Below are 72,089 nucleotides of genomic sequence, written 5' to 3'. Positions count from 1 at the left end.
TCGATGCTGCAGCCGCCGAGAAACACCCCAGCAAACTTAGTTTTAAGTCACTGAATGGCACCTACTGTGCTCCCAGATTTTGTTTTTAGCCAGATTCCTCAGCACCAAGTAGATCTTAGGAACCAGGTTTGGAGGGAGTCAGATCGATTGGTTAACTGGCAAACTAATGTGTTGGCCAGGGACAGTCTTCTGCCTGACAACGGTCAGTGATTGCTTCCTGCGTGATGCTTTCTGAGAGAACTGGACAGAAGCATTTAGACCATGGAAGTGAAAAGAGCATTCTCTTTCTCTCTCTCTTGCTGAACACGTTGAGTGCCCGGCACATCCTTTGCTGTGAACTTGGAATGATGCTGAGTATGCAGAGAAGACAGACAACCTTGCCAGAGAAAACAATCTCAAGTCTTGAAGAAAGAAGTATCCAAACAAAAGCTAAACTCCAGGGGATGTGGGTGTCACTGGCTCGACCAGCATTTATTGCACACCCGGATTGCTTTTGAGAAGGTGGTGGTGAACGACCATCTTGAACCACTGCAGTTTGTTTGCTGTAGGTTACTGTTTGCTGTAGGTTACTGTTGGGAAGGGAGTTCCAGGACTTTTATCCAGCAATATTGAAGGATGCAGCGATATAGTTTCAAGTCAGGATGGTGTGTGGCTTCAAGGGGATGATCAAGATGGTGGTGTTCCCATGCATTTGTTGCTGTAGCCCTTCTAGATGGTAACGGTTTGGGTTTGGAAGGTGCTGCAGTGGTAGACAGTGATAGACACATTGGGCTGAATTCTCCGCCGTCGGGATTCTCCATTTTGCCGGCAGCCTGGGGAGTTCCTCGACAGCGTGGGGCTGCCCCACAATGGGAAACCCCATTGACCAGCTGGCAAAATGGAGAATCCCGTCAGCATGCCGCACCAGAAATCTGGTGTGGTGGGATGGAGAAACCAGCCCATTGTTTCCATTGTGCGTTAGTGGTGGCGGGAGTGAATGTTGGCGATGGTGGATTGTGTGTCAATCAAGTGGGATGCTTTGTCCTGGATGGTTTGTAAACTGTTTGAGAGTTTATTGTTGGAGCTGCACTCATCCAGGCCAGTGGAAAGTATTCCGTCACGCCCCTGACCTGGGTCTTGCATATGGCCAGGTTTTGAGGAGTCAGGAGCTAAACTACAAACGGCAGGATTGCCAGCCTTTGACCTGCTCTTGTAGCCACAGTATTTATATGGCTGGTCCTGTTCAGTCTCTAGTCAATGGTAACCCCCTTAGATTGTTGATAGTGGGGTGTTCCGCGGTAGTAATGTCATTGAGTGAGGATGGGTTGCAAAGGTTAGGCTTGTTTCCACTGGAGGTTAGAAGGGTGAGGGGTGACTTAATTGAAGTAAATAACTGAATGATCTTGACAAGGTTGACATGGAAAGGATGTTTCCTCTTATGGGTGAGTCCAGGACCAGGGCGTTTAAAAATTCGGGGTCGATCTTTTAAGACAAAGATAATTTTTTTCTCTTAGACGATGTACAACTTGGAACTCTCTACCTCAGAAGGGGGCGGAAGCAGGGACACTGACTATTTTTAAGACAGAGGTAGATAGATTCTTGTTAGGCAAGAGAATCAAAGGGTGGATGCGAATGTAGAACTTGAAACACAAACAGATTAGCCGTGATCTAATTGAGTGGTGGAACTGACTCGAGGGGCCGAATGGCCTACTTCTGTTTCTAGTTCGTATTAATTTATGAATGTCAAGGGGAGGGGACTAGATTCTCTCTTTTTGGAGATGTTCATTGCCTGGAACTTCTGTGGCATGAATATTACTGGCCACTTATAAGCCCAATTCCTGAATATTGTCCAGGTTTGTGGCATACGGGCAAGGACTGCTTCTGAGGAGACCTGAATGGTGCTGAATGTTGTGGAATCATTGTATTTTTAATTTACAGGATGTGGCCATTGCTGGCTTGGCTAGCATTTATTGCTCATCCCTAGTTCATAGAATCATAGAATTTACAATGCAGAAGGAGGCCATTCGACCCATTGAGTCTGCACCGGCTCTTTGAAAGAGCACCCTACCCAAGCCCACACCTCCACCGTATCCCCATCACCCAGATGAGAAAGTGATTCTGAGCTGAACTTCTTGAACCGCTGCAGTCCACATGATGGAGGTACACCCACTGTGCAATTGGGGGGGGGGGGGGGGGGGGGGGTGCGTTCCAGGGTTTTGACCCAGCGACAGTGAAGAAATGGTGATATATTTCTAAGTGATGATGGTGAGTGGTTTAGACGGGAACTTCCAGGTGGTGGTGCTCCAATGTGATGGCTTCCCTTGTTGTAGATGGTAGCAGTTGTGCGTTTTGAAAGTGCTTTCTCAGGAGCCTCAGTGCATCTTGTAGATTATACACATGGCTGTACAATCTGTTCATCAGTGGTGGGAATGAATGTTTGTGGAAGGAGGGCTAATAAAAGGGCAGCTTGGTCCTGGATGGTGTCGAGCTGCTTGAGTGGTGTTGGAATTGCACCTTTCCAGTCAAGTGGAGAGTATTCCATCTCACTTCTGGTTTGTGCCTAGTTGATGGTGAACAGGCTTTGGTCAATCAGGAGGTGAGTTGCTTGCCACAGGATACCCAGCCTCTGATCTGCTCTTATAGCCACAGTATTTATATGGCTAGTCCGGTTTCGTTTCTGGTCAATGGTAGTCCCATCAGCAAAAACCCCACTTCTGACTTTAAGGCTGCAAGGAAGGTTAATGACAAAGTGGCTGGAGATGGTTGGGCTTAGGACACCACCCTGAGAAACTCGTGCAGTAATGACCCAGGAGAGAGATGATTGACCTTCAACTACCACAACCATCTTCCTTTGTGCTAGGTCTAACTCTAATCAGAGGATATTTTGCCATCTGATTCCTACTGACTTCAGTTTTGCTAGGTTTCTCGGTTAAATGCAGCCTAGATGTCAAGGACAGTGACTCTCACCTCTTGAGTTTGGCTCTTTTGTCCATGTGTAGAACAAGGCTGTAATGAGGTCAGAAGCTGAACAGCCCCGGTGGAGCCCAAAAGTGTGGCAGTGAGTTGATTATTGCTGAGTAAGTACCTCTTGATAGCACTGTCGACGGCACCTTCCATCACTTTTCTGATGATCGAGTATAGACTGATGGGGTGGTAATTGGTCGGGTACCTGTACCTGTACCTGTAGTACAGAGCCTTACCACAAATCACCTAATATATACATCAGTGGTGACTACCACATTCACTCCCTGTTAAAATTGAGTCCGACGGGGGTGGTGGAGAATTATATACAAGTACATGTTTTAAAATACAGAGAGAAAAAAAATTAAGTCCAGCGAGATGGAGGAGAACTACAAATACATGTTTTAAAATACAGAGAGAAAAAAAATTGAGTTCAGTGGGGTGGAGGAGAATTATACAGAAGAATGATGTTTCAAGAGTCCCGATCAAGTTACAGGTTCAGTCGGTCCGGAGCCTTGATTTGCCGCTGGGAGCGCCACAGTGGTAGCAGCGATTCCGGTGTTGGTCTGGTCCTCGGTGACTCCAGGAGCGTGCCGAAATCCTCGTCATCCTCGGGCGTGGGCAGGGGGAGGATGGATTGTCCTGGAGCGGGGGCTGCGGCTGGGTGCGGCGGGGAATGGGAGGGTGGCGCCAGGCCGGAGGGGTGTGTGTATGTGGAACCTGCTGGTGCCAGGTCCCTGAGGGAGACAATATCTTGGCGGCCGTCGGAGTACGCTACATAGGCGTACTGTGGGTTGGCGTGGAGTAGCTGTACCCTTTCAACCAACGGGTCCGCCTTGTGGAGTCGTACGTGCTTACGGAGGAGTACGGGTCCTGGAGCTGCAAGCCAAGTCGGGAGCGACACCCCGGAGGTGGACTTCCTGGGGAAGGCAAAGAGCCGTTCACGGGGTGTGTCATTAGTCGCAGTGCCTAGGAGCGACCGAATGGAGTGCAGTACCTCGGGGAGGACTTCCTGCCAGCGGGAGGCTGGGAGATTTCTGGACCGTAGGGCCAGTTGGATGGCCCTCCAGTCTGTCCCATTCTCCCTCTCCACCTGCCCGTTTCCCCGGGGGTTATAGCTGGTCGTTCTGCTCAAGGCGATACCCTTGTTGAGCAGGAACTGACGTAACTCATCGCTCCTGAATGAGGATTACCTGTCGCTGTGGACGTAGGCGGGGAAGCCGAACAGAGCAAAGATGGTGTTGAGGGCTTTGATGGTGGCAGACATCATATCAGGGCATGGGATGGCGAAGGGGAATCTGGAGTACTCATCGACCACACTGAGGAAGTACGTGTTATGGTCGGTGGAGGGGAGGGGCCCTTTGAAGTCCACGCTGAGGCGTTCAAAGGGGCGTGAGGCCTTCACCAGGCGCGCACGGTCTGGCTGGTAGAAATGCGGTTTGCACTCCGCACAGACCTGGCAGTCTCTGGTGATTGCCCTGACTTCCTCGACGGAGTAGGGCAGATTGCGGGCCTTGATGAAGTGGTACAAACGTGTGACTCCCGGGTAACAAAGATTGTCGTGCAGAGTCCGGAGTCAGTCCACTTGTGTGCTGGCACATGTACCTCGGGGTAGGGCATTCGGGGGCTCGTTGAGCTTACCGGGGCGATACAAAATCTCGTAGTTGTAGGGGAGAGCTCGATCCTCCACCTCAAGATTTTATCGTTTTTGATCTTGCCCCGCTGTGTGTTGTTAAACATGAAAGCTACCGACCGTTGGTCAGTGAGGAGAGTGAATCTCCTGCCGGCCAGGTAATGCCTCCAATGCCGCACAGCTTCAACGATGGCTTGGGCCTCTTTTTCGACAGAGGAGTGCTGAATTTCGGAGGCATGAAGGGTTTGTGAAAAGAATGCCACGGGCCTGCCTGCCTGGTTGAGGTTGGCGGCTAGAGCGACGTCTGATGCATCGCTCTCGACTTGAAATGGTAACATCTCGTCGACTGCGTGCATCGCGGCCGTGGCGATGTCGGCCTTAATATGGCTGAAGGCCTGGTGAGCCTCGGCCGTTAGGGGAAAAAGAGTGGATTGGATGAATGGGCGGGCATTGTCTACATAATTTGGGACCCACTGGGCGTAGTAAGAAAAGAACCCCAGGCAACGTTTGAGGGCTTTGGGGGAAGTGGGGGAGGGGGAGTTACATGAGGGGGCGCATGCGGTCGGGATCGGCCCCCAGAACTCCGTTCTGGGCCACATAGCCGAGGATGGCTAAGTGGTTTGTGCTGAACACACACTTCTCCTTGTTGTAAGTTAGGCTGAGGAGAGTGGCGGTGTGGAGAAATTTGGCACGGTTGGCGTCATGGTCCTGCTCATTGTGGCCGCAGATGGTGACATTGTCAAGGTACGGGAAGGTGGCCTGGCGCCACCCTCCCATTCCCCGCCGGACCATTCGGTCCATTTCCCGTTGGAAAACCGAGACCCCGTTGGTGACACCGAAGGGAATCCTGAGAAAGTGGTAAAGGCGGCCATCTGCCTCGAAGGCAGTGTATGGGCGGTCCGCCTTATGGATGTGGAGCTGGTGGTAGGTGGATTTTAGATCCACAGTTGAGAACACCCGGTACTGTGCAATCTGATTGACCATATCAGATATGCGTGGGAGGGGGTATGCGTCACGCTGCGTGTACCTATTGATGGTCTGGCTGTAGTCCACGACCATTCTGTGTTTCTCCCCAGTTGTCACCACTACCACTTGAGCTCTCCAGAGGCTGTTGCTGGCCTCGATGAGGCCTTCCCGAAGCAGTCGCTGGACTTCGGACCTGATGAAGGTCCTGTCCTGGGTGCTGTACCATCTGCTCTTGGTGGCGACGGGTTTGCAATCAGGGGTTATGTTTGCAACTAGGGAAGGTGGGTCGACCTTTAGCGTCGCGAGGCCGCACACAGTAAGGGGTGGTAGGGGCCCGCCAAATTTCAATGTTAGAGGTTGCACTGGAAGTCCAGGCCGAGTAGTGAGGCAGCGCAGAGGTTGGGGAGGAGGTAGAGGCGGAAGCCGGTAAACTTCACGCCCTGGACAGTGGGAGTGGCTATGCAGTACCCCCGGATCGCCACGGAGTGGGACCCGGAGGCCAGGGAGATTCTCTGGTTGGCGGGGTGTACCGCGAGGGAGCAGCGCCTTACCGTATCGGGATGAATGAAGCTCTCGGTGCTCCCGGAGTACAGCAGACAGGAGATCTCGTGCCCATCGATTTTCACGTTTGTAGTGGCGGTTGCTCGGTTGTGTGGGCGAGACTGGCCAATCATGACCGAGGCGAGACGGGGCTGGTCGTCGATGGTGGCAGACGATGGGATGCCCGGGGGGGGGGCATGGGTCCTGGTACGATGGCAGCGCCCACGGGCCGCACGTGCCATGGGGAAGACAAGATGGCGGCGCCCACGGGCCGCATGTGGTCCAAGGAGGGGAAGATGGTGGCGCCCACTGGCCGTGTGTGGTCCGAGGAGGGGAAGATGGCGGCGCCCACTGGCCGTACGATGTGGGGGTCGGAACAATAGCGGCGACTGAGCGGGCCTGACACACCGCAGCGAAGTGCCCCTTCTTGCCGCAGGCCTTACAAAGGTCGCTTCCGGCCGGGCAGCGTTGTCGGGGGTGTTTTGGCCGCCCACAGAAGTAACACCTGGGGCCTCCGGGTTGGTTGGCGGGTGCGCGGCACAGGTGTGAGATTGGCTGAGTGGGGTACCCGATGGGGCGGCCGTCTGCGGAGTCCACGATGCGTAGGAGGGGGCCGCGCGGCTGGGTACTCCCGCCGGCACGGTACTCCACCATACCCGTGAATGTCGCAGCCCTGAGAGTTTGGGGGCAATGGAGCAGACATGTGGGAGCGGAGGGAGCATTGGTCTGGTATCTATTCTGTAATAATCACCTGGTACCAGGACCCATGCCCCCCCCCCGGGCACCCCATCGTCTGCCACCATCGACGACCAGCCCCGTCTCGCCTCGGTCACGATTGGCCAGTCTCGCCCACACAACCGAGCAACCGCCACTACATCACCAGGAAGGGGCAAGGATTGAGAGGCTGGGGGATATATTTATAGAGGGAGCTTTCCTAGCCTGAGGGGGCTGGAGGAGAAATTTGGATTGGCGAGGGGGACGAATTCAGGTACCTGCAGGTGCGGGACTTCCTATGGAGGCAGGTTTCAACCTTCCCTCTCCTACCACCAAGTGGGATACAGGACAGGGTAGTTTCCAGAGTGTGGGTGGGAGAAGGGAAGGCCTCCGACATCTACAACAAACTCATGGGATCAGAGGTGACGCAGACGGAGGAGCTGAAGTGCAAGTGGGAAGAGGAGTTGGGCGGAGAGATGGAGGATAGTCTCTGGGTGGATGCGTTGAGTGGAGTCAACGCGTCCACAACATGCGCCACGCTCAGCCTGATGCAGTTTAAGGTTGTTCACCTGGCTCACATGACAGTGGCCTGGATGAGCAGGTTCTTTGGGGTAGAAGATAGGTGTGCGGGTGGGCCAGCGAACCATGTCCACATGTTCTGGTCATGTCCAAAGCTTAGGAGATTCTGGCAGGAGTTTGTAGATGTTATATCCACGGTGTTGAAAACAAGGGTGGCACCGAGTCCAGAGGTGCCGATTTTCGGGTGTCGGAAGATCCGGCTATCCAGGAGAAAGAGGCAGACGTTCTGGCCTTGGCTTCCCTGGTAGCCCGGAGACAGATATTATTAGCTTGGAGGGACTCACCCCTCCCCCCGAAGTCGGAGACCTGGCTATCTGACATGGCTAGCTTTCTCTGTTTGGAGAAAATCAAGTTCGCCTTGAGAGGGTCACTGTTAGGGTTCGCCCGGAAGTGGCAACCGTTCGTCGACTTCTTTGCGGAAAATTAATCGTCGGCAGAAAGGGGTAAAGGGGAGGGGGTGGTTAGCTTAGCTTAGAGTAGGGGGTGAATAAAGGTGGGATATGTAAAGTAGGAAGACAGCTTTTGCACAGCTCTCAGTGCAATTGCTTTTCCACTATGTTTATAAATTCATGTACATTGTTTATTTTGTTGTTGTTGTAATACCAAAAATACCTCAATAAAACGTTTATTAAAAAAAAAGAAAAGGTGAAAGTTATGCTAAGGGGGGGAGGCGAGGGGTTCCATTAGAGATGGGGTTTGTGAATATTATATTTCAAGGAGCTGTTTAACATCAACTGCTATGGGGGAGGGGAGGGAGTAGGTGGGGAGGTTGGTTAGGGTGTTGGAGGGGGCTGAGTTTGGGGTTTTCCTTTTTAAAATATTTTTATTCTCCTTTTTCACATTTTCTCCCAAATTTACACCCACCAACAATAAACAATAATCAGGAACTGGAATAATAAACTGGAAGCCCAAGAGAGAACACAAGAGGTGATCGTCTGTGTACAGGATCGACTGACAGATCAAACCCCCAAAACGGGGAAGACTTCAGGCATGGCAAGGGAACTCGGTCACTTTATGGAACAGATGGGAGAGGTGGACCCCAGGAGGTTCACCCACCCAGAGAAGAAGGAGTTCTCCTTTTCCCCAGTAAACAACGTATACACCAGAATTGACTTCTTTGTGGTGGGGAAAACGGTGCTTCCGGGGATAGACAAAGTGGGATACTCCGCAATGGTGATATCAGATCACGCCCCACACTACATGGACGTGAAGCTGGAGACGGGCAGGGCCCAACGCCCCACATGGAGGTTGGACGTTACCCTACTAGCAGACAAGGCCTTCAATGAAAAGATATCGCAGGCCACAGCAGAGTACACGAAGAACAACCAGAATGGGGAGGTCTCACCCTCCACTTTCTGGGAAGCACTAAAGGACGTAATAAGAGGGGAAATCATCGCTTTTAAAGCGCAAAGTGATAGGGAGGAAAGGGCGGCTAGGCAGCAGCTGGTCAACTCGATACTGGAAATAGACCGTAAATACTCCGAGGCCCCGACCGTAGTGCTCCTGGCAGAGAGGAAATAGTTACAAAGGAGCTTCGATCTGCTCTCCACCAGGAAAGCAGTGCATCAACTCCGCCAGGCACGTGGGACCCTATACGAACACGGAGACAAAGCCAGCCGCCTGCTGGCACACCAGCTGAGAAAGCAGGCGTCCACCAGATAAATTGCACAAATCAGGGACACTCGGGGCACATTAGAAATGGAACCAGAAAAGATCAACAAAGCATTCAGGGCCTTTTACCAAGGGCTGTACACCTCAGAGCCCCCAAGGGGGGAGTCCGGGATGAAACAGTTCCTTGATGGACTGGACATACCAGTCGTGGGGGAGGGCAGAAAACGGGAACTGGAAGCACCACTAGCACTGGGAGAGATCATGGACAGCATTAGCTCCATGCAGACGGGGAAGGCGCCGGGACCAGACGGGTTCCCGGCGGACTTCTACCAAAAATTTGCGACAGCACTGGCCCCGAACCTGCGGGAGATGTTCACAGACTCGCTAGCCGGGGGCACACTGCCACCCACGTTAGCACAGGCCTCAATCTCGCTGATACCTAAGAAGGACAAAGACGCAACAGAATGTGGGTCATACAGACCAATCTCACTTCTGAACGCGGATGCCAAAATACTGGCCAAGATCCTAGCCAAAAGGCTGGAAGACTGCGTGCCAGAGGTGGTAGCAGAAGACCAGATGGGCTTTGTCAAAGGTAGACAGCTTACTTCGAACATTAGGCACCTGCTGAACATGATAATGAGAGAACACAAGAGGTGATCGTCTCCCTAGATGCAGAAAAGGCCTTCGACAGAGTCGAATGGAAATACCTCATAGAGGTACTGGAGCGGTTCGGGCTTGGAACAGGATTCACCTCCTGGGTAAAACTCCTATATAGCGCTCCCATGGTGAGCGTACGGACAAACAACACAAACTCCCGATACTTCCAGCTGCACAGGGGCACCAGACAAGGTTGCCCACTGTCCCCGCTGCTGTTCGCTCTAGCAATCGAGCCACTAGCAATTGCGCTCAGAGCGGCAAAAAGCTGGAGGGGGATCCGAAGGGGCGGCAGAGAGCACAGAGTCTCACTCTGTGCAGATGACCTCCTCCTCTATATCTCGGACCCACAGAGCAGCATGGACGGAATCATCGTGCTCCTGAAAGAGTTTGGTGCCTTCTCGGTCTACAAACTCAATATGAGCAAAAGCGAGATCTTCCCGGTACATCCACAAGTAGGTGGGGCAGCACTAATGGGACTGCCGTTTAACAAGCCCGACACAAATTCCGCTACTTGGGGATCCAAATAGCCCATGACTGGAAAGGGATCCACAAATGGAACCTCACCAGTCTGACAGAGGAAGTAAAAAAGGACCTGCAAAGATGGAACACACTCCCACTCACCCTCGCAAAGAGAGTCTAGATGATCAAAATGAACGTACTGCCCAGGTACCTCTTCCTATTCAGATCCATCCCGATCTACATCCCCAAGGCCTTTTTCAAATCACTAGACAAACTAATCATGGCGTTTGTATTGGGGGGAAGAATGCTAGGATCCCAAAGAAGGTCTTGCAAAAAACAAAATCCAGGGGGGGGCTTGCCCTCCCAAACCTACAACTCTACCACTGGGTGGCGACGGCCGAGCGTGTAAGGGGATGGATCAAAGAGCCAGAAGCTGAGTGGGTGCGCACGGAGGAGACCTCCTGCAGGGGGACCTCCCTCCGGGCCCTCGCCACTGTGGCACTCCCATCCCCGCCAGCAGCCCGGTGGTAATAGCCACCCTCCAATCCTGGAACCAACTATGGCAGCAATTTGGCCTGACCAAAATGTCAGGTAAAGCTCCCATCTGCAACAACCGTAGGTTCACGCCAGCGCTGACTGACGCCACCTTCAAATGGTGGGGACAGGACAGAGGTACACTGACAGTCAGGGACCTATAACGGACGGCAGGATCGCAACACTGGGCGAACTGACAGAGAAATTCCAGCTAGCCAGTGGGAACGAGCTAAGGTACCTGCAATTAAAAAACTTCCTACGACAGGAGACAAGGACATATCCACAACCACCACGACAGACACTACTGGAAGAGTTACTAGCCGCAAGCATATTAGATAAAGGAAACTGTAGCGACATGTATGACCGACTGGTAGAAGGGGCCGACACCGTACTGGACGCAACAAGAAGGAAGTGGGAGGAGGACCTGGGGATCGAAATAGGGTGGGGACTCTGGAGCGAAGCACTGCATAGGGTCAACTCCACCTCCACGTGCGCAAGGCTCAGCCTGACGCAACTAAAAGTGGTACATAGAGCCCACTTAACAAGAACCCGTATGAGTAGGTTCTTCCCAAAGATGGAGGACAGAAGTGCACGGTGCCAAAGAGGCCCGGCCAACCACGCCCACATGTTCTGGTCTTGCCCCAGACTTGTGGAGTACTGGCCAGCCTTCTTCAAGGCCATGTCCAAAGTGATGGGGGTGAGGGTGGAGCCATGCCCAAAAGTGGCGGTCTTCGGGGTTTCAGACCAGCCAGATCTATTCCTGGGGAGAAGGGCAAACTCCCTTGCCTTTGCCTCCCTGATTGCCCGCCGTAGAATCCTGTTTGGCTGGCGGTCAGCAGCACCACCCAAAGCTGCAGACTGGCTGTCCGACCTCTCGGATTCTCTCCAAATGGAGAAAATCAAATTCGCGATCCGAGGGTCAGACGACGGCTCCCACAGAACGTGGGAGCCGTTCACCCAATTGTTCCGGGACCTGTTCGTGGTCAACAAACAAGCAGAAGAGCAGCCAGGTAGCCAAGAAACGGGAAAGTAGCCAAAGCATGAGAGGGAGAGATAGACCGGGAGAGGGGGGGGAGGGACAGCTAAATCTAAGAGGAAGGAAAGGCGAACCACAGGGCTGGGGGGAGGGGGGGCAGAAGTGGGGAGGGGGGGCAGAGGAGAGAGACAGGGAACAATAGAGGAGAGCCAGGGAAGGGGAGGGGGGAGGCAGGGAAATGTTAACAAACTTGGCATCCACAGGAACAGAGAAAACGGGGAAGGCGGAAGTGCGCACGAGACGACAACGTCAGCGAACTCCGCCCGGAAGAAGCAAGGGACAACACCACGAACGGATGCCTACATATGTGTGTAAATAACTTTGCCAAGGGTACAGAGCTGCCGCTGATGAGCGGGGGCACAATACCGTCCGCTGACTTTGCGGGGAAAATTAACACTTCAGCAGCAGCAGCGACCCATTGGGGGGGGGGGGGGGGGGTGAGTGCCCCGATGGGAGGGGGTGGGAGGACTGAGGCACGTGGGGTAACGTCTAGTGGATTGCTGATGTATATTCTCTTTATGCACTATGTTAATGTTCACTAATTTGCTGTGTTAAGATTATTACTATTTCATATGGAAAATTTTGCAAAACCTCAATTTAAAAAAAACAGCAGCAGCAACCGGGGGGGGCGATTTATCTTGCTCTTTGTAAGGGGCGCATGCTCTATCCTGTTTTGAATTGGGTGTTAATTTGCTAAACTGTTTATCGTTTAGAGGGTTAAGTTGTTCTGTTCTGTTGGCATGTTGCCCTTCTTTCTTTGTACTATTTTCCTTTTAGGAGGGTTTTGTAAACTTATTGAAAACTTTGAATAAATACATTTTTTAAAATAAGAATCGGCTCATCTTTGCCCTCGTGAGGTGTGCTCTGTATACCACCTTCAGCTGTATCAGCTCCAACCTCACGTACGAGGTGGAGGTATTCACCTTCTGGAGCACCTCACACCAGAACCCCTCCTCCATATGCTCTCCCAACTCTTCCTCCCACTTTGCTTTGATCCCTTCCAGTGGTGCCTTATCCTCTTCCAAAACAGCTCCATACACCACTGACACTACCCCCTTCTCCAGTCCCCCTGTCGTCAGCATCTCCTCCAGCAATGTGGAGGCCGGTTCCTTCGGGAAGCTCTGTATCTCCTTTCTGGCAAAATCTCGAACCTGCATGTATCTAAACATCTCTCCCTGCTCCAGCCCATACTTCGCTTCCAGCTCCTTCAATCCTGCAAACCGATCCCTAAGAAACAAATCTTTAAGCGTCTTAATCCCCTTCTCTTCCCTATTCCGAAAATTTCCATATCACGTCCCTGGCTCAAATCTATGGTTCCCCCGAATCGGCATTTCCCTTGACCCTGCCACCAACCCGAAGTGTTGGAGAAACTGCCTCCAAATTCTCAATGAAGCTATTATTACTGGACTCCCTGAGTATTTCCCCGGAACTATCGGGAGTGGCGCTGTTGCTAGTGCTTTCAGTTCTGACCCCCTGCACAAACTCTCCTCCATTCTGACCCACTGGGAATCAACCCCTCTGACCCAGCTCCGCACCTTCCCCACATTCACCGCCCAGTAGTAGTACATCAGGTTCGGAAGACCCAAACCCCCTGCCTGCCTTCCCCTCTGTAGCAGCACCTTTCTCACTCTGGCCACCTTCCCTCCCCATATGAATGAGGTAATCCTTCCCTCAATTGCCCCGAAAGAAGCCTTTGGCAGGTTTGGGGTTTTGTGTTGGTTTTACGTTGTAATGTTATTGGTTGTAAATGTTTAAATGTTAAAATTTGAATAAAAATATATTTTTATAAAATCATTCAACACCCCCATAAGTTTACAGCAAGCACCCTGTGACATGGAAAGCAAGGGCTGCCATTCACACAATTCTATCACCACAAGATTCTTCAACAGCGGACCAGGTTGTGGCAGTAAAGGTGGATAAAAGATTGCAGTCGGGTCTTGTCCTGAATTATGCAAGCTCACCTGATCATTTCAACCAGAAAATGCCCTGCCAAGACAGTGTGGGGCCGACTGCATGCTCGAAAGAACACTGTGCACAAGCCCTCCTACAATGGATAGACTCCCTCAGTACTGTACTGGACTTTCAGTCCAGATTTTAGCCATTAAATCCTGCACTGGGAGAAACCCACAAAGTTCCAATATGCAAAGGCAGGAGTGCTACCTGAGCACACTCACACAGCGGAAGCTAAACTGTCAGCAATGAGCTGCTGTGAGAGCTGGAGCCTCTTGAGGCATTGTTGCTCAGTCATGTTGCAAACTCTAGCCACAAGAGCTGATTATATTGTGACATCTGAAAAACAGGCATGCGAAACTGGCCGTGGTAATGATTGGAAGGTTGGAAGGGAGCATGGTGGGAAGGGTTGTGGTCAGGAACTAAGCTTCCTTTGCAACTATAATTGGCCACCTTCCCTCTGGATGGACAGTATTTGAACATTCAATGCTTAATTGGCCACCGTAGAGGACAGGGTGGGAGCGAGCAGACCTCTCAGTTTGTATTCTGCCTGCCTCGCCCCCCCACCCCCTTTCCCAAGAAACATAACATCTGGCCCATTTAGGTCAATGCCAGGTTCCCTGGTGTTCATTTTGTACCTACCAGTTGTCCCCTATTTCTGGAAGGTCAAGCATCCAAAAGTTGACTGCTAAGGAGCGCAGCTCCCCACAGCTATTTTCATCACTAATGGCACCCCGCAATCACCATCTAATGAAGAAGAGAACTGAGCAATGATGGTTATGCTTTTGCCAGAATCACAGTAGCAGAGCTGACAGGCAAATTAAAGCTCACATTCTGCTGCCTGGAGAGGTCCTGATTCACAGGGTCATCATGGCCTGCTGTCAGTGGCGGACTGGGTCTAAAAATATTGGTTGCCAGGAGACAAAGGGGGCCCACCCACAACTACAATGCTATCATTTAATTTTCATAACGAATAAATAAAAATTTCAAAAAATACATATGGAAAAAAGGGTACAATTAAATTTTTTGTGGAAAAAATGTGTATTTCTTAGTAATTACAGTGTACATGTACTGTACATATTACTGGCAGTAGATACCAAATGTAAATACAGAATGTTATAATTGAATTTTTTTAATTTATTTTTATTTTTAAGTAATCAGTTGATATTTTTAAATAGTTTACTGCACAATTTACACATTAACAGATAGTTCAAAAGCACAATTGAGCATTGCATGCAGTCCACTATATTAAGAGCAATCGTTTGTGTTCGCTAGGTGATTGTGCGAATCTGCCAATAATTGCTTCTGCATCCAATTCATCTAACAATTCATTTTCAATGGATAGCAACATGTATGATTCCAAATTCTCCTCAGACAGCGAATTTCTTAACCTTGTCTTTATGATCTTTAGCTTTGAAAATGTCCTCTCACATTGGACTTGAGTAACTGATAGTGTGCAGATGACTTTATAAAGTTCATAAAGGTTATCATATGCCTTGTCATGAAGTCTGTTGGATGCCAGAATTTTTAGTACACACGATGGGCAAGTGCTGCAAATTTTACAATTGTTGCAACTGGAATCCATATTCTCACCATCATTAAGCAATAGCTTTGATACATCAAAGTTTGAAGCAAAAGAAAACAATTCCAATATTACTTGACCTTTGCTGATTTGTGGAAACAGCTTAATAATACCTTCCAATGCTTCATCTTCAAGGCCCTTCTCTGCAATAGTTTTAAACTTTGTTGGGTACAAGCAGGACAAATCTTTATACAACTGTTTGTGTTGTACGAAGCGTGATTCTAGTGACTGGACAATGCGATCCATTATTAGGTTAAACACATTTACTCGAAAATCAGCTAGAGAATCTGAGGAATTTCTTTCATCATCAATAAGCTCATCTGCCATTCTTTTCTTCTTCCTCTGCCTCTTAACTGGCAATGCTGTTTCCAACGCATCAATTTCCAATGTTTGATTTTCATCCATATTCATCTGTGAAATCCTGTCATTACATTTATTTACAAATTCCAAAGCCTTGCTGTGAACGTTATCAAATGTTCTTGTCTGTTCCTTCAACTTTGTTGTAGCTGAATCTACCAAACTCCATGCAGTAAACATATATAAACCACTTGTCTGTAGATAACTTAATAACGGGGTTGTAGTTTCAAATATATACAAGTAAGTAAATGCTGTCAATATGGTTTCAAACTTTAGAAGACTTTGAAATAAAACATTTGCTTCATGTTTTGTTTTTGCATCAAACTTTTCTGATTCTTGTATCATTGATAAGCATGTCAATAGATTTACAAAAGTACTGGCAGCGGCATCATCAAAACGTCCAAATATAGTTGTTGCTGCATTGGATTTTCCTGACCATCTGGTCTCACCAATTAGCTTTAATCGTTTCATTTTTTCTTGTCCTAGATGTTTTCCAACAACTTCTATCCATACAGCCATTCTCTTGTATGGTACTTTCACAAAAGTTGCTATATTCTGGAGCAAATTGAAAAAAGAAACTGCAGGCACACAACATTTTGTTGTTTCAGTTATCACCAAATTCAAGACATGGGCATAGCACCATATATGAACATGTTGATCAGCCACATCAGCAATTTTACTTTGTAAACCATTATACTGGCCATGGTAGCTTGCAGCGCCATCTGTGCTATCAGATAAACATTTTTGGCGGTCAATTTTAAGATGTTGTAATGTTTCAATCAATAGATCAAAAAGTCCCTGTCCTGTACCATCATTACTTGGCACAACTGAAAGTAGTCGCTCACAGATAATACCTTTAAGCACATACCGAATAATAATGCTAAACTGATCGATGGATGAATTATCTTGTGTTGAATCAACCTGAATAGAATAATATTTTGCTTGAGAAACTTCATGACTAATTCTTTCTTGTATCATATTCTTCATAATTTTGATTAACATGTTTACAGTTGTTTTACTTTGAGCCTTTCCTTGTTGCTCTAATTGTTTGATTCTTTGTTTAGACTTGTTTTGCACTGCAGAAACGTGAGCTGCCATAATGGGGTCATATTTTGCCATCAACTGCACTGTAGCTAAAAAATTGCCATGATTCAGAACCTCATTATCTAGAGTGTAGGCCGATTCATTTCTGTGACCTCGAAAAGGAAGTGCTTGCTTGCCTAACATCTTTATGATGTCTATAATCCTCATGACAATACTTCTCTGCTTCAATACTTCTTCTTTCATTTTAATTAGTGATGCTGCAAAAAATTTATCTAAGGTGCCATCATTAACCACACTGATATATTGCTGAGCGTTTCTGACATGTGTTGTTGTCGATTCATGTAAAGTCAAGCTCTGGCTAATACGCCTGTAGTCACTAAAGCCACGTACAAAGGGTGATGGATTACACGTGTTGGGAAACTCAAAGGCTAAGCAGTATGAACAATATAAGCATCTATTTTCTTTGTTATATGTTAGCCATTTTCTTGGGACTGAGTCATTCATAATTTTCCTCTCATACAAACGAGCATCAAATGGCAGATCATCAAGTGGCTGAAGTGGATGTTCAGCAAAAAACAACTCGTGGTGGATATTGGAAGATTCCAGTAATTGATCTTTCATTTTCTTGCATAGGTTCATTTACAGGATGTGCTTCAGAAACCAAGTCATTTATGCTTGAAGGAATATCTGATTCCCTGTCACTAGTTGAAGCTATGTGTTCAGATGTTGCAACTACAGGCAGTACAGATACCGAAACAAGGAAGCCAGAAGAAATATTGGGCCTGGATTGATTAGTAATGGATGCACTTGTATTTGTCTCTACATTCAAAGTAGCTCTTCTCTGATCTTGTAACTCGCATGTCATTGCATCATCACCATGAGCATTGTTTCTTGCTTCTTGATTATTTGTTGCAGAACTGGATATTGATGTGGATTGTGCTTGTGATATTATAAACTCTGTAATAGGCCTGCATTGCTTGGCTGATTCCTTCCTTTCTGCTTCTTTTTGTTCTTTGCGTTTTAGTGACCCAGATTTATGCTTTTTCTTTTCCATGCTGGTAGGGGTAATATTCCTGAAATAAAAACTTAATTAAAAATAGCCCACATTGGGAAAAATTAATATTGACGATTGGAAGAATAACTTGAAGGAACGCCAGATAAACCCCTACTTGATAAAAAATATAAAATAACTTACAGTTCAATAGGCTATGTTCATTAGTCAATACTACTGTGGCCTATGCAGCTTCAGAAGAGGAGACAATCCACTGTCCAGTGTTCACACCAGCAAGCAACTGAGACACCTGTTGAAACTTAGAAGTTTGGTCTGACTATAGTAAGACATTAAGAATGGTCCCACGACCAAAGTTAACATGTCCAGTTTGATACCAGTGTAGTGTTACAAGTCGCAACCCTTTGAGTTTACCGATCATGGCTTATCACTTCAATATCTTTGACCTCATGATTCACGGTCAAAGGTACCGCTTCTCCTTTTCGGTGACCTCACGACCCTATGTACTGCTTGATATCCTTTCAAGTTGCCGACCATCTCAAATCACGAACTGTAACTGTATCTTTAAATTCACACACTCTTGCTGAAAACGTGGATTTCCAACTATGTCCGACCCGGGTGAACCAGCACCCCCCCCCCCCCCCCCCCCAAAAACGTCTTTTCACATCTGTTTAACACTGCTTCGTTCCTTCTTGCACTGAGTGATTATTTGTTTGTTTCTTTATTGCATTTTTATTTCGTATTGCTCTTTTTAAAAACAATTATATTTTATTAAGTTAGAATACAAATCTCAGGAAAGAAGTTGGAGATTTATTTATCTAATTAATTATAATTTTTAAGGGCCCTTCAGAGATTCACTGGCCCCTTCTTGGCTCTCCGGGCCCCGGACCGATGTACCGGCTGAACCAAGACTACTGCTTGATATCCTTTGAAGTTGCCGACCATCTCAAATCACGAATTGTAACTTTATCTTTAAATTCACACACTCTTGCTGAAAACATGGAATTTCCTTAATTATGCCCGACCCGGGCCCCCCTATTCCACATCCTTCCACTACCTCCCCTGCTTCGTTCCTTTTCATGCACTGCTTATTTGTGTCCTGTTCTCTTTTTTTTCTTATTCCTTTTTATTACTAAAACAGTTGTCTGTGTTTGTTTCTTTATTGCATTTTTATTTGATATAGGGGGCCCACTTCATCAGGGGCCCACTTGCCATCGGGCAAGCTGACACCCTGGCCAGTCCGCCACTGCCTGCTGTGCATTTCAGAACCTGGCTACTGAAAGAGGCATGTCATTTAAGCAAGTAAAACAGGCAGAGGAGGAGCTTCAGTCGGGTTTTCCCCACCTGGTTCACCATTTCCTGCCACTTCTCTCAAGATCTGTTGTTGCTGCCATTTGCACAAATTTGTGACTTCCTGAACCGTAATAAGCCCTCCTCCAGGAGTGGGAGTTTGCTTCCTGTTAAAGGTCATTTTCTCCTGCAGAAAAATGAGATGTAGTGACTACCGTGGGGTTAAGACACCCCGTAACATTACCAGCACCTTTTTCATTAAGCGGGATTTCAGTGATTGTGACAAATGTTTTTCTATTGTTTCATTTTTAGATTCTTGCAGGTATTTATGTAGAGTAGCTGCAGCGTGTGATCGGAGTATGAATTCTATGTGGGCACGAGATGATATCATGCTTAAAAACGAATACTTTAAGAGCATAAAACAGAGTTCCCGGATACACTAAGTTGTTGCCACAGGACTCACAGTTTTACATCTGTGACAGGATTCAAACTGAATGTAATTGGATCTTTTCTGGCATTGGATCAATCTCCCCCAAATCATGTCATTGCCACTAAGGGCCTTAGCTACTTCATGCTGTGTCTTGCCTTCATGATCTTTGTTTATTCCATGGCAACAGGAACACCTGTCCATTCTCCATCAAAGCAGGTCGTACTATGTAACCAGTCCTCCTTACTGCCACGCTGGTGAATTGACAGTGTTTTAATTTTACTCATGGTGTCACAAAGCCACAAAACTCTTCACTGGCACTGTAGACATAAGCTACTGACAAAAATAACTTCTGGGTCAAAATTAACGGTCAATTGGACAAGTATGGATTAAGGAAAAACAGTATGGATTTGAAAAAGGCAAATTATGTTTAACTAACTTGATTGGCATTTTTTGAGTAAGTAACAAAGAGGGACAATGAAAATAATTTGGTCGGTGTCGCCTAGAAAGCATCTGATCAGAGGAGCGCTGGCAAGTTGGATACAGAACCGGCTTGTGCACAGAAGGCAGGGGGTAGCAGTAGAAGGGTGCTTTTATGAATGGAAGGCTGTGATTAGTGGCATTCCACAGGGATCAGTTCTGGGACCTTTGTTGTTCGTAGTGTATATCAATGATTTGGAAGAAAAGTAGCTGGTCTGATTAGTAAGTTTGCAGACGACACAAAAATTGGTGGAGTTGCGGATAGTGAAGAGGATTGTCAGAGGATACAGCAGGATATTAACGAGTTGGAGTCCTGGGCGGAGAAAGGCAGATGGAGTTTAATCTGGACAGGTGTGAGGTAATGCTCTTTGGCAGGTCCAATGCATGTAGGAATTGCACAGTAAGTTGTAGAACTTTTACGAGTATTGACAGACAGAGAGATCTGGGCACACATGTCCACCGGTCACTGAAAGTGGCAACGCATGTGGATAAGGTGGTCAAGAAGGCATACGGTATGCTGGCCTTCATCGGTCAGGGCATTGAATAGAAAAATTGGCAAGTCATGTTGCAGCTGTATAGGACCTTAGTTAGGCCTCATTTGGAATATTGTGTACAATTCTGGTCGCCACATTAACAGAAGGATGCTTTGGAGAGGGTACAGAAGCGGTTTACTAGGATGTTGTCTGGTATGGAGGGCATTAATCATTACAGTTTTTGGATACCGCACAGAAACATAAATTTCAACAGCCAAAACCTAGACGAGCTATCACCTAAAGTAAATAAAATGATTTGAATAGAAAATGTGTCACTGAATAATAAAATACAAGGGGCTGGATTCTCCATCCAGCGACGCCGGAATCGCGAAGCACAATTGGAGGCAGAATTGCACGTCAGTCAAAAATCGAGCCTGGCGCCAGGCGGCAGATGGAATGCCTTGCTCCAGTGCCTCGACAGCGGCGTGAATGCGTTCTACGATGCACATACAGTAAACGTCATTGGCATATCATTAATGGGCCCATTCAGGGCACCGGCTCCTCCAGCATCTCGCAACAGAGGGGTGACTTGCTGGAGGAGGGAGACAAATGGCAGGCCTCGTCTGACAAGGAGGATGCTTGGGAAGGCCAGGTTAGGCAGGGCATGAGGCCCGGGCAGGCACAGGAGCCAATGGAATGTGTGCGTCAGGGCCTCCGCGCACGGGATGTTCTAACCGCCTCCAGGTTCGCTGACTAGTGGGCCAGGCCGACGGCGGCATGAACATCCCGTCCCACCCCACAACACCCCTACCCCCCAGGTAACCATCCAATCCCATGTCTACCTTCCCTTCAACATTATGAGGCCCTGCCTCATTACGGGTTTTAGCCCTGGGTTGGCGGTAACAGCGGGTATCCTTCTGTTAATGTGGCGACCAGAATTGTACACAATATTCCAAATGAGGCCTAACTAAGGTCCTAAACAGCTGGAACATGACTTGCCAATTTTTCTATTCAATGCCCTGACCGATGAAGGCCAGCATAGCGTATGGGATGGAGGATCTGGGCAGCACGGTAGCATAGGGCAGCACGGTAGCACTGTGGCTTCACAGCGCCAGGGTCCCAGGTTCGATTCCCCGCTGGGTCACTGTCTGTGCGGAGTATGCACATTCTCCCCGTGTCTGCGTGGGTTTCCTCCGGGTGGTCCGGTTTCCTCCCACAGTCCAAAGATGTGCAGGTTAGGTGGATTGGCCATGCTAAATTGCCCTTAGTGTCCAAAAGGTTAGGAGGGGTTATTGGGTTATGGGGATAGGGTGAAGGTGAGGGCTTAAGTTGGTTGGTGCAGACTCGATGGGTCGAATGGCCTCCTTCTGCACTGTGTGTTCCATGTTCTATGATGATGGCATCCCGCTCTGAGATGAGCTCTGGTGTTCCGCATCGTCTGACTCCTGCCCACGGTGGCACTCTCCGCCGTCCACCTCGGTGACCCCTGCTTGCGAGCTGGCCATTCTATCATATGGTCCATCTGAACCCTTGGACGTGGGTACGGGATATGGGGGTGGGGGTTGTGGTGGAAAGGGATGGGGGTGGAGCCGGGTACCAGAGCAGAAAGCGGTGGCTGACCGGAGGGCCCTGGCCCGTGCCCACCTCCAATGGCTGCCCATCCCCACCTCTCTCCAGCACCCTCTGCAACCAGCCTACCCCAGCCCATTCCTCACACACTTCTAACAGGACACCGAGGCAGGTTGGAATGCTTGTGAACTTGTTTATTGTAAACAAGTGAACATGTTTCTACAGGTTTGTGCCCAGCCCCTAATGCTATCCTGTGTGCTGCATCCTTTATGCCTTACGGGCCCTAACACTACATCTACGGGGATACCCATGCGGTACATCAAGGGTGTAGGCAGCCTGCTGCAATTCCAGCCCTGTGACCTGGGTCCCCTTAGGCGACCATCGTCTGGAGCGACCAGGGCTGGACGGGTCCAGCAATCTCTCGGGTGTCCCAGGTGGTGTGTGCCAGCTGTTCTGGCCACTGCCCATCGGAGGTGCCAGGGACGGAGAGGACGGGGATGGGGGGGGGGGGGGGGGGTTACCTGAGGCACTGTGGTGTTCCAGCACCTCTCCTGTGAGGGTCACTGGCACGGGCACCATCCCTCCTCCTCCCTCCAGATGCCCGGTGGCCCCCTGGCTACTGCTTGGAACGGTGATGCGACCGGAGCGGACTCCGGATGCTCCTCCGCCACCTGGTACTGGCAGCCATGGAGGCCTTCATCCGTCTCAACCAGGGTCTCAATGCTTGCAACTATGGAGCACAGGTACTGGGCCACCTCCATCTGAGACTGTGCCTTGTCTCTCTGTGACTGGTTCAGGCCAGCCAGCGGCGGCGCAATGCCTTCCACCAGCCATGACCCATTGTGACTGGGCCAAGCCCAGGGGCGTCGCTCCAATGTCCAGGTGGCCCTGGTACATGGTGCCTGTGACAGGGCCGCCCTGACATGTGCTTCGGCCAATGCCCATAGAGAGTGTCCCAGCCCTTGGACATCCCGACCCATGGTTGATATCTACGCCCCCAAGGCTTCCACCGTGGAGCATGCGGTGTTGGAAATGTTACACACATGGTCAGCACCGCCTCCTGCCCGTGCAGGTGGTTGGACTCCTCCAACTGCACCTGCAGGCGCTGGATGGTTGCTGGCAACCCCTCATGCAGTCCCTGACTCTGTGTCTGCATCTCCATAATCGATGGGACCGGCTGCCCTTTCCAGATGCTTGAGATCCATCTGGACAGCAGCTAGTCCCTGGGGTTGGGCCGCCCTCCGACCATCCGCCCCTTCGGGGGTTCCTACTCCCACCTGATGTACCGCTGCACGTGTGTGGTGCGCACTAGATAGTGCCCCAGGAGCCTCTATACTGTAATGTGCAACCAAGGTGAGTGTCTCTGGGATGGTGGAGGGTGTTGGAGACAGCAGTGATGGAATGTCGGTGACGTCCCCGGACTGGTGCTTTGGGGTGTAGTAGGCTGGTGTTTGGGGGCTCGCGCCTCTGTCCGGCGCAGCCTCCTCGCTCGAAGTATCCTAGGGTTGTGGCCGGTATGGAGGACAGGTGATCCTGCATCGCGGCTTGGGGTCGTGGAGGGGTGGTGTGGGGGAGGTGGGGTGGTACAGAGGTGGTGGGCTGCTGGGGATGGGGTGCTGTGGCATGCTGGGGTGGTGTGGGGGAGGTAGGTTGATGTGAGAGTGGAAGGGTGGTGATGTGGGTGTTGTGCCACATGGGAGGGGTGAGACAGAAAATGCAGTGTTAGGGAGTCGAACGCGGGCAGCTGGTGGCTTTTGTGCTTTATGACCAGGGCAACCAGCCATGGCGGGTGGTATGGGTGCTGGCATATAGTGCAGGGTGGGGTGCGAGCAGCATGCGGGTGTGTGGGCTTTGGTTGCTTCACAGGTGGGGGTGGGGAGGAGTGGTTACAGGTGTGTGGAATAGGGAGATGGTGCTGGCTACTCACCCTGGCCGCCCTGAGGAGGTCACGCAGTTTTTTCCGGCACTGCTGGCCGGCCCTGGCGATGGGGCCCACAGTTCTCACGGCCTCCGCCACCTGCGTCCAGGCCTAGTGGACAGCAACGGGTGGCAGCCTCCTTTCCACCCCAGGGAACAGGGTGACCTGCCTCTCTTCCACGGTGTTCAACAGGGTGTCGAGCTCCACATTGGCGAAACAGTGTGCTGCTCTCCTTGCTGCCATCTTGTTGGCTGCAATGAATATGTGTGTGGAGTGGAGTGCTTACATGCGGCTGCAGCTTGTCAGCCTTTCAAGTGTCAATCCCGACTCTGGCGAATCGGGCACCGGTTTTCATTGGAATTGCTGTAGTTCCACGTGGCACCGCTGCTAGCCAATTAACAGATCCTGAATTACTCCGGGTCCAGCGCAGCTTTTGTGGTTGTAGAGCTCCACTGATTATGTCCCGACGTCAGCACTTAGTCTTTGAAATGGCCAAGGTACCTGAAAAAGTTTATTTTTGACATGTTCACCACAAAATTGCAAGGTTAACAGTGCAGACAAACAACTGGACTTCCCGCATTAACGGTTGATGAAGTTAAAAGAAAGTACAGAAAATGCTGGACAATCTCAGCAGGTTATGAGATTTGGCAAAGAGTCATCAAAACGTTAGGCTCTGTTCTCTCGCCACTGATGCTGTTGGATCTGCTGAAATTGCCCAGTGTTTCGGTTTTTGTTGCTGATTCAGCATCCGCAGTCATTTGCTTTTTTTTTTTAAAGTATGGTGTTGTATGTGTTCAGTTTTCGGATTTATGGATAAAGGATGCTCAACCTGTAGGGGGTTCCCCAGAAATCAGTACGAACACCACGGTTTTTTTATGCATGCCAGACTTTGCCGTCCAATTTCAAAATTCACAAAGAACACAAAATTTGGAAGTATGGTGAATGGCGAGGAGGATAGTGACAGACATCAAGAGGATCGAGGCTGATTGAATGGGAAGACAACTGGCAGATGAAATTTAATGCAGAGAATTGTGAAGTGATAAATGTTGGTACGAAGAATGAGGAAAGGTAATATAAAATAAATGCAATTGTAAAGCAGCCGGATGAAGAGAGGGGGGATATCTGCACTAATAATTGAAAGTGACAGGGACTTCTGGTTGTGGTCATGGAGTGAGTGGTCGCACATCTGTTGGCTCCTGCCCGAGGTTAGATTTTTTTTTTGACCTTTTCGCCCATTTTGCGGTGTGTTAAGCAGGTGGAAAATGAAGGAACAGTGAGATCTAGTGGGCGGAATTCTCCGCACTCACGACGGGGTGGAAAATAGCGGACGGCGTAAATTTTTACGGCCACGCTGGTCCGACGCCCTCCCGCTATTCTCCCCCCCCCCCCCCACGCCCGCCTCCCGACACGAATCGCTGCCCGCCGTTTTTTTACGGCGAGCAGCCATTCTCCCCTGGCCGATGGCCCGATTTCCAAGGCCTTTACGACCGTTTTTATGAACGTAAATCACACCTGGTCTGACCGTTCGTAAAAACGGCCGTAAAGTCCCGATGTGGGGAACCATGGCACCGATTGGCACGGCAGTACCAGCGGGTACTTACCCCGCGCACTCTTTATCCTTCCGCCGCCCCACTGTATCCATTCGCGGGGTGGCTGAGGGGCATACCGGCCCGCGCATGCGCAGGTTTCACGCAAATGCGTGATGACGTCATCCGCGCATACGCGGGTTGGAATCGTCCAATCCACACATGCGCGGCTGACGTCATCTGACGCGTCAGCCGTCGCTAACTCTGGCTAGCGGGCTTAACGAAATTCGTTAAGCCCGCGATGCCGGATTTCACGGCCGCGCGATGCTAGCCCCGACCGGGGAGCAGAATCGGTTCCCGGTCGGGGGGGCGGAGGCTGGCGTCAAACCCGCCCGTTTTTGACACCAGCCTCACGATTTCTCGCGGATGCGGAGAATCACGCCCAGTGAGTCTCCTTCAGCAGGGAATGTCTCAGCCCCACCAAACGAGGAGTGTAATGATTAAAGAGTCAGACCAGGAAGACTCAATGGGTGACAGGAAAAGATAGCAGAGAGCTCTGTGGCATGGTTGCCCACATAATGTCAAAACATAGAAACATAGCAAACATAGACCATTACAGCGCAGTACAGGCCCTTCAGCTCCTTGATGTTGCGCTGACCTGTGAAACCCCTCTAAAGCCCATCTACACTATTCCCTTATCATCCATATGTTTATCCAATGACCATTTAAATGCCCTTAATGTTGGCGAGTCCACTACTATTGCAGGCAGGGCATTCCACGCCCTTACTATTCTCTGAGTAAATAATCTACCTCTGACATCTGTCCAAATCTATCTCCCCTCAATTTAAAGCTATGTCCCCTCATGCTAGCCATCACCATCTGAGGAAAAAGGCTCTCACTGTCCACCCTATTTAATCCTCTGATCATTTTGTATGCCTCAATTAAGTCACCTCTTAACCTTCTTCTCTCTAACGAAAACAGCCTTAAGTCCCTCAACCTTTCCTCATAAGATCTTTCCTCCTACCAGGCAACATCCTGGTAAATCTCCTCTGCACCCTTTCCAATGCTTCCACATCCTTCCTATAATACGGCGACCAGATCTGCACGCAATACTCCAAATGCGGCCACACCAGAGTTTTGTACAACTGCAACATGTCCTCATGGCTCCGATACTCAATCCCTCTACCAATAAAAGCTAACACACCGTACGCCTTCTTAACAACCCTATCAACCTGGGTGGCAACTTTCAGGGATCTATGTACATGGACACCGAGATCTCTCTGCTCATCCACACTACCAAGAATCTTACCATTAGCCCAGTACTCTGTCTTCCTGTTACTCCTTCCTAAATGAATCACCTCACACTTTTATGCATTAAACTCCATTTGCCACCTCTCAGCCCAGCTCTACAGTTTATCTATGTCCCTCTGTAACCTGCAACATCCTCCTGCACTGTCCACAACTCCACCGACTTTAGTGTCATCTGCAAATTTACTCACCCATCCTTTCACACCCTCCTCCAGGTCATTTATAAAAATGACAAACAGCCGTGGCCCCAAAACAGATCCTTGTGGTGCACCACTAATAACTGAACTCCAGGCTGAACATTTCCCATCAGCCACCACTGTCTGACTTCTTCCAGCGAGCCAATTTCTGATCGAAACTGCTAAATCACCCTGAATCCCATGCCTCCTTATTTTCTGCAATAGCCTACCATGGGGAACCTTATCAAATGCTTTACTGAAATCCATATACACCACATCAACTACTTTACCCTCGTCCACCTGTTTGGTCACCTTCTCACAGAACTCAATAAGATTTGTGATGCACGACCTACCCTTCACAAAACCGTGTTGACTATCCCTAATCAAATTATTCCTTTCTAGATGATTATAAATCCTATCTCTTATAAACCTTTCCAAGACTTTGCCCACAACAGAAGTAAGGCTCACTGGTCTATAGTTACCAGGGTTGTCTCTACTCCCCTTCTTGAACAAGGGGACAACATTTGCTATCCTCCAGTCTTCTGGCACTATTCCTGTCGACAATGACGACATAAAGATCAAAGCCAAAGGCTCAGCAATCTCGTCCCTAGCTTCCCAGAGAATCTTAGGATAAATCCCATCCGGCCCAGGGGACTTATCTATTTTCACACTTTCCAGAATTGCTAACACCTCCTCCTTATGAACCTCAAGCCCTTCTAGTTACTCCTTCAGGACAGCACGGTAGCATGGTGGTTAGCACAATTGCTTCACAGCTCCAGGGTCCCAGGTTCGATCCCTGGCTTGGTTCACTGTCTGCACGTTCTCCCCGTGTGTGCTTGGGTTTCCTCCGGGTGCTCCGGTTTCCTCCCACAGTCCAAAGATGTGCAGGTTAGGTGGATTGGTCATGCTAAAATTGTCCTTAGTGTCCAAAATTGCCCTTAATGTTGGGTGGGGTTACTGGGTTATGGGGATAGGGTGGAGGTGTGGGATTGGGGAGGGTGCTCTTTCAAAGAGCCGGTGCAGACTTGATAGGTCAAATGGCCTCCTTCTGTACTGTAAATTCTATGATTCTAGTCTAGTAGCCTGTAACCCAGTATTCTCCTCGACAACATTGTCTTTTTCCTGCGTGAATACTGACGAAAAATATTGATTTAGCACCTCTCCTATCTCCTCAGACTCCACGCACAACTTCCCACTACTGTCCTTGACTGGCCCTAATCTTACCATAGTCATTCTTTTATTCCTGATATACCTATAGAAAGCTTTAGGGTTATCCTTGATCCTACCTGCCAAAGACTTATCATGTCCCCTCCTGGCTCTTATTAGCTCTCTCTTTAGGTCCTTCCTAGCTAACTTGTAACTCTCGAGCGCCCTAACTGAACCTTCACATCTCATCTTTACATAAGCCTCCTTCTTGCTCTTGACAAGTGTTTCAACTGCTTTAGTAAACCACGGTTCCCTCGCTCGACCACTTCCTCCCTGCCTGACAGCTACATACTTATCAAGGACACGCAGCAGCTGTTCCTTGAATGAGCTCCACATTTCAATTGTGCCCATCCCCTGCAGTTTCCTTCCCCAACCTATGCATCTTAAGTCTTGCCTCATCGCATCATAATTGCCTTTCCGCCAGGTGTAACTCTTCCCCTGCGGTATATACCTATCCTTTTCCATCACTAAAGTAAACGTAACTGAATTGTGGTCACTATCACCAAAGTGCTCAACTACCTCCAAATCTAGCACCTGTCCTGGTTCATTGCCCTGTACCAAATCCAATGTGGCCTCGCCTCTCGTTGGCCTATCTACATACTGTGTCAGGAAACCCTCCTGCACACATTGGACAAAAACGGACCCATCTAAAGTACTCGATCTACAGCGTTTCCAGTCAATATTTGGAAAGTTAAAGTCACCCATAACAACTACCCTGTTACTTTTGCTCCTATCCAGAATCATCTTTGGAATCCTTTCCTCTACATCTCTGGAACTTTTTGGAGGCTTATAGAAAACTCCCAACAGGGTGACCTCTCCTTTCCTGTTTCTAACCTCAGCCCATACTATCTCAGTAGATGAGTCCTCATCAAACGTCCTTTCTGCCACCGTAATACTGTCCTTGACTAACAATGCCACCCCTCCCCCTCTTTTACCACCTTCCCTGAGCTTACTGAAATATCTAAACCCAGGAACCTGCAAGAACCATTCCTGTCCCTGCTCTAGCCATGTCTCTGAAATGGCCACAACATCGAAGTCCCAGGTACCAACCCATGCTGCAAGTTCATCCACCTTATTCCGGATGCTCCTGGCGTTGAAGTAGACACACTTTAAACCATCTTCCTGCCTGCCGGTACACTCCTGCAACCTTGAAACCTTACTCATGACCTCACTACTCTCAACCTCCTGTATACTGGAGCTACAATTCAGGTTCACAACCCCCTGCTGAATTAGTTTAAACCCTCCTGAAGAGCATTAGCAAATTTCCCCCCCAGGATATTTGTACCCCTCTGGTCCAGGTGTAGACCATCCCGTTTGTCGAGGTCCCACCTACCCCAAAATGAGACCCAATTATCCAGGTATCTGAAACCCTCCCTCCTGCACCATCCCTGTAGCCACGTGTTCAACTGCTCTCTCTCCCACGGATTCTCACGGATTCGCCGGCTCCGTGATTGACACTCAGGAGGCTGACAAGCTGCAGCCGCATATACACATTACAATACCAACATACATTCATCCCAGCCAACAAGATAGTATTGGTTGTGCTGAAGCGCGCCCATATAGTTGCTGGGTGGGTGGTGGTGGGGGGGGGGGGGGGGGGGGGGGGGGGGTGGCCTGCGGGACACCTATACGGCCCATGACCCTGAGTTCACAGTGGGCTGTTAGCAGCATGTGCAGGTGCATGGCTGCCTTGCCAGCTGCGGCAATGGTGTTCTGTGCAATGGTGAGGGGGCATCCGTGGTGTTGGTGAATATATATGCCCCCAACTGGGACAATGCAGGGTTTGTGAAGAAGGTGTTGGTGAACGGGACGTCCCATACCTGGACACACACTGGTTGATTATGGAGGTGATTTCAAAACGGTTTTAGATCCAAAGGTAGATCAGTCATGTCCTTAGTCCCTGAAGGTGTCGGCGATGGCGAGGGAAATGCTGGAGTTTGAAAAAATGTTTTTATTGATTTTCATATTTTTATGATACATAGTCCACCAATCATTGAAAAGTTAATGCTTGCATATTTACAAAGCTTTTTGAGTGTTTGGTTGGTGGGAATAGGAGGGCTGTCATGACTAGGGCTCGGAGAGACGTCCCGAGAGTAACTCTCCTCCATCTTCACCCATTCTGCTCCAGGTTCCTTCACCTACCCCTCACTCTTTCAGCTGTGGCCGCCCAGTGGTAGAACTGTAGGTTTGGGAGGGCCAGGCCTCCAATGCTTCTTTTCCTGTGGAGGACCCTTTTTTGGATCCTTGGATTCCCCCTCCCCCCCACTACCCTCACACACACACGCGAACGCCATGATTAGTTTATCGACCATGCTGAGGAAAGCCTTGGAGATGTAGATCAGTATGGATCTAAACAGGAAGAGGAACACGGGCAGTTCATCTTGATCGTCTGCACTCTCCCTGCCAGCGAGAGTGGGAGTGGGCCCCACCTCTGCAGGTACTTTTTTACTTCCTCCTCCAGACTCGTCAGGTTCCATTTATGGATCTGTTTCCAGTCATGGGCTATTTGGTTCCCCGGTAGCAGAATTTGCATTGGGCTTGTTTGAACGATAATCCCTCCAGCTCTGTCCCTCTCCCTTGTGGGTTCACTGGGAAGATTTTGCTTTTGCTCAAGTTGGTTTGTAGCCCGAGAAGGCGCCAAATGGCTTCTAGAGCTTCATGACCCCTTCCATACTGGCTTGGGGGTCCAAGATGTAGAGGAGCAGGCCATCCACATCGAGTAAGGCTCTCTGTCCCCTCTCTTGATACCTCTCCAGTCCTGAGGCCCAATGCCAGTGGCTCAATTGCCAGGGCGAACAGCAGCAAGGACAGAGGTCATCCCTGCCTTGTGCCTCTGTGCAACTTGAAGTATTTTGAGCTGGTGGTCTTAGGTCCGCACGCGGCTGTGGGAGCATTGTACAGAGTTTTTATCCAGGCGGGGAACCAGATCCAAGCTCAAACTGCTCCAGTACCTCTATTTACGCTCAACTCTGTCGAAGGCCTTTTCTGTGTCCAGGGAGATGATCACTGTGGTGGTATGATTTGCATAGCTGTCTGCCATTGGTGCAGAACACTGGCTTACCATTGGCCCTGGTCGGTCATGTGCCTCTCGACTGATTGGTTGAGACCAGTCATGTGACGACTCTCCGATTGGTCGAGAGGCTGAGTTAACCCCGCCTCCAGAGCGAGGTATAAATACCCAGAACGCCTGGCGGTCGTCCATTTACTGTAGTCGACCGCAGGGCTAACTTCTAGCTTATTAAAGCCTAACTTTTGTACAGCAACTCGTCTTGCGTTCGATTGATGGTTCATCAATCACTTCACGTATTCTCTCCCCGGATCGGGTCATTATCACCTTCAGCAAGCGTCTGAAGTTCGATATTAGCTGCCTGCCCTTGACAAAGCCTGTTTTGTCCCCTGCGACCACCTCTAGCACGCAGCTCTCCAGCCACCTTGTAAGGATTTTTGCTAGAATTTTCACGTCTACATTCAGCAGCGAGATGTAAGACCCAAACTCAGTCGGGTCTGTGTCTTTCTTGAGTATCAACGATACTGAGGCTTGTGCCAGTATTGGTGGCAGGAAGCCCCTTGCCAGCGAATCTGTGAACATCTCCTGCAAGTGTGAGGCCAGCGATGACGAAAATTCTTTGTAGAAGTCTGCTAGGAATCCATCTGGCCCCGGTGCCTTCCCCACGTGCATGGAGCTGATACTTTCCATGACTACCCCCAGTTCACGTGGTGCTTCTAGGCCCTTATCTTTCCCCCATGACTGGTATGTCCCTGGGGGGGCTCGGAGGTGTACAACCCCTGGTAGAAGGGCTTGAATGCTTTGTTGACCTTTTACGGTTCAGCTACCAATCTGCTGCTTTTGTTCCTAACCTGGGCTATTTCCCTCATGGCTGCCTGCTTTCTCAGTTGGTGAGCCGGCAGGCGGTTGGCTTTGTCTCCATGTTCATAGAAGGTCCCCTGTGTCTGGTGAAGTTGGTGCAACACGTTCCTTGTGAAGAGCAGGTCAAAGTCCGTTTGTAACTTTTCCCTCTCCGCTAGAAGCTCTACAGTCGGGACTGCGGAGTACCGCCTGTCACCTCTAGTATGGAGTCGACCAGTTGTTGCCCAGCCACCCTCTCTTCCCCTTCTCTGTTTGCTTTGTAAGCAATAATCTCTCCCTTGCTCACAGCCACCAGCATCTCTCAGAACGTGGACGGTGTGGCCTCCTCATTCTGGTTATTGGCAATGTACCTGTCTCTGGCCTGTGATATTGTTTCACAAAAAGCCTTATCGGCAAGGAGGGCTGTGTCCAACCACTATGGGGGTGTTAGGCCTAGCCTGTCTCCAACCTCACATCCATGTAGTGTGGAGCGTGGTCGGAGATTACAGTTGCAGAGTATTCCGCTCTTACTAACCCTGGGAGCACTGATTTCCCCACTCCAAAGGAATCAATCCTGGTGTAGACCCTGTGTACCTGGGAGAAGAAGGAGAACTCCATATCCCTGGGTGTGGGAACTGCCCCCTCTGTTCCATGAACGTGTCTAATTGCTTTGCCATGTTAGATTTTTTTTCCCAGATTTGGGTTTGATCAGTCTGTCCTTGAGTCCTATGTACAGTTAAAGTCCCCCCCACATGATGAATCGGTACGTGTTTATATCGGGGTTTTCCACCATGGTTTTCTTTATGATGTGTCGTCCCAATTGGGAGCGTTCATGTTGACAAGGACCACTGGTGCCCCTTCCAAGACACCGCTGTCCATGACATACTGTCCCCATGGCTCCGTAACCATCCACGCCGCTGTAAACACCGTCCTCTTATTGAGTAGTATGGTTTCGCCCCGTAGCAGGAATGGTACATCTGTCCCACCCAGCCCCTTCTCACCTGCAGTCGGTCCCTCTCCCTCAGGTGTGTTTCTTGGAAGAAGACTATGTCGGCTTTCATATTTTTCAGGCGGGTGAAGACTCTGGACCTTTTCACTGGGCCGTTAAGTCTCCAGACATTCCATGTGACTATCCTGATTGGGGTTTTTGTTCCCCCCCCCCCCCTTCCCCTCCCAACTCTTGCAGGATCAACCATAATTACCTTGTGAATGCGCCCCTGCACTCCAGTGTTTCCCTTTGTTAGGGGGTCATCCAAGATGGCCGTGGTCACGTACTCACCATGAAGCGGGCCCCAGCACTCTATTTTACCCTCTAACTACCCCCTGTTGGTGATGTTTATCCCCCCTGTCGCCAGGTGCCCGCTCCTCGATGGGAGATGCGGCGTGGGTCCCCCCACTTGCTCGTACCTCCTGGTGCTAGCTTTCCCGCTACTGTGGTGGCCCCCCCCTCCTGGGATCAACCCAAACCTCCCCTACGCCCACTACATGTCTGTTTCCCCTTCCTCCTCCTTACCCTCTCCTGTGCACTGCTGCTCTCGCCCCCTCCTTTCTGAGCCTTCGGTCTCACATTCAAACCGAGGCGGTGCAGTCTCGCGCAAATAGTCTTTCACAGTTGCAATCCGCCAGGGTGTTGTCATAATATACACACCAGTATATCATGGTGCAGACACACACACTGATTGACACACAGCAAGACCAATCAACATGCACAACACCGCAGCCAATCACCAGTTAGAGCACACTCACTATAAAGACAGAGGGCATCAGTTTTCCCGCTCATTCGGGATGCATCCTCTCAGAAGGACAGAGCTTACAGCTTGCAGCACAGATCCTCACCATGTGCTGAGTGCATAGACTGGTTAGGATAGGCATAGGTCTTTAGTTTAATCTAACATCATGTTAACCCACAGTGAAAGTATGTTTAACAGTTTCTAGCTTAATAAAATAGTGTTGTACTATTTTAAGTGTTGGTAGCCTGTATGTGTTCCACGGATCCAGAGCACCAAACACATCAGGTGTCAGCTTCATCGCTAGCTCTGCTGCTGTCTTCTCAGTCTGTGTTTATGGATGAATTTGTCTGTGTCCGCAGGTGTAGTGAAGTAATGCTCTCTGCACTGGAAGGTGACCCAGAGCTTGGTTGGGTACAGCATTCCAAATTTCTCCCGGTTTTTACGCAGGGCTGCTTTGGTTCGATCAAATTCCGCTTGGCCAGGTCCCCTCAATCTCCTGATAAATTCTGATCGTGTCTCCCTCCCAGTTACGGGACCTTGTCTGCCTGGCCCAGTTCGGGATTCTTTCCCAGTCCTGGTACCGGTGTAATTTTGCAATTATGGCCCTTGGCTTTGGCCGGTGAACTGTAGGCTGTGTCTATTTCTGGCGGCTTGGGGAAGCCATCTCTCCCCACCAGCTTGCCCAGTATTTGGCCACATAGTCTGTGGGGTTCCTGCCCTCGGTCCTCTCCGGTAGTTCCACTATGCGTAGGTTCTGGCCCTGCAATCGCTTCTCCTGATCTTCGATCTTTCCCTTTAGAATCCCTTGAGTAACAACCAACCTTGCCACCTCCTTTTCCAGAGCAGCGATCCAGTCATTCGAGCCCATTGATGCCTCCTCCTGCTACTTTAAGGTTGCCCCCTGAGTCTACAGCTGCCTCTCCACCTTTTCCAGGGCTGCCTGCATGGTGACCAGCGCCACCACCACCTTGACTGTTGCCCTCATATCGACTTTGATGGCCTCCTTGAGTTCCTGGAGTTCCTTCGCCAGGAATTCCCTCCATCCCCTCACTGGGGAGGGAGAGCTCAGTGTGCAGCCTAATGGGCCCTCTTGGTTGGCTGTGGCCAGGGTTAAGTCGCCCCGCGTGTTTGCCGTCTCCTAGGTTCACCACTCCAGGCTTTTGTTGTCTTTTTCTTCTTTTCATCCCCAGGAGCAGCATCTGCTCGGCCTGACTAGTTTTGCTGTGGTTGGAGGAGGGTGATGGGATGTTTTTTCTGATTTTAGCGGGCTATTTTGAGTTTAAAGTGCCTAAATCCAAATTCTCAGGATTCCTATCATGCAGCTGGAGCGAATGGGAAGGGTTGGCCCGTGGTGCTTTGGGTGGCCGAGGACAAAGGAATTCTCGTTCTTTTCACATGTTGACTGGGTGTATTCCGGATCCATTTTTTCGTGCTGGATAAGAGGTTGCTGACGGGTGTGGAATATTTGGCAATCATGGTCTCAGACCACGCCCTGAACCTGGTGGACTTACACATGGAAACAGGGGGTTCCCACTGGCCACAGTGGAGGTTAGATGTGGGATTGTTGACTGGCAAGGGGGTCTGTGAAAGGATAGGGGTGACTATACAAAATTATGTGGAGCAAAATAGATTCCGCCTTTGTAGTAGGGGGAGTTTATTTTGATCCTGGCGCATAAAGAGAAGGGGAGCAGTCAGAAAGGCAGAGGTTAGTGGAGGCCATTCTGGAGGTGGATCGAAGATACTTGGCGGCTCCTGAGGAGGTGTTGCTAAAGGAGAGGAAGACGCTCCAGATGGAGTTTGAGCTTATGTCCATGGAGAAGGCGGTGGGGCAGTTGCGTCGTGTAAGGGGGTGACGTATGAACATGGGGGAAACGCCAGCTTGCGCATCAGTTGAGGCGGCAGGTGACAGCGAGAGACATTGGTCAGATTAAAGATTTGGGGAGTAGGGTGGTCACTGAATCAGGAGAGGTAAACAGTGTAATTAAAGCCATTTGCCGTAGGCTGCACAGCTTGGAGCCTCCGGTGGGGGACAAAGGCATGAGGTGGCTTTTGGATAGATTGGAGTTCTCAGTGGTCGAGGAAGGGAAGGTGCAGGGGTTGGCCATCCTGTTTGGGTGGGGGAAGTAATGGGGTGCATGGGGTCAATACAGTTCAGGATGGCCCCGGGTCTGGACAGGTTCCCGGCAGAGTTTTAGAAAAGGTTTGGCACAGAATTGGGACCCCCTACTTGTATAATGAGTTGGTCGGTAGGGGGAAGCTGATGCCCACGTTATCTCAGGCTTCAATTTTACTGATTTTAAAAAAGGATAAGGACATGGGAGAGAAGGTGTTGGTTATGTTCCCGAAGCTACCATCCCCGGCGCTGCAAGATAAGATTTTGCCCGAGTGTGAGATAGGGGAGGGAAGGGTCTTTTTTAAAGTAAAGTGCCCAATTATTTTTTTCCAGTTAAGGGGCAATTAAGCATGGCCAATTGACCTAACCTGCACATCTTTTGGTTTGTGGAGGTGAAACCCACACAGACATGGCGAGAATGTGCAAACTCCACACTGACAGTGACCCAGGGCCGGGATTCGAACCTGGGTCCTTAGCGATGTCCATAGACCATACAGTGCAGAAGGAGGCCATTTGGCCCATCAAGTCTGCATCGACCCACTTAAGCCCTCACTTCCACCCAATCCACGGAGCCCAATGACCCCTCCTAACCTTTTTGGACACTAAGGGCAATTTATCATGGTCAATCCACCGAACCTGCATAACTTTTGACTGTGGGAGGAAACTGGAGCACCCGGAGGAAACCCACGCAGACACGCGGAAAACATGCAGACTCCTCACAGACAGTGACCCAGCGGGGAATCGAACCTGGGACCCTGGTGCTGTGAAGCAACAGTGCTAACCACTGTGCCACCCCATATATGGGGAGTTGATAGGGAGGGGGTAGACTTCGGTGGAGGAAATAAAATGGAAGTGAGCAGAGGAGCTGTGGGGCCCTGTAGAGGCCGGGCCAGCGACCGTGTCAGTGAGTGACTTGGCAGAGTTTCTGCACCTGGAAAAAATAAAGTTTGCGATCAGAGGCACAGATGAGGAGGTTCTTCTCGAGATAGAAGTTGTTCATCAACTTGTTCAAAGAGTGGTGAAACGTTAGCGGGCAGGGTGGGGGGTATGTAGGGGGAGGGGGTGTTTCTGGGGGGGTTCTTTTGTTATTAAAGTTGGAAAACAGGGCAGGGGCTGGAACGGAGGAGTTTGGGTGTTTGGGGTGTGATTGTGCCAGTTGTTTTCTGATTGATGGAACCATCAATTCACCAGACACGTGTTTTCCGATATGAATATAGGCTTTAATCAACTTACTTCAGAGCCAGCCTGTTACCCGTCGATGAACTCTCAGTGAACTGCAGGCTGACTCTGGACAAGGGTATTTATACAGCAGAACAAGGGGGAGGAGTCATGGGTGGAGCCAAGGGTGGAGCCCTGTACAAGCCCCTGAGCATTCCCAGAGCTACTCCCCCTAGTGGTCGGGTAACGCTACTGCGCTTACAAATATACAGTGTGAATTACCATGTTATATTCACCACACTGATGTTATGTCTTTTTTTTTCTGTATTAAACTGAAAATTCCTTGACTAAAAATATATTTTTTAAAAGAATGTGACAGCACAGGTTGAAAACGATCCTGGGTTTTATTATTAGCAGCATAAGCAAGGAAGTTATGATAAACTGGTTCAGTCTCAGCTGGAGTATGATGTTCAATTCTGGGCATCACACTTTAGGAATGATGTAAAAGCTTTGGATGGTGTCGTGTTAAGCACAGTAAGATGACACGGGCTGCAACTGGATGCAGCTTTACCTGAGAGATACTCCATACCTTGAAGTTAGTTCAATATGATTTATTGAACCTGTCACACAGTTAGCTCAACCCTCTGTGAGTTCGACTCTCTGCTAACCTAATGTGATTAATCTGTCTGACTGAACCAGACTAGCTCTTAGCCACGTGCTGTAGGAATTATATATGTACACCCTGACTCACACTGTAGATGTCACCAGTGGAAAGAGGCAGAGTGTGAGTGCCTTGTGCCTTTTATAGTGGGAAACCACCCCCAAGTGTTCTGCCTGCTGATTGGTTATGTCCTGTTCTCTATTTTCATTAGCTGCCTGTCTGTATCTCATTATGTGCATGTCTGCATATCATGACATCTCCCCTTTTGAAATGTTTTTCTACGGCCTATGTGAAAGTATTTACATGTGTAGGCCTAAAAATGAACTTATTTACATACAGTAGCAGATGGGAACATATGTACATGTAAAAACAGGTGTCTAAGGTGCAAAAACAGAACATAGCAAACAAAACAAGTGTTCATAAGTCCAGTCTCTGGGGCTTGTGTTTGATCTTGGTCGACCGCCGGAGAGGTGGTGGTGGGGACGACGGTGCCTTAATGGGTGGGATTGCAGCCAGACTGGTGGCCTCGTGGTTCGACATGTCAGGAGGTGGCACGATAACGGATGGAAACAATGAAGAATGTGGTTGCGGGCGGGCAACTGTGCGCAGTGCCCGTCTGTTGCGCCGCACAACAGAGCCATCAGCCATACGCACAACATACAATCAGGGAGCAGCCTGTTGAACAACAACAGCTGGAGCTGACCAGCCTCCATCAGGTAGCTTGATTCGAACAGCACCCTCCGGGAGTAGCACAGGCAAATCAGTGGCATGAACATCATAGCTCTGCTTTTGCCGGTCCCCAAGTTTCTGCACCTTCTGCAGAGCTGGGAGGTGATCCAGGTCAGGCAAGTGTATGGCTGGAAGAGTGGTCCGCAGGTCCCTGTTCATCAGGAGCTGAGCCGGTGACATGCCGGTAGACAGAGGGGTTGCCCTGTAGGCAAGCAGCGCAAGGTTGACGTCAGAAGCAGAATCCGCGGCCTTGCAGAGGAGCTGCTTCACTATGTGAACCCCTTTCTCAACCTTCCCGTTGGACTGCGGGTAATGTGGGCTGGAAGTGACGGGATGAAACTGATATACCTGGGCAAATCTTGACCATTCATGGCTGCTGAAGCAAGGACCGCTGTCATTTATGACAGTGAGTGGAATACCATGCCTGGAGAACGTCTCCTTACAGGCCTTGATGACGGTCTTGGATGTGAGGTCTGAGAGCTTCACAACTTCTGGGTAGTTAGAAAAGTAATCACTGATTAACACATAATCACGACCATTGGCATGGAAGAGGTCGATGCCCACCTTGGATCACGGGGAGGTCACAATTTTGTGCTGCTGAAACGTCTCCTTGCCCTGTGCTGGCAGGAAGCGTTGGCAGGTCGGACAGTTGAGGACCATATTTGAGATGTCCTGGCTAATCCCAGGCCAGTAGACAGCCTGCTTGGCTCTGCGCCTGAACTTCTCAACACCCAGGTGTCCCTCATAGATTATCCGGAGCACCAAGCTCTGGAGACTGAGTGGAATGACAATGCGGTCCAGCTTGAGGAGGATGCCATCAACTACCGTCAGGTCGTCCTTCACATTGAAGAATTGAGGGTACTGCCCTTTTTGCCAGCCATCGGCGAAGTGGCGCATGACACGCTGCAGAAGAGGGTCTTTGGCTGTCTGCTCGCGAACGCGAATCATCTTTTCATCCGACGCCTGGAGGTTGCTAGCCCACAGCTGCACCTGTGAGTCGATCTGTTGGATGAATGCCGGTGGGTCAGCAGGCAAGGTTATGGAGCCGGACAAGGCATCCACAATAATGAATGTGAGTGCCTCATGCCTTTTATAGTGGGAAACCACCCCCAAGTGTTCTGCCTGCTGATTGGTTATGTCCTGTTCTCTGTATTCATTAGCTGCCTGTTTGTATCGCATTATGTGTATGTCTGCATATCATGACAGATGTGGGCAGAGAAAAAGCATTTCTGAGAATGGTTCCAAGGATGAGTCACTTCAGTTATGTGGATAGATTGGAGAAGCTGTGGTTGTCCTGAGAGAAGAGAACGTTGAGAGGAGATTTGATCGAACTGCTCAAGGTTATGAGGGATTTAGTCAGAGTAGATAGGGAGAAACTGTTTTCATTGGCTTAAGTATCAAGAGCCAGGAGACACCGATCAAAGGTGAATGGCAAAAGGACCAATAGCGACATGAGGAAAATGTTTTTACACGTGAAGAGATTAGGACCTGGAATGCACTTGCTGAGAATGTGGTCAGGCAAATACAAACATCGTTTTCAAAGGATATTGAATAAGCATTTGAAGATTTCCCTTTGCGTGGGTTTCCTCCGGGTGCTCCGGTTTCCCCCCCACAGTCCAAAGATGTGTAGGTTAGGTGGATTGGCCATGCTAAATTGTGCCTTGGTGTCCAAAAGGTTACGGGGTTAGGGTGGCGAAATGGGAATAGATAAGGTGGTTTTTCGGAGGGTTAGTGCAGATGCGATGGCCTCCTTCTGCACTGTCGGGAATCTAAGAGAGAAATTTGCGAGTCACTTGCGGAAAAAGGCAGGGGAGTGGGACTTGCTGATTTCCTCTTGCATACAGCCAGCACACACAATGGGCTGAATTACCTTTTTCTGTATTGTAATGATTCTATGATTAAAAACATTTCAGGATATTTAGCTGTAGGTTGTAGGCCTCCACACTTCTCACCAAAACTCAGGCTTCACTGTGAATAGACTCTCCCATGGCCCAGGGACGCAGTGGCCCCTTAACCAGCCACATAGCTGTAAAGCTTGCAGCAGTGTTTCAATTTCCTGTGCTGCAAAACTACACCCAATAGCAGATCTGAGTGACCACCCACATAACACCCACACCATGCAAATTTAGCCTCAAAAGGAAATCACAGCACAGAGAAATGACGTTAGATGCAGCATTAAATCATTGCTCAACCCACGCATTAAGTTCATTTCTTTGGACCTAGAAAAACTGGCCTTGTTATGTCTGATTTTTAAGTTGGATGAGTAAAGGACATAATTTATTGACTATTTTTAAGTCGAATTGATACAACAAAATCAAGTACCTGAAGGGATTTCCATTAAACGAGACAAAAAGAATTTTGCTCATTCAGGGCTCGGCCACCATCAGCCATAACAGGCCTAGATGCAAAATAAATGAAAATCGCTTATTGTCACGAGTAGGCTTCAATTAAGTTACTGTGAAAAGCCCCTAGTCGCCACATTCCGGCACCTGTCCAGGGAGGCTGGTACAGGAATCGAACCATGCTGCTGGCCTACTTGGTCTGCTTTAAAAGCCAGCGGTTTAGCCCGGTGAGCTAAACCAGCCCCTAAATGAAAGCAAGCAAGTAACTTGAATTCATGAAGAATATGAAATATACCAAAATTTACCCACTAAAGCTACATACAGCCATGTGAAAAATACCTAGATGTGTGCTAAGATTCAGCAACCTTTAGGCTGCAATGTAACTATAATTCAACGACAAAGAAAAATCCATCATACATCCTTCAAAACAGATATCTTGGATGTATGAAGTATGTTCTGCCTTCCAGAATTCCAGAATTAAATCTAAATAATAAACTATTGTCTATATGAAAGGAAAACAACATTTACGGGTTATGTTCATGTGGAAACAAGATATGGGCTGATTTAAAAATGGTGTTCAGCTATTTGGTCGTTCATGAAAGATTAATTCCAGAGTTTATCAGCAACATATCGAAAATCATGCACGCTCATTGCTGGTGGTGGTTCCCTCCCCAACACATGCCAGTATGGGAATTTCTCGGAAGGCCCAGGAATATGCTGTCTTCGAAATGTTGTATTGCGGTCAATTTTGGAACATTCCTTCACTTCACAGGCGATAGATTTTTGTTGTGGAATAGTAGAATACTGCTGCTTTAAATAAAGCTAATCACTCCAGCTCCTAGTATCAGGCCTTCATTGTCACTAAAACAGAGGGAATATTTGCTGTGAGTGTAGTGATCCTCGCCTGAGTGTGTACAGAAGGGGCTGATGGGAAATGGAAGTACCACCAGGGGGCAGCGCGAGGACATATAAGAGGGACGCCGAAGGCCCATCCTCGCCCACTTGGACCGGAGGGTTAAGGAGGCAGGACGTGGAAGTTGAGCTCAGGGCTGCAAGTCTTTTGGGCCTAGTTGCAGAACATTGAAGAGCAGTATATTCTCAAGGGCAATTCTGTAACTTATTGTGGAGCACAATAAACCATCCTTTAACTTAAAGACGACTTTGAGCATTCTTTCAAGAAGCATAACAGTGAGTTCATCTCTTTTTAATAGGAGAGTTTATTATTTTTTCTGAAGGGGAAATGCTGGAAAATCTCAGCAGGTCTGGCAGCATCTGTAGGGAGAGAAAAGAGCTAACGTTTCGAGTCCGATGACTCTTTGTCAAAGCTAACAGACAGAGAAAGTGGGAAATATTTATACTGTGGAGTGAGAATGAAAGATGAGTCATAGCCACAGAAACCCAGGGAAACCGGGTGCTAATGGCCACAGAAACCAAGGGGAAAGAGTGCTAATGGCAGTCCCCAGAGAGGACAAAAGATGTGAAAGGTCAAACAGCAGGGAAACTAACTTGCAGGGGGCCCGGATAGGCCTGGAACAAAGAACGTTCCACATACCCCATAAAAAGGCAAGCGTAGCTCGGACCCATGTGGGTACACATTGCTACACCTTTGATTTGGAGAAAGTGAGATGAGTTAAAGGAGAAGTTGTTAAGAGATAGAACAAGTTCAGCCAAGCGGAGGAGAGTGGTGGTGGATGGGAATTGTCAGGGTCTCTTTTCGAGAAAGAAGCGAAGAGCTCTCAGGCCATCCTGGTGTGGATTGGATTAGATTGGATTTGTTTATTGTCACGTGTACCGAGGTACAGTGAAAAGTATTTTTCTGAAAAGTATTTTTCTGCAAGCAGCTCAACAGATCATTCAGTACATGGGAAGAAAGGGAATTGAACAGAATTCAAGAAAATACATGAGAATACATAATAGGGCAACACAAGATATACAATGTAACTACATAAGCATTGGCATCGGATGAAGCAGACAGGGTGTAGTGTTAATGAGGACAGTCCATAAAAGGGTCATTTAGGAGTCTGGTGACAGTGGGGAAGAAGCTGTTTTTGAGTCTGTTCGTCCGTGTTCTCAGACTTCTGAATCTCCTGCCCGATGGAAGAAGTTGGAAAAGTGAGTAAGCCGGGTGGGAGGGATCCTTGATTATGCTGCCTGCTTTCCCCCGGCAGCGGGAGGTGTAGATGGAATCAATGGATGGGAGGCAGGTTCGTGTGATGGACTGGGCGGTATTCACGACTCTCTGAAGTTCCTTGCGGTCCTGGGCCGAGCAGTTGCCATACCAGGCTGTGATGCAGCCCGAGAGGATGCTCTCTATAGTGCATCTGTAAAAGTTGGTAAGGGTTAATGTGGACATGCCAAATTTCCTTAGTTTCCTGAGGAAGTAAAGGCGCTGTTGTGCTTTCTTGGTGATAGCGTCGACATGAGTGGACCAGGATAGATTTTTGGTGATGTGCACCCCTAGGAATTTGAAACTGCTCACCATCTCTACCTCGGCTCCGTTGATGCTGACAGGGGTGTGTACTGTACTTTGCTTCCTGAAGTCGATGACCAGCTCTTTAGTTTTGCTGGCATTAAGGGAGAGATTGTTGTCGTTGCACCACTCCACTAGGTTCTCTATCTCCCTCCTGTATTCAGACTCGTCGTTGTTTGAGATCCGGCCCACTATGGTCGTATCGTCAGCAAACTTGTAGATGGAGTTGGAACCAAGTTTTGCCATGCAGTCGTGTGTGTACAGGGAGTAGAGTAGGGGGCTAAGTACGCAGGATGGAGGTATAGAGTGATTGCACATCTATGGTGAATAGGAGGCGGTTAGGGCCTGCGAAGTGGAGGCTGTCAATATGACGCAGTGCATCAGAGGAATTCCAGATGTAGGTGGGGAGGGAATGGACCCATTTGTTCTACAATATTCCGTCACTCATGCATTGCACTCATTTTTGCAACCATTTTCATAAACGGTTTCAACAAACTTTCACTGAGTAGTCCTGTGTCACTGTCCAACTTACCCATTTGTGACCAGTTACAACCATCCTTAAACAGAAGTCTGGAGTTATTGGGAGTTTTTCAGACTGGCAGGAAGTGGGTGATAATGTCCCACAGGGTTCAGTTCTGGGGCACTTCTGTTTACTGTGTGTATCCATGACTTGGATATAGCCTTCAAGGAGAGGGTATCAACATTTCCAGGTGACACAAAATTAGGTGTAGTTAACTTGTTGGAGGACCAAAAGGAGTTGCAAAGTGATGTTTGAGTGGATGAAGGCGTGGACTTAAAAATGCAAAATGCAATTCAATGTCAGTACTAGTTAGGTTATCCATTCTGGTAAAAGAAGTAATGGCAAAAAATTATACGCTGAATGGAAGCAGCTTAGAATCATAGAAAAGCAGGAGTATTTGGGGGGCGGGGAGGGGGGGGGGGGGGGGTGCAGTTTCAGAGAACCTTAAAGTTGTACCTCGGATTGACATACCATGAAACAGATTAATGGGTTTCTAGATTTTATTACAGGAGATACAGAATATAAAAGTTCAGAAATAATAATGAATCTGTATAAAACCCTAACAAAACCTTAGTTAGAGTACTGTGTACAATATTGATATCCACACTATAGGAGGGTATTTATTGAGTCTTGAGGGTACCATACAGATTCATGATGAAGAACAATTCAAAGAAAGACTTGAAATAACCGGAGTGGGATGATGCTAAATTTAAGAGCACTGAAATTGGTCACGAGGATCGCAAGGTAGGATTATCCGACAGTCATTGTTTACCATGCAGGCAGCATGCCAACTATGTGCTTTCTGAATATTTAAATGGTTTCAGTTTCCAGCCAACACTAACTGCGCTGTTGATTGGCTGGATGCATCAGCAGGAGGCCAAACTTGTTTTACGTGAGGCGAGGCGAAGAGAAACAAAATCTCAAAGTCATCAATATTGTGAATGACTAGCACCGCTTAAAGCTAGCCTGCACCACATAAAGCTAGCCTGAACCACTTAAAGCTAGCCTGCACCACATAAAGCTAGCCTGCACCGCTTAAAGCTAGCCTGCACCACTTAAAGCTAGCCTGAACCACTTAAAGCTAGCCTGCACCACATAAAGCTAGCCTGCGCCGCTTAAAGCTAGCCTGCACCACATAAAGCTAGCCTGCACCGCTTAAAGCTAGCCTGCACCACTTAAAATTAGCCTGCACCGCTTAAAGCTAGCCTGCACCACTTAAAATTAGCCTGCACCGCTTAAAGCTAGCCTGCACCACTTAAAGCTAGCCTGAACCACTTAAAGCTAGCCTGCACCACTTAAAGCTAGCCTGCACCACATAAAGCTAGCCTGCACGGCTTAAAGCTAGCCTGCACCACTTAAAGTTAGCCTGCACCGCTTAAAGTTAGCCTGCACCGCTTAAAGCTAACCTTCACCGCTTAAAGCTAGCCTGCACCGCTTAAAGCTAGCCTGCACCACTTAAAGCTAGCCTGCACCACTTAAAGTTAGCCTGCACCACTTAAATCTAGCCTGCGCTGCTTAAAGTTAACCTGGACCACTTAAAGCTAGTCTGCACCGCTTAAAGCTAGCCTGCACCGCTTAAAGCTAGTCTGCACCGCTTAAAGCTAGCCTGCACCGCTTGAAGCTAGCCTGCACTGCATAAAGTGCAGCTGCAGCGGGTACTCGCAGCTGTGCAGGATGTGACTAACTTGTGAAAAATTTAAGAAAGGCACAACATGGCAGAGAGTGGGGTGAAATTTCAAACGCTGCACAGGAGGCCTTGGTAGAGAAGGTAGAGGAAGGGAGATGTCCTGTATGTGCAGGAAGCCAAGAGGCTCTCAAGCCACACTCAGAAGACAATTGGCAGCCAATGGAGCACGGACATCATGGATGTAGTGCTGCCAGAAGTTCAATGACCTCACATGAGTGGTAAAGGTCAATGAATATATCTTGAAATGGCATCTCTTGCCCACTGCACGACTAGCCTCAGATATTGCACAATTTGCCACAACGCCATCACTCAACTGCCACCAACTTCTATGAATTAAGACTCATTCTTGAGTGGCATGGTGGCACAGTGGTTAACACTGCTGCCTCACGGCACTGAGGACCCGGGTTTGATCCAAGCTCTGGGTCACTGTACGTGCGGAGTGTGCACATTCTCCCCGTGTCTGCGTGGGTCTCTCACCCTCACAACCCAAAGATGTGCAGTAGGTGGATTGGCCACGCTAAATTGCCCCTGAATTGGGGGGTACTTAGCACTGCTGCAAACCTCACACACACACACATCTCACTAGTCCCGTTGTTTGACTGTTCAGCCATTAGAATTAGAACAGTACAGCACAGAACAGGCCCTTCGGCCCTCAATGCTGTGCCGAGCAATGATCACCCTACTCAAGCCCACGTATCCACCCTATACCAGTAACCCAACAACCCCCATTAACATTATTTTTTAGGACACTAAGGGCAATTTAGCCTGGCCAATCCCCCTAACCCGCACTTCTTTGGACTGTGGGAGGAAACCGGAGCACCCGGAGGAAACCCACGCACACACGGGGAGGACGTGCAGACTCCGCACAGACAGTGACCCAGCCGGGAATCGAACCTGGGACCCTGGAGCTGTGAAGCATTGATGCTAACCACCATGCTACCGTGGTGCCCACCACATCACCCAAACAGATTGCACAACACTCCCTGATACATTTCCCTCTGTTTGGCAGCACAAGGTGGAACATAAATGAGGCAGCAGGAGCTAACCATAGGGGAATGGGCACTGCCTGTATGTCCTATCCCCATGGAAAAGACAGTTCTGACCATTATTGGAACCCCCCTTGGTGAGGGCATGACCAGCCGCAGGATTGGAGCCTTTGCGTCATCTTCAAGCCAAATCCACTTTCTCACATCTCACTTCTTCTTCATCCCACTCTTTTATGAGTTCTAAGTACAGATGCTATAAGCCTAATCTCTTTCTTTCCCCGTTTCCCTAATTCAAATATCCAAGTGCGGCCTGGCCAGCCAGTGGAGGAACAGTAAGAGGATAATTATGATTTCACCCTCACAGACACCAACTAATATACTGACACTACAGGTATATTGAGGATAGCATAGAGGCAGTGAGGCACTGGTCATAAATGTCCTGCAGCCAAGGCAGGAGACAAGGAGAACGCAGATGCCAACTCATCAGAGAGTGAGGTCACACACAAGTTCTTCTGAAGGGGACTCAGATCAGTCCATCAATGGGGCAGTTTCTGAAAGAAAAATGGGCCTTCATAACAAATTGCTTGGTGCCTTGGTGAATCCTTCGGATCACCTGTTCGGCTGCGCAAGGTTAAGACAATCACTCTTTTGGGACCTGGGGAGTTTCTCATCGGTTTAGAATTTTTTTCAGCTTTGGGGAGCTGAACTCAGACATCGGGCCGCCATTTTGAAAGGGTGCCCCAATCGCTATGTGAGCTTGTGCATCCCCCACACTCCCCATCCATAGGCAATGTCACACCCCACACACATGGGCACTACCCCAAACCAACTCCTCCCCCCCACGTGAGGGTCCCTGGGGGTTCCCCCCTCTTCAGGCCCCCCAACACCCTCTCACAGGACGCCCTTTCCAGGACCCTACCCGTCATCCCCCAACCTTCCAGAGGCCCCTACTTACCTGCCAAGCACACCCCCCACCCTTCAAACACCCCCTACCCTCCTTTCATTGGCATGACCCCTCGGCCCCTGATGCTTGGCAGTGGCACTCTGGCACCCGGGCACCCTTGCACTGCCACCCTGCACCCAAACAGTGCTCCTGCCAGCTTGGCAGTGCCACCCGGACACCTTGGCAGTGCCAGCTGGGCAGTGCCAAGATGCCCTCATTCCAGGGCGAGGGCCAAGGAGCCATGCTGCACTGACACTGACCACCCAGGGCCCTTTGATAGTTTGGGAAATTCCCTGGATGCCATTCTGCCTGGTCCACGTTTGTGTGGATCAGTACTGAACAACGCCCGTCTGCAGCCTCGCTGGGCGGCCGATAGAGCCCGGAAGGCCAGAAGGTGCTGGCTAAGTTCACTGAATTCTGTTTAAAACTGACTTCAGCGCGCGCCGTTTGATCCCGCCCCTTTTGGGTTGCTTCTGACTCCGACACCTCGCAGGCCTTGGGTGGTTCCCGCGGGGCAGGAAGGTTGCCGTGGGAGGCCACTCCCGGGATACACTGGTCACACCACGCTCCAGCAAGAGTGCAACGTGGCCAGTGGATCACTCCATAGATGGTCGAGCTCCAAAATGGTGTCAAATGCACATTGTGGATTGCTCCAAAAGTATGTGTGCACATTGCAGATGTCATGTTGGTGTTCTATCATCACTTAAAGTGATTAAAATGCTGGCAAAAATAATCCCAATTTTTTGCCCTTGATTTCTTAACTAGTTTAATGCAGATTATGGGGCAATATGACAGAAGTTAAAATTATGAAATGAGGGGACGAAATAGATAAAACAATTTGTTTCCATTAGTTGAATCTGATCAAGAAGCTAAAGATGCAAGAATAAATGTAAGAGATTTGGAAGAGGGAACATGACCAACATTTTTACAAGAGCTTTGAGGCTGTGAAATTAATTTCCAGGGTTAGTGGTTGAGACATTCTAAATTAAACTGAGAGTTCAATAAAGATTCAAGCACGTGCTGCAAGAGGTTTATAGTGGTTAGCACAGTTGCTTCACACCTCCAGGGTCCCAGGTTCGATTCCCAACTTGGGTTACTGTCTGTGCAGAGTCTGCATGTTCTCCCTGTGTCTGCGTGGGTTTCCTCCGGGTGCTCCGGTTTCCTCCCACACTCCAAAGATGTGCAGGTTAGGTGGATTGGCCATGATTAATTGCCTTTAGTGTCCAAAAAAGGTTGGGTGGGGTTACTGGGTATGGGGTGGAGGTGTGAGCTTGGGTGAGGTGCTCTTTCCAAGGGCCGGTGCAGACTTGAGGGGCTGAATGGCCTCCTTCTGCACTGTAAATTCTATGAATTCTATACAACACTGTGACTTACAGTCTCGATCTTCTGCTCCAGTTCTCTGCTGCTGCCCTGTTCTCTCTCACACGACAAGAGATTTCTGTCTCCCTCCTTTTTCCATAAGACCACAAGACATAGGAGCAGAATAAGGCCACTCAGGCCACTGAGTCTGCTCCGCCATCCAATCATGGCTGATATTTTCTCATCCCCATTCTCCTGCCTTCTCCCATAACCCCTAATCCCCTTATTAATCAAGAACCTATCTATCTCTGTCTTAACGACCCTCAGTGATTTGGCCTCCACAGCGTCCTGCGGCAAAGAGTTCCACAGATTCACCACCCTCTGGCTGAAGAAATTTCTCCTCATCTCTGTTTTAAAGGATCGTCCCTTTAGTCTGAGATTGTGTTCTCTGGTTCAAGTTTTTCCACAAGTGGAAACACCCTCTCCACATCCACTCTATCCAGGCCTCACAGTATCCTGTAGGTTTCAATAAGATCCCCCCTCATCCTTCTAAACTCCAACGAGTACAGACCCAGAGTCCTCAACCGTTCCTCATACAACAAGCTCGTCATTCCAGGGATCATTCTTGTGAACCTCCTCTGGACCCTTTCCAAGGCCAGCACATCCTTCCTTAGATATGGGGCCCAAACTGCTCACAATACTCCAAATGGGGTCTGACCAGAGCCTTATACAGCCTCAGAAGTACATCCCTGGTCTTATATTCTAGCCCACTTGACATGAATGCTATCTTTGCATTTACCTTCCTAATTGCCGACTGAAACTGCACGTTAACTTTAAGAGAATCGTGAACAAGGACTCCCAAGTCCCTTTGTGCTTCTCATTTCCTAAGCCTTTTCCCGTTCAGAAAATAGTCTATGCCTCCATTTTTCCTACCACAGTGCATAACCCCACGCTTTTCCACATTGTACTCCATCTGCCACTCCTTTGCCCACTCCCCTAGCCTGTCTAAGTCCTTCTGCAGCTCCCCTGCTTCCTCAGTACTATCTAGCCCTCTACAGATCTTTGTATCTGCAAATTTAGCAACATTGCCTTCAGTTCCTTCTTCCAGATCATTAATGTATATTGTAAAAAGTTGTGGTCCCAACACAGACCCCTGAGGCACACCACTAGTCACCGGCTGCCATCCTAAAAAAGACCCCTTGATCCCCACTCTCTGCCTTCTGCCAGTCAGCCAATCCTCTATCCATGCCAGAATCTTACCCTTAACACCATGGGCTCTTAACTTATTTAACAATCTCCTCTGCGGCACCTTGTCAAAGGCCTTCTGGAAATCTGAATAAATCACGTCCACTGGTTCTGCTTTGTCTAACTTCCTTGTTACTTCCTCAAAGAATTCTAACAGATTTGTCAGACATGACTTCCCCTTGACGAAGCTGTGCTGACTCAGTCCCATTTTATTATGCACTTCCAAGTATTCCGTGATCTTGGGCAAAATTCTCCGACCCCACGCAGGGTCGGAGAATCGCCCGGGGCCGCCGAAAATCCCGCCCCCGCCGTGGCAGAAATTCTCCGCCACCCGGCAATTGGCGGGGGCGGGAATCTCGCCACGTCGAGCGGCGAGCCCCCTGCGGCGATTCTCCGGCCCGCGATGGGCCGAAGTCCCGCCGCTGGGAGGCCTCTCCCGCCACCGAGGTTTGAACCACCTCTGGTGGCGGCGGGATCGGCGGTGCGAGCGGGCCCCCGGTGTCCTGGGGGGGGTGCGAGCCGATCGGACCCTGGGGGATGCCCCCACGGTGGCCAGGCCCGCGATCGGGGCGCACCGATCGGTGGGCAGGCCAGTGCCATGGGGGCACTCTTTCTCGTCCGCCGCCGCCACGGCCTCCGCCATGGCGGAGGCAGAAGAGAATCCCCCAGCACGCATGCGCCGGTGGTGACGTCAGCGGCAGCTGCCGCTGACGTCACCACCGGCGCATGCGCGAACCGGCAAAGGCCTTTCGGCCAGCCCCGGCGCCGGGCGGCGGGCCTGAAAGGCCGCTGGTGCCGGTTTTCGTGGCAGTCGACGTGGTGCCAACCGCTCCGACGCGGGCCTAGCCCCCAAAGGTGCGGAGAATTCCGCACCTTTGGGGAGGCCCGACGCAGGATGGGATGGCGCCACTCCGCTACGCCGGGACCCCCCGCCCCGCCGGGTAGGGGAGAATCCCGCCCCTCATCTTTAATAATGAACTCTAAAATCTTACCAATGACTGAAGTCAGGCTAACTGGTCCATAATTTCCCGTGTTCTGCCTCCCTCCCTTCTTAATCAGCGGTGTTACATTAGCCAGTTTCTAGATCTCTGGGACCCTTTCTGTCTCCAGTGATTCCTGAAAGATCACCACCAATTCTTCAGCACACTCTCCAGCCTCAGGCTCTGCCCCAGCTGCCGAGGACTTGTCCAAAGGGCCAACTGAATTCCTGCCTGGCAGCACGGTAGCGCAGTGGTTAACATAATTGCTTCAGGGTTCCAGGTTCGATTCCGGCTTGGGTCACTGTCTGTGCGGAGTCTGCACATTCTCCCCGTGTCTGCGTGGGTTTCCCCGGGTGCTCCCGGTTTCTTCCCACAGTCCAAAGATGTGCAGGTTAGATGGAATGGCCATGATAAATTGCCCTTAGTGTCCAAAAAGGTAGGGTGGTGTTACTGGGTTATGGGGATAGGATGGAGGTCTTAAGTGGGGTGCTCTTTCCAAGGGCCGGTGCAGACTTGATGGGCCGAGTGGCCTCCTTCTGCACTGTAAATTCTATGATTCTATAATTCCATGATCCTCCCAGGCCGACAACCTAGTGCCCTGCAGGGAATGTCCAGCAGTGGGCGGGTCCTGGCATCCAGCCCAGCTCTGAAGTCAGGGCACCAAGGTTTGCTCAAATGTCGTAGAAATTACAGTAAGAATGAAGGGATGTAGGAACAGGGAAGTGTGATTGGCCCAGAACTTCTGATCTCCAGGTGATTGTATCCTAGAGGTACACCAGAAGGTGGCACAGGAGGAACGCATCAGCAGTCCCCACGTACTACAGAGAATTCCCAGGGAAGTTTCAATTCCCGTCGGTTGATTACCTTGCATCTGGAATCCTCGGAAACTCTTGAGTCAGATCGTTCCAATTTTTCCAATTAAGGAGCAATTTTAGCATGGCCAATACACGTATCCTGCACATCTTTGGGTTGTGGGGGCGAGATCTACGCCGACACAGGGAGAATGTGCAAACTCCACACGGACAGTGACCAGGGGACAGAATCGAACCTGGTCCTCGGTGCCATGAGGCAGCAGTGCTAACCATCGCGCCACTGTGCCGCCCCCGTTTTAGTTCTTGAACACACACCCAGAAAAGTTAGAAGGATAGAAACCAGTTCTAACTCCTGGGTAACTATACGAATGACCAACTCCTAATCCCAATTTGGCTCACTGGATGCCCCACCCTCACCAATGCCCCAGCTAGCCCCCACCTCCAACTACTCCCCCCCCCCCGAATTGACTGCCTCCTGAACTGACTACCTCCCTGACTACCCAGCTGCCCTCTGATTGGGCAGGCAGCTCTGCAAAGCAGGCCATTGTCCTCAATTGGACAACAATGCTGCCAGCAGCCTCCTAATTGGCCACCTTCATAAATTGTTGCCCACCCACCCAAGATCAGGTCCAGCCTTCAATCTCTGTGGCAGAACACTTACCCTGGGAAAAATTTCACCCACTGTTTCAACAAAATAAAGCCACTCCCTTATGTTAATCCTGAATCATGTTTCTACATGTGCAACTGGGAATTTTACCAATAATAAAACAAAGGCTCATCGACCCATTCAAAGCAAATGCTATTGTGGGTATGACTGTGCGTTACGATGTACCTGGGCATACATCTGGCTTTCTGGTTCCAACTGATCTCCTGGGGGGAATCATGATATATGGTCGGACCACAAACAGACTTCTGCAACGTGGCTTTGTCCTCTGTTTCGGAACTGCAAATCATTTCAATGACCTTTGCAAAATGGACTTAGGTAGGCCTAATACACCCCTCCTGTGTATGACTGTACTACTAATGTCAAAATGGAAAACAAGCTACAAATTTGTTGCTTTGGGAAAATGAGATTGATTATCTTTTAAAAATATGGCGAAACAATTACAGAAGAATGTCCTGAGGTAGTCTTTTTTTTTTTTTTTTATAAATTTAGAGTACCCAATTATTTTTTCCAATTAAGGGGCAATTTAGCGTAGCCAATCCACCTATCCTGCACATCTTTGGGTTGTGGGGGTGAAACCCACACAGACACGGGGAGAATTGCAAACTCCTCACGGACAGTGACCCAGGGCCGGGATTCGAACCCGGGTCCTCAGCGCCGTAGGCAGCAATGCTAACCCTGTGCCACCGTGCCGCCCAATCCTGAGGTAGTCTTAACTGGGGGAGAACAAACGCACAGTGCTGAGCTCTAGTAAGGACTGGCAGAAGGATCTAAAACAAAATTTGAAAGTGGACAAAATTAGAGTAGGACTCAATAAATACTGTGTAACTTGCCAGGGGATGTTGAAAGTGATAGTAGATGCAACACTTTCCATGTGCATGCATTACACAGCATAAGCAACCAGCCTTCCATCAGCCACAATTAAACAACCAAACTACTCTGCACCAACAGGATACAAATAACAGTTCTTCCAGTTTCTCTGCACTGCATGAGTTTCCATATGAGAAATCTGCTGATATTTCAGTTTGTAGAAATTGTAAGCCAGTGAGAGTCTCTCCATTCAGCAGAACCAGACATGACCCGATTATGGAATCATTAATGACAAAGAAGCTTAAGGTCTTCATGAATGCTGATTATGCCTGAGTCACGAATAGCAATCATGAAATAGATTTATTTATCTATTTGTTTTTTAAATCCAATTAAGGTTGCCAATCCACCTACCCATCTTTTGGGTTGTTGGTGTGAGACCCACGCAGACATGGGGAGAAAGTGTAAACTCCACACAGTGACCTGGGGCCGGGATTGAAACCAGGTCCTCGGAGCCATGAGGCAGCAGTGCTAACCACTGTGCCACCCTGCTGCCCTGAAAGTATATTATTAACAAAATATTTCCTATGTGTTCACCTGACCAAGTATATGCAGACCATATAATATAAACATAATTTTTTAATCCACTAGGGCTGCTTCCAATGTGTTCAAAGCAATGTTTATGGGAATTTTAAAGAAATGCTTTTTAAGGGGGATTTTAGATAAGGTTCCCCTATTAATCTGTGATAGTCTCTCCCCTTTATTGTTGCCTTTCCTGCCATCTCTGCAACCGACAGGGCAAACAACAACTACTCAAGACCACTGGCCAGTTCGTTCTATAGGCAGTCATGAGGAGATGGGAGGAATTGTAATGCTGCGACCCTCCAAAACAAGTCCCCCCCACCCCCCCACCGCTCCAGCCTGTCAGATGACACAGCCTGCACACAATCCAACATTGTACGATTTGGTTCATATGACCATTTTCTTTAATATCTTCTTCAAAGTGTGTAAAACTGTTAATCAAAAAGCGCATCAGTAAAAGAAACCATTTATTTTGCACAAGGGTGCTTTTAGAAACAAGTTCATAATTAGTCACAGTGACGAAGCAAACCTCATTCTCTACTTGATATATACCCAATCGGGAAAGACGATTGAGTGGAGAATCGGGGGCGGAATTCTCCGCTCCCGTGCGGATTTGGAAGGCCGTCGTGAACTCGGCCGAGTTTCACGACGGCTTCGGAGGCCGCTCCTCACACCACTATTCACCCGCCCCCCCCCCCCCCCCCCCCCCCCCCCCCCCCAGGGGGCTAGGAGCGGCGCTCTGTAAATCTCGGCCGCCGGGCCTTGACGCTTGCGTCAAGGCGGCGTGCGAGAATGACGTGACGGCGGAGCCTAAGTGACGTCACGCCGCGCATGCGCAGGTTGGCCGGCTCCAACCTGCGCATGCGTAGCTGATGTCACGACGGCTGACGGCTCCAACCCGCGCATGCGCGGTTGCCGTCTTCCCCTCCGCTGCCCAGCAAGATGTAGCGGCTTAATCTTGCGGGGCGGCGGAGGGGAAAGAGTGCGTCGCTTGGAGATGCCTGCCCGACGATCGGTGGGCACCGATCGCGGGCCAGTCCCATCCCGAGCACGGCCGTGGTGCTCACTCCCCTCTCCGCCCCCAACAAGCCACAAACGAGCATTTGGCGCCCATGTTCACGACAGCAGCGACCAGGTATGGTTGCCGCCATCGTGAACCGGTCGGGAACGTCAGGCTGCTCGGCCCATCCGGGCCGGAGAATCGCCGGTTGCCGTCATAAAACAGCGAGCGGTGATTCATCCGAGCGAGTGTGGGAGAATCGCGGGGGGTGCCAGGGCGGCGTGTCGTGCGTCGCCCGGCCCTCCCGCAATTCTCCCACCTGGCATGGGGAGCGGAGAATCGCGCCCCAGTTGTGAGGCCAAAATTGTAGCCAGCGCTGGGTGCCCGCCAGAATGCCATACTCCGGTGCCTTGACAGCAGCGCCAATGTGTTCCACTCCGCACAGACAGTAAACGCCGTTTGCATATCATTAGCCGGTCTGACCCAGTATTCTCCGGGGACTTCGCGATGCTCCGCCTGCGCCAGGGGAATTACTTTTTTTTTTAAATACTTTTATTGAAGAATTTTTCAGAGTACAAACATTTTAACCCCCCCCACATGTGAATTATATCAAAACAAAGTCAAACCCCCCTACTTAACAAGATCCCCCCCCCCCCTACCCGCGCCGCCCCCCCCCCCGCCTCCCCCCCCCCCCCCCCCCCCCCCCCCCCCCCCCCGCCGACGAACCGGCCGCCAGACCAACTTGTCGTTTCTGGCAGTGTCCTCTGGCAGGCCTTGCCCGTGACACACCGATACCGTGTTTTCCTTCGTTGTTATCCCCCTCCCCCCCCCCTCCCTCCCCCACCCCCTCCCCCCCCCCTCCCTCCCGCCCTCCCCTCCCCTCCCGGGTTGCTGCGTCACGACCTCAGTTTCTAATCTCTGATCTAAGAGGTCCAGGAAGGTTTGCCATCGCCTGAAAACCCCTGCACCGACCTTCTCAGGGCGAATTTGATTCTTTCCAATTGGATGAAGTTTGCCATGTCGTTTAAACCAGGTGTTAACACTTGTAGGCCTTGCGTCCCTCCACTGAATCAAGATCCTCCTCCGAGCCACCAAGGCGCAAAGGCTAATATTCCAGCCTCCCTCGCCTCCTGTACCCCCGGCTCCACCCCACCCCGAAGATCGCAAGTCCCCATCCTGGCTGACCCTGGACCCCACCACTCTCGACAACCGTCCCTGCCACCCCCTTGCCAGAACTCCTCCAGTGCCGGACATGCCCAAAACATGTGTGCATGATTCGCAGGGCTTCCCGAACATCTGACACACCTGTCTTCACCCCCGAAAAACCAACTCATCCTTGTCCCCGTCATGTGGGCTCTATGCAGTACCTTAAGTTGAATGAGACTCAGTCTCGCACATGACGACGACGAGTTGACCCTCTCTAGGGCGTCTGCCCATGTCCCATCCTCTATCTGTTCCCCCAGCTCTGCCTCCCACTTGTCTTTCAACTCCACTACTGGTACCCTATCCTCCACCTCCTGCATAATCTTATAATGTCCGAGATCCTTCCCCTCCCCGACCCAGACCCCTGATAGCACCCTATCCTCGCCCCCCTGTCGGGAAAGCACGGGAAACCCCTCTACCTGTCGTCTGGCAAATGCCTTCACTTGGAGGTACCTGAACGTGTTCCCCGGGGGGAGCCCGAATTTCTCCTCCAGCTCTCCAAGCTCGCAAACCTCCCCTCTATAACAAGTCCTTCAGTTGCCTGATGCCCACCCTCTGCCAGCTCAGAAATCCCCCTCCTGTATTTCCCGGTGCAAATCTGTGGTTCCCTCTTAGTGGTGCCCTTATCAAACCCCCCACTTCCCCCCTGTGTCGCCTCCACTGCCCCCAGATCTTGAGGGTGGCCGCCACCACCGGGCTTGTGGATACCTCGTGGGAGGGAGCGGCCATGGTGCCGTTACCAGTGCCCTAAGCTTATGTTGCCACAGGACGCCCTCTCCATACGCTTCCAAGCTGCCCCCTCCCTTCCATCATCCACTTTCGTACCATCGATGCATTTGCCGCCCAGTATATCCTGAAAGATTGGGTCACGCCCGCCCTCCACTATCCCTACTCCGCTCCAAAAAGACCCTTCTAACTCTAGGGGTGCCATGTGCCCCACGTACCCCATGATACTACTCGTTACCTTCTTGAAAAGGCCCTAGGGAGGAAGATGGGCAGACACTGGAACAAAAACAAGAACCTCGGGAGGACCGTCATTTTTACTGACTGCACCCTCCCTGCCAGCGACAGCGGCACCATGTCCCACCTCTTAAACTCCTCCTCCATCTGTTCCACCAGCCTAGAAAAGTTCAGCTTGTGGAGGGTCCCCCAGTTCTTTGCCACCTGCACCCCCAAGTACCTGAAACTTTTTACTGCTCTTTTGAAGGGGAGCCTCCCAATTCCCTCCCCCTGGTCTCCCGAGTGTATTACAAAGACCTCACCTTTCCCCAGATTTAATTTATATCCCGAAAAGTCCCCGAACTCCGCTAGTATTTCCATAACCTCCGGCATTCCCCCCTCCGGGTCTGCCACATACAGCAACAGGTCATCCGCATAGAGCGAGACCCGATGCTCCTCCCCTCCCCTTGTCAGTCCCCTCCACCCCCCTGAACCCCTCAGTGCCATCGCTAACGGTACAATCGCTAATGCAAAGAGTAAGGGGGATAGGGGACATCCCTGCCTAGTACCTCGATGGAGCCCAAAATATTCTGACCTCCTCCCGTTTGTTACCACACTCGCCATCGGGGCCGAATAGAGCAGCTTTACCCACTTGATAAATCCCTCCCCAAACCCAAACCTTTCCAACGTCTCCCACAAGTATTCCCACTCCACCCTATCGAATGCCTTCTCCGCGTCTAGCGCTACCACTATCTCCGCCTCCCCCTCCACTGCCGGCATCATGATCACGTTTAACAATCTCCGGACATTTGTGTTAAGTTGGCGTCCCTTCACGAACCCCGTCTGGTCTTCATGGATTACCCCTGGCACACAATCCTCTATCCTGGTTGCCAGGACCTTTGCTAACAGATTGGCATCTACATTTAAGAGGGAGATAGGCCTGTAGGACCCGCACTGGACCGGGTCCTTGTCCCGCTTCAAAATCAAGGAGATCAGGGCCTGCGACATTGTTGGGGGCAAAACCCCCCCCTCGCGCGCCTCATTAAAGGCTCTCACCAGCACTGGGCCCACCAAGTCCACAAATTTCCTGTAAAACTCCACCGGGAACCCATCCGGCCCCGGCGCCTTCCCCGCCTGCATCTGGCCTATCCCTTTAATTAGCTCCTGCAGCTCTATCGGCGCCCCCAACCCTTCTACCAGCTCCTCCTGTACCTTTGGGAACCTCAATTTGTCGAGAAAGCTCTCCATTCCCCCTCTCCTCTTCGGCGTTCAGACCTATACAATTCCCTGTAGAAGTCCCTGAAGACCCTATTCACCTCTTGCCCCTTCTGCACTACGTCCCCACCCCTCTCTCTCACTCCCCCAATCTCTCTGGCTGCATCTCGCTTACGAAGCTGGTGTGCCAGCATCCTGCTCGCCTTTTCCCCGTACTCATACGCCCCCCCTGCGCCCTTCTCCACTGCGTTCTCCGCCTTCCTAGTGTCAGTAGGTCGAACCTGGCCTGTAAACTGCGCCGCTCCCTCAATAGCCCCTCCTCTGGTGCCGCCGCATATTTCCTATCTACTTCTAGGAGCTCCCCCACCAGCCTCTCCCTTTCCTGCCTCTCCTTCCTCTCTCTGTGTGCCCTTATGGAGATCAGCTCTCCTCTAATCACTGCTTTCAGGGCCTCCCAGACCGTCCCCACCTGCACCTCACCCGTGTCGTTCGTACCCAGATAGTTCTCAATGCCCGTTCTAACCCTTCTGCACACCTCTTCGTCCGCCAACAGCCCCACATCCAGGCGCCACAACGGGCGCTGATCCCGCGCCTCCCCCAATTCCACGACCACCCAATGTGGTGCATGGTCCGATATCGCAATGGCCGAGTACTCCGTGTCCTGCACTCTCGGTATCAGCCCCCTATTCAATACGAAAAAGTCTATCCTGGAGTACACTCTGTGGACGTGGGAGAAGAAAGAATACTGCCTCGCCCTAGGCCTACCAAATCTCCATGGGTCTACCCCTCCCATCTGCTCCATAAACCCCCTTAACACCTCTGCCGCTGCCGGCCTCCTATTCGTCCTGGAACTCGATCTATCCAGCCCAGGGTCCAACACCGTATTAAAGTCCCCTCCCATGATCAGGCCCCCTGCCTCCAGTCCCGGGATGAGGCCCAGCAGGCGCCTCATAAAGCCCGCGTCGTCCCAATTCGGGGCATACACATTCACCAGCACCACATTCTCTCCCTGCAACCTACCCCTCACCATCACATACCTGCCCTCCTTGTCTGCCACCACTTCTGCCGCCACGAGCGACACCCTCTTTCCCACCAGAATCACCACCCCCCGGTTCTTGACATCCAAGCCTGAGTGGAACACCTGTCCCACCCACCCCCTTCTCAGGCGGACCTGATCTGCTACCCTCAAGTGAGTCTCCTGCAACATCGCTACATCAGCCTTCAGTCCCTTCAGGTGCGAGAAGACCCTTGATCTTTTAACCGGCCCATTCAGCCCCCTTACATTCCACGTAATCAATCGGATCGCTGGGCGACCCGTCCCTGCTCCCTGTCGATTAGCCATGTTCTGTCCCTTGCTCGCCCCGGGTCATCCCTACCTTTCTGACCCGTTTCCCATAGCGATGGCCCCCCCCCCCCCCCCCCCCCCCCCCCAGCTCTCCCCTTCTCGTCCCTGGTCTTTCCAGCAGCAACCCGGTATCTCCCCCTAACCCTCCCTCCCCCCCCCTCCCCCCCCCCCCCCCCCCCCCCTGGCTAGGACCCCTCCTAGCCGCGATGTGCCCAACATCGTACTCCCGAGAGTCAGCTGATCTCCGCTGACCCGGCTGCTCCTGCCACACTCCGACTCCTCCCGGTTCGAGGGGGGGGGGAGGGGCCTCCCCCCCCCCGCCATTCCACTCTGACCCCGCTCCAGCGCGGGAAAGGCCGCCATTACTGGCCACGCCCCACTCTTCTCCCCTCCTCTCTCCTCCATCCCGCACGCGGGAAAAAACAGAGGAAAGCCCGCGCTTTCGCCCGGCCACACCCCGCCCCCCCATCTTCCACTCCCCCCCATCCCCATCCACGCCCGTGAAGGATCCCCTTAAAACCCCAGAGATAAACCCGCATGATCAACCCACTCCCCCCCGTCCCGTCTTCCCAACTTGACAATATAAATACCCAATGGCAACTAAATACATAAATACTTAACTACATACTTAAATAACAAAATAATTAAATAGCTATCAACTAACAATGTGCTTAACCATCACCCTCCATCAAACAGTATAAATAACCACAGATAACCATAACCAGAGAAGGAAGAAAAAACAAAACAAAAAAAAAAAAAGGGACCAAACACCCGAAGAAAAAGGGTAAAAAGGGGTAAATGACTAAGGGAAGTTGGAAACGGGAAGAAACACACCATAAGAAGAAAACGACCCGCAATAGAAATTTCAACAGTTCAAATATACAGAAACACCAAACAACTCGAAACCTTCAAGATATTCAAAAAGTCAAACGTTCAAGAAAAGCCAAACAATCCAAGAAACTGTTACCCAGCTCCGACCTGGCCTGAAAAGATAAGGGCCACTTGCTCAATCAAGAGTACCCAGGCGGCTACGACCGCCGGTGCTCCCAGGTTTTAGTCCATGTCCAGCTTTTCTTCTTGTACAAAGGTCCAGGCCTCCTCTGGGGACTCAAAATAATGATGTTGGTCCTTGTAGGTGACCCACAAGCGCGCCGGCTGCAGCATTCCAATTTGATCCTCTTCGCGTGTAGCACCGCCTTCGTCCGGTTGAACCGGGCCCGCCGCTTTGCCACCTCTGCACCCCAGTCCTGGTACACCCTTACCGTCGAGTTCTGCCACTTACTGCTTTTCTCCCTTTTTGCCCACCTCAGGACTTTCTCCCGATCACATAGCCGCTGGAACCGCACCAGCACCGCCCTCGGGGGGTCGTTTGCCCTAGGCCTCCTGGCCATGACCCGGTATGCCTCTTCCAGCTCCAGGGGCGCAGGACCGGCCCCTTCCCCCATCAGGGAGCTCAGCATCTCCGCAACATATCTCGGGAGATCCGACCCCTCCAGGCCTTCTTCTAGGCCCAGGATCCTCAAATTTTTCCTCCTCATCCGAGTGTCCAGCTCCTCGAAACGGCTCTGCCACTTCAGGTGGAGTGCCTCGTGCACCTCCACCTTTGCCCCGAGGACTGTGGCCTCCTCCTCCCTCGCGGTCATCTCCTGCTGCAGCTCTCTGATCGACGCCTCTTGGGTCGCCTGGGCCCCCACCAACCTGGCGGCCGTCGCGTTCATGGACTCTAAGAGCTCCACTTTCAGCTCCGTGAAAAAACGGAGGAGAGCGGCCTGCTGCTCCTCCGCCCATTTCCTCCACCCCTCCGGTGCGCCGCCGGCCGCCATTTTGATTTTCTTCCCCCGCTTTTTTTGGGGAGCTGCTGCCACTTTTCTTGCCGCTCCACTCCGAGTACCGACCATAAAATCGGTCTAGTTCTCCTCAGGGGACCTTCCCCCACCGGGATTTGTCTTTTCAGCACCGTTGGGGCCCTCCAATTGGCCCGAAAACACCTTTGTCGCAGGAGCTTCCAAATGTACGGCTTAGCTAGTCATAGCCGCAACCGGAAGTCGCCAGGGGAATTACTGATGACGTGTTTTATTTGGAATTCCAAAAATCGGGAAACAGACGACGTGGCTGGCAAGGGAGAGAGAGTGTCCAACATCGCCATAGGGTTCTGACAGTTGTGCCGCTGGCCTGAGGCTTCTGCCAGGGCTGGGGGATAGGAGCAGGAGGCGGCCAGGAGGTGGGCCGTGGGGTCGGGTTGGATGGGCACGGAATACCAATGGTGCAGCTGGAAAGGCAGCTTGTCAGCCTTCCGAGTGTGATGCACTGTCAATTACGCAAAGACGAGAGTAGGATGTAATCGAGGCTTTATTACACTGAGATGTGTGGCCTCCTACAGCAGCTGATGAAATGGCTGCTGTACGGGGAGCACACATATTTATACTCCACCTACTGGGCGGAGCCAGCAGGCAGGGATCTACCCCCGTACCTGTAGTACAGGTGCCTTACCGGAAAGCACCGATATCAACATTCTATATATACAATATATACATCAGTGGTGACTACCACATTCACCCCCTGTTAAAATGAGTCCGGCGGGGGTGGTGGAGAACTATATACAGAAAATTGTGTTCTAAAAGTACAGATAATATTACAAATTCAGGTGGTCCGGTGCCTTGATGTGTCGTTGAGAGCGCCGCAGTGCTGGTGGCGACTCCGGCGGCGGCTTGGTCTTCGGTGACTCCGGGAGCATGTAGAAATCCTCTTCATCACCGGGTGTGGGCAAGGGGAGGACGGATTGTCCTGGAGCAGGGGCTGCGGTGGGGTGCGCTGTGGGAAGGGAGTGTGGCGTCGGGTCGGGAGTGGGGTGTGTGGGAAATCAGCTGGTGCCAGGTCCCTGAGGGAGATTGTGTCCTGGCGGCCGTCGGGGTACGCTGCGTAAGCGTACTGTGGGTTGGCGTGAAGTAGCAGTACCCTCTCAACCAACGGGTTCGCCTTGTGGAGTCGAATGTGTCTACGGAGGAGTATGGGTCCTGGAGCTGCCAGCCATATCGGGAGCGAATCCCCGGAGGTGGACAAGGGAACTCTCACTTATATACATAAGTGGTGACTACCACAGAGTTCGTAATCCCGACTCTGGCCAATCAAACACTGTTTGGTACATTGGAACCGGTTGTGTTCCATGTGGCGCCAGTGCCAGCCAGTAACAGTTGTGGAATTTGTCTGGGAATGGCGCCAATTTTCCTGTCGCAGAACACCACTGATTCAGTCCCAGTGTCAACATTTAGTCTCTCAAACAGAGAATTCATCCCCCCCCCCCCCCCCCCCCCCCCCCCCATCTTTGCTAATTTAATAAATGCTTAGAAATTATTAAAGAATTTCAGTACGATATTCACAATTATATTGTCGCTCCAATTAGCAAAGACAGTAATTCATCCTACATTGTTTTGGACTAGTTGGTTTCAGAACTAGGGTTTGTGGTTGATTTACGCCCCTCTCCAACCCTTGGGTGGTGATACTGATTACCGTGTCCCTCCCATTGAAATTACTTTGTTGGGAGGTAGTGGCGGCCATGGACGTGGAGAAGGCCTTCGATCGGGTGGAGTGGGAGTATCTTTGGGAAGTGCTGCAGAGGTTCGAGTTCGGGGAAGGGTTCATAAGTTGGGCCCCTGCGGCAAGTGTGGCTACGAACCGGAGGAGGTCGGAGTACTTTCGGTTCTACCGGGGGACGAGGCAGGGATGTCCTTTATCCCCCTTGTTGTTTGCGCTGGTAATTGAGCCATTGGCCATGGCACTGAGGGAGTCCTGGAACTGGAGGGGATTGGTTCGGGGGGGGGGAGAGGAACACCGGGTGTCGTTGTATGCCGATGACCTGTTGTTATATGTTTCGGACCCAGTGGAGGGGATGGCGGAGGTCATGCGGATCCTTGGGGAGTTTGGGGCCTTTTCGGGTTATAAGCTCAACGTGGGGAAGAGTGAGCTCTTTGTGGTGCATGCGAGGGACCAGGAAAAGGGGATAGATGAGCTTCCGCTGAAGAGGGCAGAGAAGAGCTTTCGGTACCTGGGGATTCAGGTAGCTAGGAGTTGGGGGGCCCTGCATAAGCTCAATTTGACGCGGCTAGTGGAGCAGATGGAGGAGGATTTTAAAAGATGGGATATGTTGCCACTCTCCCTGGCGGTAGGGTGCAGTCGGTCAATATGACGGTCCTTCCGAGGTTTCTCTTTGTGTTCCAGTGCCTTCCCATTTTGATCCCTAAGGCCTTTTTCAAACGGGTAAGCAGGAGCATCATGGGATTAGTGTGGGCGAATAAGACCCCGAGGGTGAAGAGGGTATTTTTGGAGCATAGCAGGGACAGAGGGGGGGCTGACATTGCTGAACCTATGTGGTTATTATTGGGCAGCCAATGTGCCGATGATCCGTAAGTGGGTAATGGAGGGAGAGGGGGCGGCATGGAAGAGGCTAGAGATGGCGTCCTGTGTGGGCACGAGTCTGAGGGCGCTGGTGACGGCACCGCTGCCGCTGCCGCCGACAAGGTACACCACCAGTCCGGTGGTGGCGGCGACTCTGAAGATCTGGGGGCAGTGGAGGCGACACAGGTGCGAGATGGGAGCCTCGATTTGGTCCCCGATTCGAGAGAACCATCGGTTCGTTCGGGGAAGGATGGATGGGGGATCTCTGAGCTGGCATCGGGCAGGGATCAAAAGAATGGGGGACCTGTTCATTGATGGGGTGTTTGTGAGCCTAGGGGTGCTGGAGGAGAAATTTGGGCTACCCCCGGGAATTGCTTTCAGGTATCTGCAGGTGAGGGCGTTTGTGAAACAACAGGTGAGGGAATTCCCGCTGCTTCCAGCACGCAGGATTCAGGACAGGGTGATCTCGGGGGTGTGGCTTGGAGAGGGCAAGGTCTCGGCGATTTACCAGGAGCTGCAAGAGGAGGAGGAGGCCTCGGTGGAGGGGCTGAAGGGCAAGTGGGAGGAGGAGCTGGGGGAGGAGATCGATGACGGGTTGTGGGCTGATGCCCTGAGCAGGGTTAATTCTTCCTCCTCTTGCGCCAGGCTCAGCCTGATACAGTTTAAAGTTGTTCACAGGGCGCATATGACAGGGGCAGGGTTGAGTAGGTTCTTTGGGGTGGAGGACAGATGCGTGAGGTGCTCGGGGAGCCCAGTTAATCACGCCCATATGTTCTGGATGTGCCCGGCGCTAGATGGATTTTGGAGGGGCTATGCCAGGACTATGTCCAAGGTGGTGAACACCCGGGTCAAGCCGAGCTGGGGGGTAGCCGGGAGTGCAGGAGGTGAAAGAGGCCGGTATTCTGGCCTTTGCATCCCTGGTAGCCCGACGGAGGATTTTGCTACTGTGGAAGGATGCAAAGCCCCCTAGCGTGGAAGCTTGGATTAATGACATGGCTGGGTTCATCAAGTTGGAAAGGATAAAGTTTGCCTTGCGAGTGTCTGTGCAGGGGTTCTTCAGGAGGTGGCAACCGTTCCTATACTTTCTCACGGAGCGTTAGGTCAGCAGCAGCAGCAACCCGGGGGGGGGCGTGGTTTCCTCTTGGGGTGGCGTTGGGGTTAGGGTGGGGTGTTTCCCGATCTGTGTTCTTATTGTTATATGGGGGGCTATTGTATTTTGGGGAAATCCCTATGTATAATTTTTGCGCATTGTGTTCTTGTGTTCTTGTTTCTTTTTTCTGTGGGAGGGAAGGTTTGTTGAAAATCGGCTGAAAACTTGAATAAATATATTTTTAGAAAAAAGAAATTACTTTGTTTTTGGAAATGGTTTTATTGAGTTTTCATATTTTTCATCCAACAAATTATAAATTATACATTATCGGAAAAAAAACATGCAAAATCCAATACATATATTTACAAGCGAGCATCTTCATAACAACTGTGGCCGTGAGCCCCCTTTAACGGGCATAAATATTTTACATTCCGTAAGATGGCTGAGATATATTTATCGGCATTGATATACAAATTGGTTTGGGCCTTAGGTCCCCATCGGACCATTCCCTTGTGACTTTGTCCTTCCTGCCTGTGGCTCAAGTTCCTTTTTGTTTGCTTTCACCACCACTGCCACCCCCCCCACCCCCCCCCCCCCCCCTCTCACCTTTGCTCTACTGGTTGCTGCCCCCAAAGAGGTCTTGAAACACGTTGGTAAACAGCTTCCACGTCCTGTGGAAGTCCTCTTCAGGCCCCGGATGGCAAATTTTATTTTCTCCAGCCTGAGAAATTCCGCGAGGTCAGACAGCCAGTCTGCAGCTTTGGGTGGTGCTGCCGATCGCCACCCGAGCAGGATTCACTGGTGGGTGATTAAGGAGGCAAAAGCTAGGGCGTCAGTCCCACTTCCCATGAGACGCTGACCTGATACCCCGACGACCACCACTTTTGGGTATGGCTCCACCCTCACAAACCTAGACATGGCCTTGAAGAAACACATCCAATAACCGACAAGCCCAGAACATGTGGGTGGGTTGGCGGGGCCTCCCTGGCACTGTTGGCATTTGTCCTTCACCTCCGGGAAGAACCCACTCATTCGGGTTCTGATTAGGTGCGCTCTGTGCACCACCTTTAGTTACATTAGGCTCAGCCCTGTACATGTGGAGGTGAAGTTCTCCCTGTGTAGTGCTTCGATCCAAAGTCCTCCCCCTATCTCTATGCCTAGTTCCTCCTTCCATTTTTTCTTTGGCTCATCCAGCAGTCGCCCATACAGGTCCCCATAGTTCCCATCCCCTAGGTCACCCACATTCAGCAGTCTTTCGATTAGTGAATGTCCTGATATCTAGGGGTACGTCATTGTTTCTTTGTAGAGTGAGTTTTCGACTTGAATGTCTCTCAGGTTGTTCCCTCTTGGTCACTGGAACCTCTCCGTGAGTTCTCTCAAGGTCATAGAACCATAGAATTTACAGTGTAGAAGGAGGCCATTCACCCATCGAGTCTGCACCAGCCCTTGGAAAGAGCACTACACTTAAGGCCACCCTATTGCCGTAACCCAGCCTAACCGTTTTGGACACTAAGGGCAATTTAGCATGGCCAATCCACCTAACCTGCACATCTTTGGACTGTGGGAGAAAACCGGAGCACCCGGAGGAAACCCACGCAGACACGGGGAGAATGTGCAGACTCCGCTCAGACAGTGACCCAAGACATGATTCGAACCTGAGACCCTGGAGCTGTGAAGCAACTGTGCTAACCACAATGCTACCATGCTGCCCGGTTGTTACTCTATCATCCGTGTACATGTCCCTGATCATCAGAGCCACATCGTCTTGTCCACATTGCCATTACTAAGAACTGGGGCTGGATACTCCAGACACCAGTTTCACGGCGGCACGCCATTCGCTGGCCACAGAGTTCTGTCTACCTGCCGCTTGTCAATGGGAAGCCATCCCACGCCACTGGGAAATCCTCGGGTGGGGCTGTGCTGCCAGCAGGAAAAGAGAATCCCAATGGCCAGTGAATTCCGGCCCTGGTATCCCAGTACAGATAAAACATCAAACCAGGTGTAATTCTGATCTGCATGGTTCTGCTTGTCATTGGATATACTCAATGAGTCATTGAAGGAGGTCCCTCTATTTCTCTATTGTTTTTCCAAGCTATGAATAATGTTTTTGAAAACATTGCAATGCACGTAATGATGTGAATTATTGTTGAAATGCTAATAGAAAGGACTGTGCACTTAGAATATATAACTTCATGAAAACACTTGGAATGCCTTACAAGAGGTTAAATTCAAAGGCAGCCTTGAGGAGGAGTTTATAGAATGTATCCGCGATAATTTCCTAGAACAGTACGTAATGGAACCTACGAGGGAACAGGCGGTCCTAGATCTGGTCCAGTGTAATGAGACAGGATTGATTAATGATCTCATAGTTGGGGATCCTCTTGGAAGGAGCGATCACAATATGGTGGAATTTAAAATACAGATGGAGGGTGAGAAGGTAAAATCAAACAGTAGTGTTTTATGCTTAAACAAAGGAGATTACAATGGGATGAGTGAAGAGCTAGATAAAATAGATTGGGAGCAAAGACTTTATGGTGAAACAGTTGAGGAACAGTGGAGAACCTTCCAAGCGATTTTTCACAGTGCTCAGCAAAGGTTTATACCAACGAAAAGGAAGGACGGTAGAAAGAGGGAAAATCAACAGTGGATATCTGAGGAAATAAGGGAGAGTATCAAATTGAAGGAAAAAACATACAAAGTGGCAAAGATTGGTGGGAGACTAGAGGACTGGGAAATCTTTAGGGGGCAACAGAAAGCTACTAAAAAAGCTATAAAGAAGTGTAAAACAGATTATGAGAATAAACTTGCTCAGAATATAAAAACAGATAATAAAAGTTTCTACAAATATATAAAACAAAAAAGAGTGGCTAAGGTAAATATTGGTCCTTGACACTGGGGTGGTCGCGGTGGATTGGAAATTAGCAAACGTGACACCACTGTTTTTAAAAAGAGGTAGACGGAAAGCGGGAAATTAAAGGCCAGTGAGTTTAACTTTGGTAGTAGGGAAGGTGCTGGAATCTATCATCAAGGAAGAAATAGCGAGGCATCTGGATGGAAATTGTCCCATTGGCAGACGCAGCATGGGTTCATAAAGGGCAGGTCATGCCTAACTAATTTAGTGGAATTTTGTGAGGACATAACCAGTGCGGTAGATAACTGGGAGCCAATGGATGTCGTATATCTGGATTTCCAGAAAGCCTTTGACAAGGTGCCACACAAAAGGTTGCTGCATTAGATAAATATGCATGGCATTAAGGGTAAAGTAGTAGCATGGATAGAGGATTAATTAATTAATAGAAAGCAGAGTGGGGATTAATGGGTGTTTGTCCGGTTGGCAATCAGTAGCTAGTGGTGTCCCTCAGGGATCAGTGTTGGGTCCACAATTGTTCACAATTAACATAGATGATTTGGAGTTGGGGACCAAGGGCAATGTGTCCAAGTTTGCAGCCGACAATAAGGTGAGTGGTAAAGCAAAAAGTGCAGAGGATACTGGAAGTCTGCAGAGGGATTTGGATAGGTTAAGTGAATGGGCTAGGGTCTGACAGATGGAATACAATGTTGACAAATGTGAGGTTATCCATTTTGGTAGGAATAACAGCAAAAGGGATTATTATTTAAATGAAAAAATATTAAAACATGCTGCTGTGCAGAAAGACCTGGGTGTGCTAGTGCATGAGTCGCGAAAAGTTGGTTTATAGGTGCAACAGGTGATTAAGAAGGCGAATGGAATGTTGTCCTTCATTGCTAGAGGTATGGAGTTTGAGACTAGGGAGGTTATGCTGCAATTGTATAAGGTGTTAGTGAGGCCACACCTGGAGTATTGTGTTCAGTTTTGGTCTCCTTACCTGAGAAAGGACGTACTGGCGCTGGAGGGTGTGCAGAGGAGATTCACTAGGTTAATCCCAGAGTTGAAGGGACTGGATTATGAGGAGAGGTTGAGTAGAATGGGACTGTAATCGTTGGAATTTAGAAGGATGAGGGGGGATCTTATAGAAACATAGAAAATTACCAAGGGAATTGATAGGATAGATGCGGCAGGTTGTTTCCACTGGCGGGTGACAGCAGAACTAGGGGGCATAGCCTCAAAATAAGGGGAAGTAGATTTAGGACTGAGTTTAGGAGGCACTTCTTCACCCAAAGGGTTGTGAATCTATGGAATTCCTTGCTCAGTGAAGCAGTTGAGGCTCCTTCATTAAATGTTTTTAAGATAAAGATAGATAGTTTTTTGAAGAATAAAGGGATTAAAGGTTATGGTGTTCGGGCTGGAAAGCGGAGCTGAGTCCACAAAAGATCAGCCATGATCTCATTGAATGGTGGAGCAGGCTCGAGGGGCCAGATGGCCTACTCCTGCTCCTAGTTCTTATGTTATGTTCGTATGTTCAAAATCTTCTGAGTAAAAAAAGATACATCTTATCTGATGATGTACCTGGAAGTATATAAGATTAAAAATAGCAAAATGCTCTATGTTATCTTCATAATTTTAATGGATATGAAGTATTGAAGCGTATTAAGGTGTGGTACAATTTAAAGATGGTGGGAAATGAGTTCCATCATCACTTAGGTTTTTAGGAGCAATTAACTGCCACCTTTTTCATTTGTTTTGGAATGTGGACAATGTTGGGACGGCTACATTCATTATCACCACTAGCTTCTCCTGAGGAAGTAAGAGTGGTTATTTTACAATTCTCCCCCACCAAATCACAGCCATAGGCAAAAGTGCATATTCTTCTTTTTGTTTAATAAACATTTTATTGAGGTATTCTTTGGTTTTACTGCAACAACAAAATAAACAATATACATAAATCTCTAAAAATCGTGCAAAGGCCGTCTTCCTCCCTTACAGGCCCCACCTTTATTAACCCCCTACTCTAAGCTAAACCAACATGCCCCCCACCCCCACCCCCCACCCCCCCTTTCTGCTGACGATTAATTTTCCGCAAAGAAGTCGACGAACGGTTGCCATCTCCGGGCGAACCCTAACATCGACCTTCTCAAGGCAAACTTGATTTTCTCCAAACAGAGAAAAATAGCCATGTCCGATAGCCAGGCCTCCGATTTCGGGGGCTTTGAGTCCCTCCAAGCTAATAGTATCTGTTTTCGGTCTACCAGGGAAGTCTGCCCAGAACGTCTGCCTCTTTCTCCTCCTGGATTCCCGGATCTTCCGACACCCTGAAAATTGCCACCTCTGGACTCGGTGCCACCCTTATTTTTAACACCGTGGACATGACATCTGCAAACCCCTGCCAGAATCCCCTAAGCTGTGGACATGTCCAGAAAATGTGGACATGGTTCGCTGGCCACCAGCACACTATGCACACCTGTCTTCCACCCCAAAGAGCCTACTCATCCGAGCCACTGTCATGTGAGCCCAGTGAACGACCTTAAACTGTATCAGGCTGAGCCTGGCATATGTTGTGGACGCGTCCGCCCATAGACCATCCTCTATCTCTCCTCCCAGCTATTCCTCCCACTTGTGCTTCAGCTCCTCAGTCTGCATTTACTCTGACCCCATAAGTTTTTTTTTAATAAACAATTTTATTGAGGTAGTTTTTGGCTTTGTAAACAGTAAACAGAAAGAAAGCAAAAAAGGCAAAAAATGTGCAAACATCCACGTACATTCAATACTTCAATCGTAACATACTGCACAAGCCCGCTCCTCTCCCACTGGTACTACCCGCCATTTTATCCCTCCTACTCTACTCTAATCTACCCCCCCCCGGCCCCCCCCCGCCCCTGCTGATGCTCACTCTCCCGCAAAGAAGTCAATAAATGGTTGCCACCTTCGGCGAACCCCTGTACAGATCCCCTCAAGGCGAACTTAATTTTTTCCATACCCAGGAAACTCGACATGTCCGCAGTCTTCGGGGGCTTTGAGTCCCTCCACGCCAATTGTATTCGTCGCCGGGCTATCAGGGAAGCAAAGGCCAAAACATCGGACTCTTTCTCCCCCCTGGACTCCCGGGTCTTCCAAAACCCCAAAAATTGCCACCCCTGGACCCATCGCCACCCTTGTTTTTAGCACCCGGGACATGACGCCCGCAAATCCCTCCCAGTACCCCCTAATCTTAGGACATGCCCAAAACATGTGAACATGGTTCGCTGGTCCTTCCGCGCACCTAGCGCATTTGTCCTCTATCCCAAAGAATTTGCTCATCCGAGCCACCGCCATGTGGGCCCGGTGAATGACCTTAAATTGGATCAGCCCGAGCCTGGCACAAGTCGCGGTCGAATTTACCCTACTCAGGGCCTCTGCCCACAGCCCATCCTCCATTTCCCTGCCTAGCTCCTCCTCCCATTTAAGTTTCAGTTCCTCCGTCTGGGACCCTTCCTCCCTCATGAGCACCTTATAAATATCAGAGACTCTACCCTCCCCTCCTTCCCCCCTAGAGACTATTCTGTCTAGGATCCCCATTGGCGGGAGGCGTGGGAAAGATGGGACCTGTCTACGAACAAATTCCCGCAACTGTAGGTACCTAAAATCATTTCCCCTTACCAGCCCAAATTTCTCCTCCAAGCTCCTCAAACTCGCAAAGCTCCCTACCAGGAACATATCGCCCACCCTTCCCACCCCCTGCCCGCCGCCATGCTCGAAACTCCCCATCCATACTCCCCGGGGGCAAAACCGATGGTTGTCGCAGATTGGCGCCCAGACAGACGCCCCCATCTCCCCCACATGCCTCCTCCACTGGCCCCCATATCCGCAGGGTCGCCACCACTACCGGGCTGGTGGAGTACCTGGCCGGCGGCAGCGGTAGAGGAGCCGTGACCAGGGCTGCCAAACTGGAGCCCCTGCACGAAGCCGCCTCCACCCGCTCGCAGATAGACACCGTACCACCATCCACTTCCTTATCATAGCAATGTTGGCCGCCCAGTAATAATTAATCAGACTCGGTAAAGCCAGCCCTCCCTCGCTGCGGTTCCTCTCCAGCATCGCCTTCTTCACCCGCGGGGATTTTCCCACCCAGACAAAGCTCATGATCATCCTATTAACTCTTTTGAAGAAGGACTGTGGGACAAAGATCGGGAGGCACTGAAAAACAAACAGAAATCTAGGGAGGATTGTCATCTTTACAGTCTGCACCCTCCCTGCCAGCGACAGCGGGAGTGCATCCCATCTCCGAAACTCTCCCTTCATTTGCTCCACCACCCTGGCCAAATTTAACTTATGCAGCCTGCTCCAGTCTCGTGTCACCTGGATTCCCAAATACCGGAAATTTTCCTCAACCAGCCTAAACGGTAGCCCTCTCAATCTGTTCTCCTGACCCCTTGCCTGTACCACAAACATTTCACTCTTGGCCGTATTTAATTTGTATCCTGAAAACTGGCCGAACTTCCTCAACATTCCC

This window comes from Scyliorhinus canicula, chromosome 3 (genome assembly GCF_902713615.1).
Source record: "Scyliorhinus canicula chromosome 3, sScyCan1.1, whole genome shotgun sequence".
In the NCBI taxonomy this organism is placed as follows: domain Eukaryota; kingdom Metazoa; phylum Chordata; class Chondrichthyes; order Carcharhiniformes; family Scyliorhinidae; genus Scyliorhinus; species Scyliorhinus canicula.
Note: the sequence above shows the minus strand (reverse complement) of the source record.